Raw genomic sequence first — 72,089 nt, 5'->3', positions numbered from 1 at the left:
TTTTAAAAAAAATAGAATGTATAAATTATGTTTTTAATAATTTACATAAAAATATAAATATAAATAAAATGTAAAAAAAAATATATAATATAAAATGTCTTTATACCCAAATATAATAAAACTTTTGTGTATATATAGAATATTACATTTTTTTACCATTTTTTAACATAATAACATACTATATACATATCAAAATTTCTTTTTACCTTTTTAATATATACACAATATTTCTTTAAATAATATTCTATTTTTCAATATATATTAATATAATATTATATTTTTTTACCATTTTTTAACATAATAACATACTATATACATATAAAAATTTCTTTTTACCATTTTAAAATATATTATACTTTCCAATACATATTAAACCTCTATTTTTCATTAAATAATAAATATTAAACTTTAAAAAAAAATTGTATAATATAAATGTTGTCTATATAATTTACATCTATAAATTATGTTTAATTAGATATCATTACTTACATATATAAATCATGTTTAATAATATATAAAAATTACATATATAAATTATGTTTAATAATATTATATCTATTAACATAAAAATATAACATATCTAAATATTATAAATTTCAAAATATATTTCGACTTACTAAATTATATTCTTTTTTACTAAATTATATTTCGATTAAAAATATATATATTACCATAATATGTTTTATTAAAAAACATAAATATATCTATTTGCCATAAATTCCTAAAATAACCTACAATTTATATCACAAAAATTCTATAAAAAACATACAATATATCTATTATCACAAATATTACATACTACATAATATATCACAAAAATTCCAGAAAAAACATACTATTATCACAAATATTACATACTACATTAACCTAATAATATTCAGATTTAACATAAAAATCACAAATAAAATATCAGATTTAAAATTATAAAAATACCTCAATCTTCTAATCTCCTCCAATCTTCAAGTCCAATTCTTATAATATCTCCTCCAATCTTCAAAATCTTGAATAAAAAAATTAAAATAAGTTAGAATTATAAATCAATACAAATTATAAATAAACTAAATATAAATAAAATTATAAAAGCCATACCTTCAAAAATGGTATGAGAATGGAATGAGAAGAGGAAGATAATGAGAAGGGGAAGAGAGAAATACAGTGTGAGAGAAGAGAGGAAGAATGAGAAATGATGAAGAGAGGAAGAGAAAATGAAGAAGTGGAGTGGTCTGTGAAGCAGAATATATTAAATCATTAGCGACGTGATTACATAGCTGGTACATACTGACGTGTTGCCCACGTCGCAAGCAGCCAACGGTCTAATTAGCAGCGTTGATAAATTCACGTCGCTAATTATTGCTTGAAAGACACGTCGCAAGCTGCCAACGGTCTAATTGGCAGCGTCTTTCTTTTCACGTCGCTAATTACTGACGTGTCAAACACGTCGCAAGCTGCCAACGGTAATAAATTTTGAATTGCCAGTCTGTCCTCACCTGCTAAAGCCTGCGCATGTCAATTCAAAGTCAGCCTTAAAGGATTCCGACGTGAAAAGCACATCACAATTAAAAATTTGAAAATTTTTATTTTCCCACCATAAGACTTTACAGATCTCAAAGTTTAAAATTTTTGTTTTATCTTTTGCGACGTGGAAATCATTTCACAAGTTTTTTTTTAAATTATTTTCCTTTGACTCCCCATGTGAATACGTAATTGTTATTATTAATGATTAAAATAATATACCGACGTGTTATTCACGTCAGAACAGGCCTTTTTTTCCCACGTGAATAACACGTCACAAAAACATGTCGCTAGGGAGCCCTTTTCTTGTAGTGTTTGATTTGATGGATCCATAACTAAATGACTAAAATGAGTACTATATATTACCTTTAATATTCCAGTGTATGGAATTAAAGTCACCTTTAATATTATAGTGTATGTAATCAAAGTCACGAAAACATTTTTGTTCGGCATCATTTTCCAATAGTGGCAGTATAGCTAAATAAAATATAACTAGCCTATGAGCCGTACGATGCGCTTTAAATTGAAAATTTTAATTAAAAATAATTATTTTTTGTGTAAGCAAAATATATTAATAGGGAGAACTAAGGGTTCTCCAACCCGATTATACGAAAAGTCGGAATAACCAACCGAAAAAGAAAAATTTCAAACCAAATACATTTCTGCGAGGAAACGAAAGGGATCCTTAACAAACTCGTAAAAGGAGTAATTGGAATAAGTAATTTTCCCATGAAAGGACCACCTCCAAGCCAACTCTTTAATGTTCCAAACGGCGTTATTCACACTCCATTTATCCTTCCGAAAGCAAACACCGTTCCTTAAAAGCCAAAAGGTCCAAGTAGTAGCGAGCCACACAATACCCGATCTTTTTAGTTGAAATAATTTTGGTGAAAAAATTTGTGCCAATCCATAAAATTAAAGAATATTATATCATTCTATAATAATTAGAATATCTAAGATTTATTTAAAAATATTTTAGTTCAGTTGAAAAATTCTCAATCCAAAAAGATGGAAAAGTATGATAGGGTAATAAATCGGAAGAATATATAGAAATGTAACTAAAATTGAACAAAAATCTTGAAGCAACACAAAAATTATGGAGTAGGTGTTGCTTCAATTAAACAGAGGTGTTGCTTCGATGAAAAATCTGTGGAAGCTCAAAGCCACGAGCTTCAGAAAATTGCTCATGAAATCATTACTGAAGGTATGCCCCTCGATGAACAATTTCAAATTGCTGTAATAATTGACAAGCTGCCCCCCTGTTGGAAAGATTTCAAAAATGTCCTTCGACACAAAACAAAAGAATTTTCAATTGAGAGTCTGATTACTCGCCTCCGAATTGAAGAGGAAGCTCGGAGACAAGATCAGAAAGATGAAGTCTTAGTTGTTTCAAACAACAAAAAGAGATTCGGTGCGGTTCTGAAGCCTACTGGCAAACCATTAAAGAATCAGAACCGCAATGCTGTGAACCGAATTAAGAATGGGAATCCCTCTAGGGCCCCATCTGCTCCATTTGCTAGGTAGCAACCACCACCACAGAGAAATGACGCTCCCGTTTTCACTTGCTACAATTGTGGAAAACCGGGTCATATGGCAAGGAAATGTAAGAGCAGGCCTAAACCTGTTGCTGGATCAAATGCTCAAATTAACATGACTGATGAGCCATTTGTTGCTATGATCACTGAAATCAACATGGTTGGTGGAAGTGATGGCTGGTGGATAGACACTGGTGCCTCTCGCCGTGTCTGCTATGACCGTGCTATGTTCAAGACATACACTATGCTGAAGATAAGAAAGTGCTGTTGGGAGATGCTCACACCACTAATGTTGCTGGAATTGGAGATGTTGAGGTGAAATTCACCTCAGGAAAGACTTTGATCTTGAAGGACGTCATGCACGTTCCTGAAATTAGGAAGAATCTTGTTTCTGGTTTTCTTTTAAATAAGGCAAGGTTTAGTCAAACTATAGGGGCAGATTTGTGCACCATCACTAAGAATGGTATTTTTGTTGGGAAAGGGTACGCCACTGATGGCATGTTTAAGTTGAATGTTGATTTTAATAAAGTTTCTCCTTCCGTTTACTCTTTGTGTGATTTTAATATTTGGCATGCTAGACTTTGTCACATTAATAAGCGAGTTATTTCTCATGCAAGCGACTTAGGCTTAATTCCTAAATTAAATGTGAATGATACTAATAAATGTGAATATTGTAGTCAAGCTAAAATAACTAAGACCTCACATAAATAAATAATTAAAGAATCTAATCCCCTAGATCTTATACATTCTGATATATGTGAATTAGATGGAACCTTAACTAGAAATAGTAAACGTTATTTTATCACTTTTATTGACGATTGTTCTGATTATACTTATGTTTACTTAATGAAAAATAAAAGTGAAGCGCTTGACATGTTTAAGATGTATGTGACTGAAATTGAGAATCAATTTAGTAAGAAGATTAAGAGACTTCGTAGTGATAGGGGAACTGAATACGATTCTGGGTTATTTAATGAATTTTATATTAAGCATGGAATTGTACATGAAACGACTGCTCCATACTCTCTTGAAATGAATGGTAAAGCAGAGAGAAAGAATAGAACTTTTACTGAACTTGTTGTTGCAATTATGATGAATTCTGATGCTACACCTCACTGGTGGGGGGAAATTTTATTGACTGTTTGCTATGTCCTGAATAGAAAACCCAAGTCAAAAATGAAGATCTCACCTTATGAGATATTAAAGAAAAGACAACCAAACTTGTCTTATTTGAGAACTTGGGGCTGTCTGGCTTATGTCAGAATTCCGGATCCGAAACGAGTTAAACTCGCTAGTAGAGCATACGAATGTGTATTCATTGGTTATGCAGTAAACAGTAAGGCATATAGGTTTTATGACCTAAATGCAAAAGTAATCATAGAATCAAATGATGTTGATTTCTATGAAGACAAATTTCCCTTCAAATTAAGAAATAGTGGGGGCACTCAATCGAGTCACATTCCTGTGATAAGAAGCACAGAAAGCAACGACAAGGTAGAAACAGAACTTCGACGAAATAAACGAGTAAGAGTCTCTAAAGATTATGGGCCTGACTATGCGGCCTATAATGTAGAAGAAGATCCAATAAATCTTAAAGAAGCTCTGTCATCGCTAGATGCAGACTTATGGCAGGAAGCCATTAATGATGAGATAGATTCTCTTGAGTCGAACAAGACCTGGCACCTAGTAGACTTGCCTCCTGGATGCAAACCAATTGGTTGTAAATGGGTTTTGAAAAAGATACTAAAACCTGATGGAACAATTGATAAATACAAGGCTCGTCTTGTAGCCAAGGGTTTTAGACAAAGAGAAAATGTAGATTTCTTTGATACTTATTCTCTAGTCACTAGAATTACATCCATTAGGGTACTTATATCAATTGTTGCTATTAATAATCTGATAGTACACCAAATGGATGTAAAAACAGCTTTTCTAAACGGTGACTTAGAAGAAGAAATCTATATGGAACAACCTGAAGGTTTTGTGATCCATGGACAAGAAAACAAGGTCTGTAAGTTAGATAAGTCTCTGTATGGACTAAAACAAGCTCCTAAGCAATGGCATGAAAAGTTTGATAACTTAATGATATCGAATGGATACAAAGTGAATGAAAGTGACAAATGCGTTTATTATAAGTCAGAGAGTCGCATATGCACTATCATATGTCTATATGTAGACGATTTGCTCATATTTGGATCAAACATTCATGCCGTTAATGCTATGAAATCATTATTGTGCAACAATTTTGATATGAAAGATCTCGGAGAAGCGAGTGTGATTCTTGGTATCAAGATCACAAAATCCGAACAAGGAATTTCTTTGGATCAATCTCACTATGTGGAGAAGATCTTAAAGAAATATAAATACTTTGATTGTAAGCCAGCATGCACTCCATATGATCCAAGTGTGAAACTGTTTAAGAACACTGGAGAAAGTGTCAGACAATCTGAATATGCAAGCATCATTGGAAGTCTTAGATATGCCACTGATTTGTACTAGACCTGACATTGCATATGTCGTTGGATTGTTATGCAGGTTTACGAGTAGGCCGAGCAATGAGCACTGGAAAGCTATTGAGCGAGTCATGAGGTACCTTAAAAGGACCTTGGATCTCGGCCTACATTATAAGAAATTTCCTACTGTACTAGAAGGATACAGTGATGCAGATTGGAACACCCTATCGGATGATTCTAAAGCTACCAGTGGCTATATATTTAGTATAGCTGGGGGAGCTGTATCTTGGAAATCAAAGAAACAGACCATCCTGGCTCAGTCTACCATGGAGTCTGAGATGATAGCACTAGCCACAGCTAGTGAAGAAGCAAGTTGGTTAAGATGCTTGCTATCTGAGATTCCCTTATGGGAAATACCTATGCCAGCTGTGTTGATCCACTGCGATAGTACCGCGGCTATTGCAAAAATCGAGAACTGTTATTATAATGGTAAAAGACGTCAAATTAGAAGAAAGCACAGCACTGTTAGAGACTGTATCTCTAAAGGAGCTGTAAGAGTGGACTATGTACGCACTGATGAAAACTTAGCAGATCCTTTGACGAAAGGATTAGCTAGAGAGAAAGTCTACAATACATCCAAGAAGATGGGACTAATGCCTATACATAACTGAGTTGCTCATGATGGTAACCCGACCTAAATGACTGGAGATCCCAAGAAATAGGTTCAATGGGTAATAACAAGTGGTGAGCAATATGTAGAGATCATGCTAGAGTAAATATGAGAAGCATGAATCCTGAAGTAATAAGAGGTTGAGATAATAGAAACTCTTAATGATATCTACACTCTTTATGAGGGAGTACCTAGGCTACAGGAGTACTCTTGGTAGACTCACCTATGTGATTGTGGAACTGAGGCCGGTTCCTATGGAATTTCGAGGCAGAATTCCTAGAGCCTTCACTAAACCGGGATACACGTGCAGGGCCATTAAAAGCACGGGCTATTAAGAATACACCTTAAGAAAAGGTTGTGTGCGGGTCTGATGTCTGAGATAGAGTTCAAGACAATAGTGTCACTCTTGTTGAATCAGAATCTTACTTGCTACGCAAAGGTTCAAGTCGTAGACACCTTTGCTTATGCACAATCTTAGAAACGTTTAACGTACTTCTAAAATCACCTTTTAAATTCAAGTGGGGGATTGTTGGAATACTTGGAATGATGATAACTTGGAGGAATAGTTGGAAAGATTTATTGACATTAAATGAGCAATAAATGAACACAAGTAAGAGCTAATATGGAGATGAATTTGAAAAGGTTCATTTTAAGTCCCACATTGGAGGGAACACAAATATTAGTAGTGTATTTATATTCCAACGTTAACAATGGTTGTTGGGCCCAAGGGCACCTACAATTTTATAAAGGAGTGAGGACACACCAATGTGCCAAGAAGACACACACACGCGCGCGCGCCGCCGCTGTCCGTCCGGCCGGCCGGCTCAGCTCGGCTCGGTTCGGTTCGGTTCGGTCTACATGAATTAATTTTTTGGAACCCGAATTAATAGAAATTAATTATTATTGAATAATTAATTAATTCGGTAAAAATTAAATACTATTAAATAAGAAATTAATTAATATTTAATATTAATTAATACGAATTGGTGACGTGTCCTTAGACCAAGTCTTAACCTAGATTTTGACTAGGTTACTTGTCCTCCAAGCTTGCTGACCAAGTAATTAACGGCTATATTGACTGGGCCGGTTCAACTCTCCGCTAAATTTTCGCCCACGTTTTGGTCCACTCGGTTGGATCTTTTTGGCTATAAATACATTCCTTTCGTTCACTTGCTAATCACTCCAGAATTCGCAACTGAGTTCTTTCTCTCCTCTCTCTACTCTGCTTCATCTATATTTTCTTTCTTGCTTTTCGACTGGAATTTATTCCAGATACTACGACTGGTTTTTAAACCATCTGAAGGTGTAATTCGAACGACACATCATAGTGCAAGTGATTGTCGATTTTTCTGAATGGGCTGTTTTATCCTGGAGACGTCATCGTATTTCGAACTGCTTTGCATATTACTGGCAGTACGGTGAAACGTCTTAAAGAATGCGACCTAGTACGCGACTCGTCCCGATAATTTCCTTTGAGCCAATATTTTCTAATTTCGAAAAACAACAAAGTCATATATAGCCAACTCCATTTGGTAGAATAAGGTTTATCTGTTGTAGTTGTAGATTTTAATATTCAATGTTGGCAATTAATAATAATAGATAGAAAGTCATCTATCTTAAAACGGGTGTAAATTCCTTTTTATACACCAGTGATACTTTGGCAAAAATAGGAATAGGAGAACTGCAATTTTGACTATCAAGGTTGGTGAGGTTTTGTTAGATGGTTTTGATAAAATCATGAAAGAGGTGAAGAGTTATTTTACATCTCATTTTTAGGGAATTTCTTAAGTCACCACTATACGGTGAAAAATATCATACAAAATTCCAAAATACATCAGAAATGCATATCTGAACGCTCATTTTTTCATATTTTTAAGATGTACATATTTTCGGATATGCACATCCGAAGTCACATTTTCTTGAAAAAAAAGTGTATTCGGAAGTGCACATGCGAAAAACACTTTTTCTTAAAAAAAAGTGCTTTTAAAAGTGCACATGCAAAAGCATATTTTTTTAAGAAAAATAAGTGTCTTCAAAAGTACACAAACGAAACCACCATTTTTTTAATAAAAGGTGCGTTAGAATGTGCACATCCGAAATATGGAAGTATTTTGGTATTTTTGCCTGAGATCTCTAAAAAAACATATGAATGTATTAAGAAAAATGAGCCTCTTTGTGAATCTCCCTTGATCTGGATGATGTTATATTTCGCATGTTTCGTTGGAAGGATATAGCTACTTTTCCTCCCATTTTATTACATCTTAGAATGGGTTTCCGGTGTCATAGTGTATTAGATTAAGGTTTATTTGTTGTAGTTGTAAATTATAATATTCTTTTAAATTATTATTTTCTTTGTAGTTTGTTGTGTGTACGATGTCCACAATTATTAATAATACATTGAAACTCACCTATCTTAAAATAGACTAAAAATGAAATCACAAAGAACAAATATATAGCTGTCCAACTTGCATATTTAAATCACACTATCCTTGTTCTCACTTATAGTGTTATATGCAGAGAAGTTGCCTCTGTGTATCCCATGCCTTTTTATTATAAAACCTCCAAACACATATACCAAAGGAAAGAAAAAGTTGCTCAAAGTTTCGCAGACTGAATTAATAAGTGGAGATCTTGATTCAAAGTTGTGAAAGACTTGGTATGTTTTACTTTTTCATCTTTCTTTTTTTCATTTATACATTCCACATGTTAATTAAATTTGGACTGGATGTTTTTTTTCCCTTACTGCTATGGTTTGTTATATAACGGGAATGGAAGTTTAGTTTAATGCAGTATGTAAAAATGAAAACTCTCTTAATCAAAGAACCTTGTTTCGATAATTTGCTTTTTTCAGAGAATATCTTACCCCACTCCATAACTCTCTTATGCACCATGCGAATTGTCTAAAATGTCCTCCTGCTTTTGTAGATGTACTTACAGAAATATTTTTTTGTCAAAATTTATCTTTTTTCAGAGGTGCATTTACAGAAGGTCTTGAAAATAGAGTGTTTCGTAAATGTACCTACAGAGCATTCTGTTGCATTTTAAATCAATTACATTTCACTTTAAAACTCAATTTTTATAACAAAAGTGGAACATCAAATTATAATAAATCAAAGTAGTGCAATTGAGGTGTTCCAATTACTTTGATTTATTATAAATTGATGTACTATTTTTGTTAAAAAAATTGGTGTTCAGGAGTGAAATGTAGTTGATTTGAAAATATAACAAAATGTTCCGTAGGTACATATACAGAGCACTCTATTTTCAAGACCTCGCCGAATGGTTAAAAGATTGAAGGAGTGTATTGAGATATTCTCTTATGTATTTAGTTAGCTATACCTGAAAATATATTGATTTGTCTTCTTTTAATTGTGGCAGAAAAAACTACCAGTATGGGTTCGGATAAAAACAAAACCATCCGAAAACCTAACAACTTGAACTCACAAAAAAGAAAAACTTCCATGAAGCAATCCGGAAAAAAAGAAGCTGTCCAAAAGGGTTCATCTCCGGTAAAAAGTGCTAGGAAGATAATTCAGGACACATTAAAAAATACTGGATTATCTTTTGGCATAAGTCAGTCTTCCATCCTAACCTTTGGTGAAAGACGGGATAACGCAATGAAGACAACATTCTCTTTGGGAGGCTCATCTTCTGGCACAAGTCAGTCTTCCATCCAATCCTTTGGTGAAAGACGAGATAACGCAATGAAGACAACGTTTTCTTCGAGGGGCTCATCTTCTGGCACAAGTCAGTCTTCCATCCAAACCTTTGGTGAAAGACGGAATAACGCAATGAACATAACCTTCTCTTCGAGGGGCTCATCTTCCCGGACAGAGCAGTATTCTATCCCAACCTTTAATGAAAGACGCGATAACGCAATGAAAACAACGTCTTTCCAGACGGACCAATATTCTGCCTCAACCTTTGGTGAAAGATGGGATAAAGCAACGAACACAACATCCTCTTGGAGGACCTCTTCTTCTGGGGCGGTTAAGCTAACACAGAGTAAAAATATCCAAGATAAAAAAAAAAAATGACAACAAAAACTCGACTTAAGATACTTAACCGCCAAGAGGATCAATGATTGCAATTGCTATTACAACTTAGCATCAGATAAGGAACTTAGCGTCTAATATGTCTATCAAAATATTTAGCTAATCAAAATAATGTCTAACAACCAATGTCACTTGAAAAAATTTATATAGAGCTCATTTTATCTTCTATTTATCTTTATTTTACTTTTTGCTCTGTGAATTTATCACTCATTTTAATCCTTGAAATTTGATTTAAATGTTATCTATCTATTAATACAAATAATACCTCTTTTACTTGTGTTATTATTATTTTATTTATAATTGTTTATTGATTATTTATCTTGTGCGTGTGATTTGCAAATTTGTGTTAGTTACAAGGTTAGTTACACATTCATTTGATTAGGTTCTGTATACAAAATGAGATGTCTGTTCCTAAACCATTGGAAGTTCGGAATGTGAGAAATTTAAAAATAACCACACAACTATGAATCAAGTTTTTCTTTTTATCTCGGTTGAAATATAATTTTTACCTCAGTTTTACGGAAGAGGAAACTAATGGTGTAATGAAAAGTTTGTCCTTTTTTTCTTTGGTAGGGTTTTTCTCCGAAGTGAAATTTAAACTACAAAGTCAACAAATATTTTCTTAAGTTGATATTTTCAACCGAAGAGAAAACTACAAAACTATTTTCTTGGATGTATCGCAAAAGTAAAAAAACTTTTTGATCAAAATTGATTTTTTAATGAAATAAAGGAAACACTGAGTTTGACATGAAAGAATGTGTTTCCTATAAATTAATTGCGAAAATTGGTCACAATGCTTATGTGTTCCTGATAAAGAATACACGGCAACAAAATGAAATGATGCCAAATACAACAATGCCATAATTCAGGACGCATTAAATTGCAAAGTTTTACACGAATCCTTGCAAAGTTTGTTGGTCCCATACGATGCATATACTTTGCTTAGCTCTGTTCACAACATTTATTTTGCTAATTTTCTACATTTAGAAACAACAAATGTTAGAAAATAAAATCACAAAGTTGTAAATAAGTCATAAAATTATCTTTCTTGTAACGCCTCCAAGCATCATTTATGCGAGAGAAAATTGCTCTAGTTCCATTATCAGGGATAATGAATTTATCCTACAACAAAGAAGGAAATTAGATACAAGTAAATAAGGGACACAAGTAACAAAATGAGAAAAACTCCTATTGATCATACAGTGACAAATTCCCATATACGGTCTTTGTTAGCTTTCTTCAAAGCTTTGAAGTTAGTATAAAATAAGAGACACAAGTCTGAATTCCTCGCGACAATGCCAAGGAAACACCTCAAATTTGTCACGGTTCGATCATTGGGTCCAATAGGCTCTCCATCATCATCTAAGACCACCTCATCACGATCCTCACTCTTTCTAGAATGGATTTTCAAATATTGAGTTGGTCCACGTGTCCTTTTCTTACTTGTCCCTGTGTTAGATAAACTATTAGAATGGGATATAAATTTGAATGAAACAATAATTAAGAATGATGCATGACACAAATTGTACGACATACCTTCAGTTTTTTCACTTTCAATTTGCTGAGTGTTTTCTTCTTCACCCATTATATTTTCTTCTTCCTAAAGATTTCCACATTCATTTTCTTTTTCACCATAGATAGCGCGAATTTCTACGACATTTGGGGCTGGAATGTGTTGTTGATTCCCTTTGGTGTAGGATTTTGAAGCTTCTGGATAGGTTGAAGAACATTTGAAGTTGAAGAAGACGCCATAGATGAGATTGCTTTAAGAACTGGGTTAAACGAAACCAAAAATGATTTCTTTTTGTGATGATAGGAGGAGAATAGAAGTGAAAGTTACGTGAGGGTAGAAGTTGAAGTATTTAAAGGTTTAACGAAAACCCTTTCAAATTTTTTTTGTGTAAAAGTCAAAAGACACGTGGCAGGCGTTGATTTAATCCAACGGCGGTCGAACAGTTGTTAGCCTTACTCCTAATATATAGGAGTAATGATCATAAAAGTAATGACAGAACGTGGGAATGTGAGTTCTGAGAAGACGTTTTTGAAAATGACAAGACGTTTTGAAAGTGGAGTCATAAATGATTATGACGTTAGTCAGTTGTCTTGGAACTCTAAAAAGTGAGTAAAACGAAATCTCGTCATAACAAGAAACGCCTATTTCTCTTGTTTTCGAAACAGGCATTTATTGGGGGCAATTTGTTGGCTGGAGATTTAGTTTAGAGAAAATATTCTTTGAAGGGTTAGAATTCGAAGAAAGATGGTTACTGATGACCATTTCTAAGATTAAAAACGGCCACTGATGGCCATGTTTCGAGGATGTTGTTTAAGTTGGAGTGAAGATGGTTAGAATCGGAGATAATTCGAAGTGAATTATCTTTAAGACTTAAACGTTTTGCGAAATACGAAGGGTACTGAAGCTTAAAGTGTTTTCGTGGCATTCTCGGTTCTGATCACGTTGCCACGTATCGAAAGAGGATTCAGGCGGGAGGATTTGAATTTCGAAGTAATCTGTGTAACCGAACAAGGACAGATGGCATCCCAGGGATTCTTGTGAGCAACGTGGCATCAGATTAGTGTAGGACCGTTAGGGTCGAAATTAGTATAAATAAGGGTCTTAATGTTAGGATTCCGTGTGTTCATTTTGTACAAATCACTCACAAATCACTCAAGTATCAAGTGTTTAGAGAACGAGTTCGCTGAGAAATGTACGTATGACACCAACACCATTTTAAATACATTTGTATCTTTCTTTATTCAAGTATCTTTTCAATTCCTTTATCTTTTTTGTTTAACTTTCATTTCGAAGCATTTTTACATTTCTGCATTTAACATTCTTGCACGTTATATTCTTGAACTTTATATTTATGCAATTTACATGCTTTTATTTAAGTTTTCTTTGTCGAAAGTTATATTAACATGTATAACAAGTGTTGTTTCACATGAATAGTCATACGATCATATTACAAATAAGTTTTTCGAAGCAAGAACAAACAAACATGAACCAAATCATATCAAAAGACAATTGTTTGACTATGTCCTAGGATCAATCTAGTCGATCCTGCGAGTAACAAAAGTATATTTTATAGTTTGGAGGACTAGCGGTTGTTTACCGGAAATCACCGTAAACAGCGCCATAACTAAATTGTGATCAATCCCGAGGTATTACCAACATTACAAAAAGAAATAGTTATTACCTTGTGTGAGCTTGAGATGTATTTTACTCCCTCTTTTTTTGACATAATGGTATATCTAGTTGTCCATCTTGTGAAAGAGACGCAGTTGTGTGGACCAGCTTATATGAGATGGATATACCCTGCTGAACGTTATATGAAAATATTAAAAGGGTACGTGAAAAACCGGAGTCTCCCAGAGGGTTGTATTGTTGAATGATACATTGTAGAAGAATCGGTTGAATTTTGTACTCAATATTTGTCCAATGTTCAATCCGTTGGGCTAACCAGAACTCATATTTTTGAAAAAAAAGGAAGGTAAAAAATTAATTGGAAATAAAATTATGACAGTGTCAAGGGATGAATGGGAGCAAATGCATTTGTATGTTCTGCACAATGACAGTGAGGTTGAGCCATATGTTGAAATGCACAAGGCCGTACTCCGAAGGTTAAATCAGAGCAGAAATGAAAATTGGATAGTACGAGAGCACAATCAAAGTTTTATACAATGGTTTAAGGATCATATTTATTCAAAGCGCTCTTCAGATCCCGCTTCAATAATAGAAAGGTTGAGATGTTTGGCACATGGTCCAAGTTTGGATGTGTTTTCTCATAGCGCATACGCAATAAATGGATACACATTTTATACCAAAGAACAAGATGATAAAAGTACAATACAAAATAATGGTGTCACTGTGCTTGCTGAAGCAATGCACATATCAAGTATGAATGACTTAAACCCCAAATATGCAAATCTGTCATATTTTGGGGTTATTGAGCACATTTGGGTGTTTGATTACGTGAAGTTTAAGATTCCTATATTTGGTTGCAAGTGGGTAAATAGGAGTGGCATACGAATGGATAAGTCGGGATTTCTGCAATTAGATCTTAATAGGGTGGGGTACAAAGACGAGCCTTTTATTCTAGCAACTCAAGCTAAACAAGTGTTATATGTCACTGACCCGACAAGTACGAAATGGTCTATAGTGATTTTTTCTAACAAAGTGGTTGATGATACCGGTGTAGATCAAGGTGATAATGATGTTGAGAATCAATCAAGTATTAGATGGGATGATCAAGATGAGAATATTATAGCGGATGAATCATATATCAGAAACGATCATAATGAGGGAATTTGGATCAATTTTGACGTCTGCATTGCTAAGAGACAAGTAATTCATATTTCAACCAAGAAAAGAAAGAGATGTTAGTGAAATAGGTAATATAGTAAAATGTTATATATTATGTCATTTTCATTTGTCTAGTACTTGGGTGGCTTCTTGTATTGGAGTTTAGTTAAAATTGCTTATTGCAGTTCCTGTTAGTTTGTTTATGGCTTTTGTCTTTATTATAAAATAACTTAGTTTGTATATAAAACGTGACAAACATTCATGGTTTTTCTTAGGTCGATCACCCACATGATGATGCTATTGATGGTGGAGATTATGAGACCGTTGTTGTTCAAGAAGAGGAAATTAAACGATGAATAACACTTATGAAGAGGGTCATTCGTGATAGAGACCGAGGCATAATATAGGATGCGCATTGGAGCCAAGATGGCCAACTTATTGAGCCTAAAGGTTCAAAGGTTACAAGTTTTATTGGTGCACTTGTAAGGAATGCAATTCCAATTACTTGTGATGATTGGAGAGATAAAAACTTGGAAGACGCTAAAAACAACCTTTGGAGTGAGATATAGGTACCATATGTGATGTTAATTATTTGTTTTTAATAACGATTATGTATTTAAATTACTTGTACTAACGCAAGTATGTTTTTCGTAGAGGTCTTTCAACAACATGGATGATAATAGAAGAAAATTTTGTCTCCGATTGGCTGGAAAACTACTAAGAGGGTTTAGGACTTTTATGACTAACAAATATCTACTAGATGCGAATAAAATTTTTGTTGATGTAAAGTATCCTAGTAAATATGAAAGTTTGATATCACCTAAAGAATGGGAAACATTTAAAGCCAAACGAAAAGACCAAAAATTTCATAGGAGAAGTGAAACAAATCGGCAAAGAGCATCAGGTCCCGCGTATCCATACAGAAAAGGGCGTATGGGATATGGACGCTTAGAACAGTCTATAGTAAGTTTCTATAAATTGCAATGATATACTTGGTCGTCGTGAGTTATATTTGATCATATTATTTGGCTCAATGTGTACTTAACAAAGGAGAATAGTTCTGAAACATCTCTTCCGGCATACATTTTGTGGAAGGAAGCCTGTGTGGGTAAGGATGGAGTTGTCAAAGAAGATGTTCAAAAAGTTTTTGAGAAATGTGTAAGTATAGCATTATTTCTATAATTAAATCAAAAGTTTACTAACATATAATTATGACAAATTTTCAATATTCATATGAATTTCAGGAGACTCTATCTCAATCTATATCGCCAGATGAAGACAATGATTGCAGGAGCATACTTAGTCGAGCATTAGATGTTCCTGAGTATACTGGACGGGTGAGGGGTAAGGGATTTGGAATCACTCCAACATCCTTGAAGATGAAAAAACAAAAGAATCCTAGCAATAGAGAACTGCAGGAAACCTTGGAAGCACTACAAGCTGAAGTTCGTGAATTGAAAAGGGAAAAAGAATTAAGAGAGCAAGCTTCAAGTTTTAAAGCTACTACTGACAAAGGTAGTGTCGGTTGTAATTTTCAACCGAATCTTCCAGAGGTAATTATATATATTATTATGAGGTTTTGTTTAATAAGATTTTGATAATGATGAATATAGGTAAGTATAATTTAAGAGATGAAGAATTGGGTAATGATCAATATAGGTTTTGTTTGAAGTCTTTTGTGGGTGCATGTGTATCTCTAGATTTTTACTATGTCCATAATCTATACACAATAATCTATACATAATCTATACACAATAACAATTTGAAATTTATTATTGGTTTTAGGGCATTTCATCTTGTCAACTCTACTTATCGTCACCGACATATCAGATGGTTGCCAAGGGAAAAGTGCATAACACTTTGGGAGAATTACTTCACACCAAACCGCTCCCTATTGGATATTTGAAAGTAGCAGATGACATTGTGGTTGAGTTGGATGCGTTATTACCACATCCTGACGATGTTTTGGATGCCACATTGGTGGGAGATACAGTAGGTTCATTTGTTGCATGGCTGTCAAGCCTCATTAGTGTAGATGATGATGGATGCTTAAAACCATATATATGAACCTTTGAGTATTCAAAGTTTTTTTGGCATATTTTACGTGCATTTATTTTTACATGGTTATGTTAATTAGACTCCAACAAAATCCAAAGCAAAAGACAAGGGGATTTCGCGGCAAATCGGTTCAGTTGCATGAATAAAAGAGGTACATCATAATTATATGATATATATGCATGGAAAATGTTAATTCATGATGTTATACTTCACCTAACTAATTATATGATCTTTAGTTTCATGATAAACAGATTGAAGATGTCAATAGGGGTAAGAAGCCTAAAATTAGGACACAAAAAAGGTTGTTGCTAAGAAGAGAGCGGCTAAGAAAAAACCTACTTCCAATAAGTTTATGCCGTGCCTTGGGACATTTATAGGAATGTCTGATATTCCGAAAGGAAACACTCGTTCTGTACATACGGAGGAAGGTATTTTTGGTTTTCAATATGACAAAGTAATTGGTATTGAGGATTTTGATCAAGTTTTTCAACATGAGCAGTTAGGCCTCGGGGTTATTAATACATACATAAGGTATACACAACCTACTTTGTTTAATTAATTGAGCAATTCATTTACTAATTTAAAATGTTAATGAGGTATTCTATTTAAGGTTTTTGTATGAAAAATTGATGCGCCCGAGTGGATTGGAACAAAGATTCGCTTTCTTATCTCCCATGAACACCAGCTTAGGGTTAATCATACATAGACAAGATGAAGTCATCCTGTATGTACTCGAGCGCTTTATGGTCGACATAGATTTAGAAAAATTGTTCTTTTTACCGCTTAATACCGGCAACGGGTTAGATTTTCATTCTAAAGTCATCTATTATAATTTTTCATATTTTGACATTGTGTAGAAATTTTTCATCTCACGTTTGTTTAATCTTACAGTGGACATTGGTTGTTGGTCGCGATTAATCCTATCAGAGAAGTTGTATATTATCTGGATTCCTTACACAATGGTCCAAGTACATACGAAGCTATGAAGAAGATGGTTGATACGTAAGTGAGATTGTTCTAATTATTTGTGTGTATATTTATTTATTTATTTATGTCAATTGTTCTAAATATACATTTATGTTTTATTAGCGTTATACAAGTTTTCCGAGCACAAAGAGGTAATCAAGTACCAAAGAGTAAATCCAACAACATTACATGGATTATAGTGGAGGTATATTAATTAATTATCACAATTTTGATTATATTAATATTGATGATACTTGTTAAAACTTAGATCTTATCCATATTTTCTTTTCATGTGTAGTGTCCTGGGCAGCGTAATGAAGTAGATTGCGGTTTTTACATGGTGAGGTTCATGAAAGAAATTCTTCTTACGGATCGAATAGAGATTCTATCCAAGGTATGGATTTCTAACTTAGGAGTTATTTAATATTCAACACATATATTTTTCATGTAATTAAATAGTTTTAATTTAAACATACTATGTTATATTATTATGTAGTACTTTGATGAATTCAAGCATGCTTATTACTCAAGTTCTCAGCTGGATGAACTTAAGGAGGATTGATGCAAATTCATGATTGAGTTGAAAGTTATATAAGGTATATTGTAACCTTACTTTAAATGATGAGATTTTTGAGTATATTTAAGTGTTGCAATTTTGTTGTTGTTTGTCATGTGGTAAATTATATTTTGTTTGTATTATGGTATGAATTGCGATTTTTTGGTGTTGTTTCAGGTTACATGTGCAGATGTAGAAGATAGAGATGAATAGATTTTGTAATGGTATATAATGGTGCAAACAAAATGTGACATATCTTTTGGTTGTTTTTTTTTTGTAAAAGTATATATGTACAAGAGTAATAGTATATATAAGTACATTGGTCCAAATGTATATGGCATATCTTTTGGCATTGTTTTTAATTGGATTGAACCTCCAATTTGTGACAATTTGGTGCATATAATCTGGTGTAAATTGTGGTTAAAAACTGGTGTAAATTATGGTTAAAAACAGGTACACATAAAATGTATAATACAAACAACGCTATTTTTAGTAATTTATTAAAAAAAATTGTATAGTTTAGACAGCGCTTTACACTAAAAGCGCTGCCTAAAGAGGTTTTTTGTTAAAATTTTTGGGTATAGAAAAGCGCTGGCACAGGGTGTCCTATAGCAGCGCTTTCAAACTAAAAGCACTGTCATAGGGGGTCTTTACAAAATAAAAGCGTTGGCATAGGTGGCCTTTAGCAGCGCTTTCAAAATAAAAGTGCTGGCATAGGGTGCCTTTACAAAATAAAAGCGCTGGCATAGGGGGCTTTTAGCAGCGCTTTGAAACTAAACGCGCTGGCAAAGGGTGCCTTTAGCAGCGCTTCCAAAATAAAAGTGCTGGCATATGAGGACTTTAGCAGCGCTTTCAAAATAAAAGCACTGGCATATGGGGCCTTTAGCAGCGCTTTGAAACTAAAAGCGCTGGCTTAAGAGTGCCTTTAGCAGCGCTTTTAATTTAAAAAAAGCGATGCCATTACCTACAACAACGCTGGAATAGATAGCGCTTTAAAGCGCTGTCTAAAGCCAAAAAAAGCGCTGTCTAAGGTCTTGTTTGGCATAGAGATAAGACATCAAGATATAAAGATACTATTATTTAATGTAATGATGTGTAAATTGTAGGTTGTTTTGGGCCATATTTAGTTTTGATATAATATACAATTCTTGGTCCTTAATGCAATTTCAGCTTTGATGTAATATAATTTTTGGTGTGTTTCTATTTCTGGTCTGATACAATTCATAAATGGGTGTGTTGCTGTTTCTGGTCTGACACAATTCAGAAAAAATTTAAGTTAAAAAATTGGGGATTTTGTAAAATTAGAAACTATATATGTATATATATATGTATATATATATATATATATATATATATATATATATATATATATATATATATATATATATGTATATATATATATATGTATATATATATATGTATATATATATTTGTATATATATATATATATATATATATATATATATATATATATATATATATGTATATATATATATATATATATATATATATATGTATATATATATATATATATATATATATATATATATATATATATATATATATATAACAAATAATTTTATAACGGTTGATTAACGCAACCGTTGTTATAAGTAGAGCGCTATGCAGAATACTAAATGCGAAAAATGACGTTGCTGACTATCGAACCTAAGACCTATAAATATTTCACTACGATTGTTGAATTCAACTGTAGTTATAGGAAGTGCTCTTTCCAATTTACTACTACGGGCAATAGACCATAGTTGTAAATAACACATTTACAACAATATTTCATTATATGTCTTCCCCAACTATTGTCATATGTGTTTTTCGTAGTGTATGGTTTGCTATTCTTTAACTCTTTAACAATCTTTACCTAAGTGATAACGTTAGTGGTCCGTAATTGATGCTTATTGGTGCCAATGGCAATGACTTAGCAATTTAGTAGTCACATGCAACTACTACTTTTTCGAAATATAATAGTTAGATAACTAAAATAATGTGAGTGAAGTCAAATATTATATAAAACAGCTAGATAACTAAAATAATGTATTTGAGATATTAAAAATATTAAAGAGTAGCTTTAGTATATCAATGGATCGTGCTTCATGACTGAGTCAATTCCCTGTTCCTATCTTTTTTACTAGCAGCAACATCCTTGTTATTATAAAACCACCAAATACATATTCCAAAAATACAACAACTTGTTCTAGAGTTCAAAGGTGAGAATTAAAATGAATCAAAATTATTCATGCGACTTCGTTACCTCGTTCGTTAAAGGTGCACGAACCTAATGTTTTTGTCTCATACTTTTGTAGGATTGTTTGTTTAGGTCATTACTCGGATAGCGGCATCTCTTGTTCTCAAGGTATGATATTTATCAATTTTTCCAGTTGTTAGATTTAAATTTAGAGTTTCTTCTTTTGTTTCAAAGAATATTTATGAGTTTTTGTTAGTTAGTTGCACTTTACCTACATGCTCTCTCTTAGAAGATCCGTTGCATCTGAGTTTTCAGGATAGATCGACTGCTAGATTATTTGGTTTGTGTTTTTCATTAATGGTAAAATAATTTAATAGAAACACTAAAGTCCAAAAAATTTACAAGGAGAACATAGGCACAAGAAGTGCCAAATTAATTAGAAAGTATAGTCAAAATACAACAATAACAAAATCTTTAGTTCTCCCTTATATAATATCTTTCTTAAAAAAACATCAGAAAAAACCACAACCAACCAGTAAACAAAACCAAAAAAAGAAAAACCACACTAACTACACAGCAGCACGTCGCCCCAACAACACAAATATAAATTTCAAACCACGGATTTAATGAAAATAGAATCAGAGCCAAAGAAAGGAACATCAATTACATAAAATCAAGGAGCCAAGCGAAGAATTTCGATCCGCTATTAGATCAGATATGTGATAGGATTTTGAAGCCGATCATTGAAGGATAAAGAGTCACTACGCCAAATTTAATTTTTAACAGCACCCCTACTAAAGCGCTTATGGTAAAAAGCACTCTTATAGGTTGCACTAAAAACAAAATAAAAAAACACGCTAAAAAAGCGCTCTTAAAGGGGGGGGGGGTATGAGAGCGCTTCTGAAAAGCGCTGTGGTAGGGGGGGTGTATGAGAGCGCTTTTGAAAAGCGCTTTGGTAAGGGGGGGGGGGGTATGAGAGCGCTTTTGAAAAGCGCTTTGGTAATGGGGGGTATGAGAGCGCTTTTCAAAGCGCTGCTATAGGGGGGTTTAATGAGAGCGCTTTTTGCTAAAAAGCGCTGGTATAGACCAGGCTATGAGAGCGCTTTTCTGAAGCGCTTTAGTAGCCTTTATTAGTAAAAATTAAAAACAAAAACACGCTTTCACTTTCTCACTTTCTCACTTTCTCACAGTACTGTTTCTCACTTTCTCTGCAACCGAAAAACCCTCCCTCCGTCGCCAGCCACAGCCACCACCGTTCGTCCCTCCGTCGCCAGCCACCACCGTTCGTCCCTCCGTCGCCAGCCACCACGTTCGTCCCTCCGTCGCCAGCCACCACCGTCGTTCTCTCCTCCGTCTGACTGTGCAAGGTAATATGATTTATGGGTTTAGTTTTAAGGGTTTCAACTAAGGGTTGCATTGCAATTTGAGAATGAAGCATATTACATGTTTGATTAAATGTCTTTAGAGTGTTATATATTTTGAAGTTTTGTTAAGTTTTTATTGTTCTCTCTTAAATCTTTGTGTCTTAAAGATTCATCATGTATTAGAATATTCTAAACATAGTTAGACACTTAACCGGTTTAATTTGGTTGATGTAAAAGGGAATTGAAGATTCAGTTCCGGTTTTGATTTTGATTTTGAGTTTAGTTTAATTTAAATAGCTATGGCAATTGAAGATTCAGTTCCGGTTTTAACAAATTCTGATTCTGTTGAGCAGGAAAAAGTGCTTCCTTTAACTGATAGTATGATGGAAAGGGGTTTAGGGATATTTGGTTGGTTAGAATTTGTGCAGTGCATTCTTGTTTCATTTGCAATGTTCTTTGAAGTTCTATTAAGGTTCTCTCATCCTGTGTGATCTTTATTAAGTTTAGAGATTGTTTAAATCAGCCCCTGTACTGTGTGTTCTTTATTAAGTTTAGAGGTTTGAATCTTGGGACCGGATCGATTGCACTTTAGGATTTTTAGCACCGGTTAACTACGTGTTCAGGTTTTTCTTTAATAGTTGGACTGTGAATTCTGTTTCTGCTGATGTTTTGGATTTCTATAAAAAGGATTTCTTTCAAATGGTGCAATATATAGTAATTTTTCCTCTTTTTTTCGCCACCTGTAAGCTATATGATTATGGTATTTGTATTTTACCTTGCCCATATCTTCGTTATTATCAAGGTTATGTTAAATTAAGAAATAGTTTGGTGATAAGAATTTTGCATTATCATTATTATTTTACTATGCAACTATGCTTAATTTTATGTTTCAAAAGGAGAAAACTAGTAACACGAACTTCAGAATTTCATGTAAAAGGAATGTAAATGACCTTAACTGTGTGTTCTTTATTAAGTTTATAAAATGGTCTTGGACTTTATAATTTTAATTTTAATCATATTATTTAACTGCATCATGTGTGTGTGTTTAATTTTACAGTTACTTTGAAGTCTCTGGTTTCTACTTGTACAACGCCGATTCAAACCTACCCATCTCCCACATCAAGTCTAACTAAGGTTACTATCCCTTTCTTCTTGCTTATAGTTTGTTATTTTCTGCTTATAGTTTATTGTTTATGGTTCTATTTAATATCAATTTAGTGTCTCTCAACCAGTTTTTTGGTTTGTGGACTTATATTAATTACCTTGAAATAAGGTAATGTCTTCTTTAAGAAATCGGGTATTCTGATTAGGTATTCTGATTAGGTATTCTATTATGATGATAGCTATTTATTATCTTGACAGAATTCCTTAGTACCTGATAGAGAAACCAAGAAGCATTTGTTTAGCTTAATTAAGTCATGGATAAGACATGGATGAGATCAAACCGATTGTCGAAAGAGTACGAGAAAGGGGTATGGGAATTCGTTGAGTTTGCGGTTAAGCACTCCGAAGACCCGCTTCGAATGCCGTGTCCTTGCTTGGGTTGCTGTTATGGGGATAAGGTTGACGGGAAACAGTTGGGATCCCATTTACTACGGTTTGGAATTGATAGAAGTTATACATGTTGGACAATGCATGGTGAGAAAAGGAACGGGAATGCTGGGTCGAGTTGTAATAGGAAGTATGCTTCAAACGACGATTGCACAGACACATACGATTGCGATCGAGTCGAAGAGATTGCAGAAGCGCTTGAAGAAGATCTTGCGGATTGTCCCAAAATGTTTGAGAGGTTGGTAAGCGATGCAGAGAAACCGTTGTATGATGGTTGTTCAAAATTCACAAGATTGTCTGCGGTGTTAAAGTTGTACAACTTAAAGGCGGACAATGGATGGTCGGATAAAAGTTTCACAGAGTTATTAGCCCTTATGAAAGATATGCTACCAGAGGATAATGTTCTTCCCAATCGAACGTATGAAGCCAAAAAGATGTTGTCCTCTATTGGCATGAGCTATGATAAGATACATGCATGTCCAAACGATTGCGTTTTGTTTCGAAACGAGTATGCAGCGTTGAATGAGTGTCCTAAATGTGGTGCCCCTCGATATAAGAAAAAGTTGTCTCCTGCTAAAGTCTTATGGTATTTTCCTATAATTCCGAGATTTAGACGCATGTATCGTAGTGAGACCGATTCAAGACACTTAACTTGGCATGCAGATGAAAGAATTATTGATGGAAAGTTGCGACATCCGGCAGACTCACCACAATGGATGAAAGTTGATACTGAATATCCTGAATTTGGAAAAGAAGCAAGAAACCTTCGGTTGTCATTGTCTACTGATGGAATGAACCCGCATGGTATTCAAAGTATCTCGCATAGCACATGGCCTGTGATTCTTATGATCTATAACCTACCTCCGTGGCTATGTATGAAGCGTAAGTACATGATGTTATCTATGCTAATTTCTGGGCCTAAACAACCAGGGAATGACATAGATGTATACTTGGCACCCTTAATCGAAGATTTAAAGTTTTTGTGGGAGAACGGTGTGGAGGTTTACGATGGGTATAGGAAGGAAAGTTTCAACTTGAGGGCGATGTTGTTTGGAACAATTAATGATTTTCCAGCATACGGAAATTTATCCGGGTACAGCAATAAAGGTCAAAAGGCGTGTCCCGTTTGTGAAGATGAAACCGATACGACACAATTGGAGCTTTGTCAGAAGAATGTCTTTCTCGGCCATCGTAGATTCTTAAATTCTAATCATCACTACCGTGGGTGGAGAAAAGCATTCAACGGAAAGGCCGAACACGGTACAGCCCCGCCTTTTTTGTCAGGTGATCAAATTTTTGAAAAGGTGAAAGATGTGAGCACTCAGTTTGGCAAGCCTTTTGCACATTCACTTGTCAAGGGTGGGTGGAAGAAGAAGTCAATTTTTTTTGAACTTCCATATTGGAAGATGTTGTACGTAAGACATTTCCTGGATGTTATGCATATTGAAAAAAATGTATTTGACAGCGTCATAGGTACGTTACTCAATATACAAGGAAAGTCTAAGGATGGCCTTAACATAAGGAAGGACATGGTAAACATGGGAATGAGAACTGAATTGGGACCCGTGACGAAAGGAAGACGAACATATCTGCCACCTGCTGTTTACACTCTATCTAGAAAGGAGAAGAAAACATTGTGTAAGTTTCTCAGTGAAGTTAAAGTTCCAGAAGGCTACTCTTCAGATATTAGAAGACTTGTGTCCATGAAAGACCTCAAGTTAAAGAGTTTGAAGACGCATGATTGTCATGTTATAATGGAACATTTTTTACCAATAGGTATACGTTCTATTCTTCCAGAAAAAGTAAGAAGCGCAATAACTAAGCTGTGTTTCTTCTTCAGGTCAATTTGCAGTAAGGTGGTCGATCCCGCGATCTTACCAACATTGCAAAAAGAGATAGTTGTTACTTTATGTGATCTTGAAATGTATTTTCCTCCCTCGTTTTTTGACATAATGGTTCATCTAGTCGTGCATCTTGTGAAAGAGACACAATTGTGCGGACCAGCTTATATGAGATGGATGTACCCTGCTGAACGTTATATGAAAATATTAAAAGGGTACGTGAAAAACAGAAGTCGACCGGAGGGCTGTATTGCGGAACGATACGTTATTTTGATTTGTACCGATTTCGTTTCCGATTTACTTGTACATGCATGGTTTGACTTCTATTTTACTTGTATAGATTGTTAGCTTATTAATAGTGTACTAATGTGCTTTAGTTTGTTTGATACAGGTTAAATGGCTCCGGATAGAGATGCTCCACCTGAAAACTCACAAGAAAGAGATGCTCAAGAAAGAGATGCCACGGATACAAATGCTCCACCTGATACTGAAGCAAAAGAAGTTGCACGAGGCATCACTATCATGAAGGGAATCGTTCGACATAGAGACCAAGGATTAGTATACCGATTGGAATGGAATTCTGATAAACAAGCAATTGGTCCTAATTCTGCAAAGTTGACAAGTTATATTGGTACACTTGTTCGTATGCATATTCCGGTCTCCGTAGCTAGATGGAATATGAAAAGCAAAGACTTGGATGAGAAAAAAGACGCGATTTGGGACGAGCTTCAGGTATATATCATATATGGTTAATTGTTGTTATTATCTTGACGATAAATTGTTTAAATTACTTATACTAACACACTATGCGTATGTTTTTTTGCAGAGGACTTTTGAGATACCAGATGATCGTAGACGCTACATACTTGGTTTGGCCGGCAAAAGATATAGAGGGTGGAAAGCTTTTTTGACAAACACTTATCTTAAGGATAAAGATGGAAACTTTCTTGAACAGGCACCGGGACGGCCAAAAAAGTATGAGATCTTCATTGGTGAAGAAGATTGGGCTAAGTTTGTAGAGCAAAGAGATGAAGATTTTCGGAAAAGGAGTGCCAAGAATAGTGAGAGAGCATCCAAACCCGCATATCCATACAAAAAAGGGCGTTTGGGATATGCACGCTTGGAGGATAAAATTGTAAGTAAATAGAAATGCGTTTTAATTAATTGTCTAAATGTGTTTTATTTGATGATTTTATCATTTGTGTCAATGCATAGTTAGAGGAGACTAAAAGTGAGGAAACCTCACTTCCTGAACATGTGTTGTGGAGGGAAGCTCGTGTGGGCAAGGATCATGCTGTCGATCCCGAAGTTCAGAGAGTTTTTACTGAATGTGTAAGTATAATACTGTGTCTTTAATTAAATCAAATGTTTTTTAATATATAAATGATTTTTTAATGTAAATGAATTACAGGAGACCTTGTCGCAATCGGCATCCACCGGTGAGGGGAGCATACTTAGTAGAGCACTAGATGCTCCTGAGTATCCCGGTCGGGTGAGGGGTAAGGGTCATGGTGTGACTCCAACCTCTTTTTACAAGAGTCCTAGGAGAAGAAATCCTTCAAATGAAGAAGTGTTGCAAAAGTTGGCGGAATTGCAAGCACAAGTCTCTGAATTGCAAAGAGATAAAGAGGCGTATATGAGAGAAAAGTGCAACACTTCATCGGTGAAAGAAACTAGTGATAAGGCTAGTATCAACTATCAAAGGAAATTTCCCGAGGTAATTATAATTTTTTTTCCTTTTAAATTGTTCTATTTTATTAATGATAATGACTTTATATTTACTATTGGTTTAGGGCATTTCATCTTGCCAACTATACTTATCGGAACCGAGTTATCGACTAGTTGGCAAGGGAAAAGTGCACAACACTTTGGGAGATTTACTTCACCATAGACCGCTCCTGGATGGACACCTGAAAGTATCGGTGGATGTTGTAGTAGATCATGATGCGATGCTACCGGTACCTGACATGGTCTCAGAGACGACATTGCTGCGAGATGCAATAGGATCATTTGTTGCATGGCCCTCGGAGCTCATTACCATTAGTGATGAGGTATATTGAAAACGATTATGAATCATTTAGTTTTCGAATGTCAATTCTAAACCGTTTATTAATTATTTTTTACATTTTAATTTTAGACTGCTCCTATAAAACCCACAGTTAAGGGTAAAGGGATTTTACAGGAGGAGGAGTCCGTTGCATCACTAAAAGAGGTACATTTAAAGTGTTAATAATTAATCTGAATCTAAATCTGCATGATTTTATATTTTACATAACTTATATGATTTTTAGGCATCCGCTCGAGAGTCACAACAAGTGACGCAGCAAGTTCGTACCGTACCACCCACTGGTCCTCCGAAGCCAGCGGGAAAAAAAGGCGGTGCTTTTGTGCCTCGGTACCGGTCGACGCTCGCAACAATGGTTGATATGTCCGATTTGACGGATGGTGCTGCACGTGAAATCGTTATGGATGAGAGTGTCTTCGGTATTGAATTCAAGTCACTTATTACACTTGATGACTTGGAGGAGATTTTTAAGCTTGATCAACTAGGCGTCAATAACATGCACTCATACATTCGGTAATATTCCCTCATCCGATATATTATTTAATTAGTCCCACAATATAATTTATTTACACATTTCAATGAAAATAATCTAATGTTTATTATGTTTTTATTTAAGGTTGTTGCATGACAGAGTGTTGCGCGGGACTCCGTTGTCTAACAGATTCCGTTTCGTGTCTTCCGCCCACTGCAGCGGAATGGCAATTGATTCGGAACCGGAATCAGTTAGACAGTGCTTAGTAGATAGATTCATGTCCACCGGCAATACAGAATGTCTGCATCTTTGGGCGTATAATACTCGACCAGTAGGGTTAGTTTCTCATTCTTTGTTCATCTAATCTCTGTTTCTTTTGTGTATAGCAAAATTTTCATATAACCTATTGTTTTTATTTATAGAGCACACTGGTTGCTGCTTGCTATCAACCCTATAAGGGAAGTCGTGTATTATCTGAATTCGGTAAATGGTGAATGGACCAATTATCCGGCCATGAAGGACATCGTTGATTTGTAAGTGGGATCGTTCTAAATATATATTCGTGTATATTTATATATATATATTTACTTATTTGTGGGATTGATCTAAACATATGCTTTTATATATTTGTTAATTAGATCAATACAAGTGTTCCGAAGTCAACGGGACGCACAGGTATCCCGAACTAAATCTAGCAACATTACTTGGATCCAAGTGCAGGTACATTATTTTTCACAATGTTGCTTATAATATATTTATGCTACTTGATAAAACAATGCACAACTATAGAATCTTATTTGTTTTTCTATGTAGTGCCCGCAACAGAAAAACAGTTACGATTGCGGATACTTTGTATTGAGGTTTATGAAAGAAATCCTTCAGGCAAATCAATTAGAGATTCCGATCACGGTATGAATTTATAACTTAAGATAATTTCATATAATTTATTACATTTAACTAAATGTATCATTCATATTTTGTTTTTGTTTTGTAGTACCTTGACGAATTCCGTGCCACTGGATACCCGAGACTTAAGTTGGAAGAAATAAAAGAGGATTTGTGTCATTTTTATATTAAGCGCTTTTTCATATAGGATTTGTGTCGAATTGAAGTACTATAATATTATTGATGTTGTAATGATGTATATATATAATATTGGATATTATAATGGTATTATATTAGTATATATATATATTGTCTTACTGATGGCTGAAATAATATAGTCGAAAATAAATTACAGGTCGAAAATATTACAGGCTGAAAACATATTACAGGTCGAAAATATTACAGGTCGACTGGGAATATTAAATTACAGGCTGCACATTAAAATACCTCATTTAGCTACTAAAGCGCTTTTTAAAAAAGCGCTCTTAAAGGACCACATACTAAAGCGCTTCTTTTTAAAAGCGCTGCCAAAGATTACTAAAAAAGCAAAAAAAAAAAAAAACAACATACTAAAGCGCTTTTGTAAAAGCGCTCTTATAGGGGGGGCTATAAGAGCGCTTTTTCTGGAAAAAGCGCTCTTAAAGCCCACCCTATAAGAGCGTTTTTATAAAAGCGCTTTAGTATGTTGCGTTTTTTTTTTAATTTTTTCTCTCACAGGTGGGCCTATCACAGCGCTTTTCTGGAAAAAGCGCACTTAAAGGGGGGCCTACCAGAGCGCTTTTACCTGAAAAGCGCTCTTAAAGGGGGGCCTACAAGAGCGCTTTTTCCAGAAAAGAGCTCTTATAGGGGGGCCTACCAGAGCGCTTTTAAAAGCGCTTTCGTAGCCTATGCCAGCGCTGGCTTTGGCAGCGCTTTAAAGCGCTGTTAAAGGCCAAAAAAAGCGCTTTAAAAGCCCTTCCTCGTTGTAGTGAGTTCAGCTGAGACTGCTAGATTATTTGGTTTGTGTTTTTCTTTAATAAAAAATAATATAAGAAACAAAGTCCAAAAAATTACAACGAGAACATAAGCATAAACAGTGGCAAATCAAGAAAGTACCATCAAAATACAACACTAACAAAACAAAGAAAAAAACACTAGAAAAAACCACCACCGACCAGCAAACAAAACCAACAAATATAAATCTCAAACCACGGATTTACTGAAAGAGCCAAGGAAAGCAACATCGATTACATAAAATCAGGGAGCCAAGCCAAGAATCTCAATCCGCTATTAGATCAGACATATGATAAGATTCTGAAGCCAATCATTAAAGAATAAAGAGTTCTACTGAGACTTATGATGGAACTACCACCAAGCCAAAAAATTTCATTTATCCTCCAACTCTTTCACATTAGATTTCTTTTATTTGTTGTTTTGCTTTATTTTTGTTTTTTAATTATTTTCCGACCTGGTATTTAACCAGATAGATAGCTCGTGCACACTTTTGGTGCTCTTAATACCTTACTTTTGTTCCCTTTATTTAATATATTGTTTCTTTGTTATTAAAAAAAACAATTAATTTCCTCCTAATTCTTGCAGAAAGTCTACTAACATGGCTCCCTTAAAAAGCAAACGTAAGGGATTTTCCGGGAAGGATGAATCTTCTATTACAAGCTTTATTACAGGAGTAAATAGCAAAATGAAAAGTCAAGTAGTTTCCTATAAAAACACATGTTCCACTATAAGCTTTATTTCAGGAGTAAGTGACAAAATAAAAAGTCAACTAGTTCCATTAAAGGACACATCTTCTAGTTCCACTACAAGCTTTGATGCAGGAGTAAGTAGCAAAATGAAGAGTCAACTAGTTTCCTTCCCAGACACATCTTCCACTAAAAGCTTCGATATAGATAATATTATCGAAGGTTCAGAATCACCTTCAAGGTCTACCAGAAAAAGCTCAAGAAGAAAAATAAGTAAGTTAGTGGATTATAAAGACTCTCGCAAAGGTATCAATGAAAAGTCTAAGAAGAAGAAGAAAAAGAGCAAAACAAGGGTAATCCGCAACATGGCAAATCGGAATCTATGCAGCCAAATTTTAAACTTTTTTTGGCAGTAATTGTATTTGTATTTGTTTAAATATTATAAGTTTTTTTATCTTGCCTTTATCTGTTATGTTCTGTTATGTTTTGCTCGTATTGTCCCATTCTTAATTATAAGCTGTCTTTACCATGTAAAAAAAAACATTATCAAGGGTCAATAATAAACTAATAACCTTTTGCTGCATTGGTTTTTCCTATCAATTTAATTCTTTACACTAGTAACGTCAAATTTGGCTTTTAGCAGTACATTTACGAAAGCGCTTTTAAGAAAAAGCGCTGCTATAGGTTTCGCTAAAAATAAAACTAAAAACAGGGAAAAAAAGCGCTGCTATAGGGAATCCTAAGAAAGCGCTTTTAAAAAGCGCTTTCTAAGGCTACCTTAAGAAACCGCTTTATAAAAGCGCTGCTATAGGGTAAGATATTAAAAACACGAACTTATGCGCTTATAAAAATTATGTTAAGCAAAGAGTCGGGATATTAGATTCACTTGAGTTTTACAAAAATTAATCCTACAATTTTATGCTCTTATTCTAAATCCATTCCCAAATGATTATAATAATTATTTTTAATAAAATTGAATGTCTTTAGATATTTCATAAAAACAATTTTTTTGTTTTTATTCTCATGATTTAAATGTCAAAAATTTTATTTTACTCACGGGCCACTATAAGTAAAATAACTTTTTTATTTTAATTAAACGTTGCCTTTATTTGAGATATAAAATTCTTATTTTTAAATAACAAATTTTTTTTCCATTTCTCTATTTCACGAGTATTTTTTTCTTCTTTTTGTAAGATTATTTAACACAATTTAGTTTATAATATCATTATTCATTTTAGAATTAAAAAACTCATTTCAAATTTATTTGTTTATCCGGCCTTTTTAGGCGCCACACTGTTGGTCATTAGCAATATATTTCTCTGATTTGTAAAAAAAAAAAAAAACTCTACAACAACAACTACAACTATAACAAAAACAACAACCCAATAACAATAATAACAAAATTAATAGAACTGTTAAATGTTAAATCTCAACAATAACGGCAACAACAACAACAACAAATTAATTAAAATCAATAGAATAGTTAAACATTAAATTTCAACAAATATATTGAATATTTTACTTTACACAACGATAATAAATAAAATTACTAAATTACATCCATTCTTTCCTAACTAATATTAAATACTTTTTACAAGCAATCCCGTAATTTGCATTGAGCCTAGAGTGGCATTTTCACACATATATGGTTGCTATTCTTTGACTCTAACAAATAACAATGTTAATGTTAAAATAAGTGATCAAGTTGGTGGCCCGTAACTGATGCTTATGGGTGCCAATGGCAAGGATTTTGCAATTTAGCAATCACATGCTACTACTACTTTTTCCAAATATAATAGTTAGATAACTAGAATAATGTGAGTGAGGCCAAATATTATATAAAACAGCTAGATAATTAAAATTATGTAGTTGAGATCACATTAAAAATATTAAAGAGTAGCTGTAGTATATCAATGGATCGTGCTTCATGACTGAGTCAATTCCGTGTTCACTACTAGAAATACTCTGTTTTCCTGCGGATTTACCTGCGGATTTGATCAAAATTTCCGCAGAAAACGTGTTTCCTGCGGTCTTTGGTCCCCAGCTAAAACCTTCGTGGGTAATTTTTTCGGCAAGTAATTCTGCAGGAAAATCCGCAGTTAAATCCGCAGAAAAATTCCGCAGGTAAATCCGCTGTAAATTCCGCTAGTAAGTCCGTAGGTAAATCCACAGGAACGATAAATCCGCAGGTAAATCCGCAGGTAATGTAGTTCTAAATTAAAAAAAAAATCTAATTTATTATTTGCTTCTCTATGAGTATACTAAGGTTTATACTAGAAATAAAATCTTGTATTATGATGCATGAGATCTAGTATTAAAATCTACAATCACATACATAATCCCACCTGAATATCAACATCTAGCACAAACAACAAGTTCTCATCTAGCTAAAACATTCATTAACAACTTATATTTTAATTCTAATATTCTAATTGCAAAAAATTTCAGAACGCAAACAATGTCGAAACAGAATCGAAAAATAGTTGATAGCTAGAAAGTACAGGACTACACATTGAGCAATGTATTTGATTGAAGACAGAATTGTATTCCACAATACACGACTACACATTGAATTTATAATGAAGCTAGAAAGTACAGGGCTTTACTTTAAAACTGCGGCACCTATCGGTTTGGGTGCGTGATTACATAAGCAGCCAAAAAGTTTGTTGAAAACTATACTTACAGCAGCATCCTTTAAGTACACAAGTGTGCTTCTATGGCTCAATATTTTTGGTTATGCTAGAGCAGCAATCTGGTTCAAAAGTGAAAAGATATGAAAGAAAATTCAGACGAAGAACACACAATGTTTCATCACAAAGTTCGGCCAATTGTGTCTACCTCTGCGCGACTGCACCATACTCTTGAATGACCACCCACTTATCAGTAACTATGAGGCATACCAAACAGTGTTACAACCTGTCCATAAACACATATGTGCTTAAGTGATAACAACTTTTTTCAACTTATTTTAATTAACAATTTTAGAAGCTAATCCAAACTTGACCAAAGTCACAAATCTCCTTTACTTTCCTCTCAACTCTCCATAGTAGACCTCTCCAAAACCACCATGACCAATTTTTAGCTAAACTGAAGTTATCTGTAGCATTGGCTAGTTCTATGTACGAAAACTCATATTTAAATAAGGCTTTTCTCCTCACAGAATACAACACTTACTTTAACAATGACTCTAAAATTGAGTTTAGACTTTCTTCTTTAACAACTCTAGACTACTAAGTATAGTAATTTACTGCATCCTGTCTGTGGATATACCTCATCTGTTGACAAATTAGAAGCTATGTAACATGACTAAGATGTCTAAATTATAATTAACAGCATTCTATAAATGACCGCCTAGTGCCTATAACCTATAGAGCTTTGTAATACAATCTTTAAAACAAAATTCCATATTAGGGATAAGGAACAAAGTCTAAGCTTCTTCACTAATCCATATTTGTTAAAAGAACAACTACTTACACTTGCATACAGCACAACATTGTTATAAGTCCTCCATCACATAAAAAATGAAACTTATAAACCTAACAATTCTACAATCTAATAGACTAATAAATTAGATGCAACTAACTAACTAACTAACTAACCCAATCGTTGCGCCTCCTGTATTTCTTAACGCCACAGCGAGTAATGCTGAAAACTCCAGCTACAAATCCTACAGTACAAAATCAAATCACATTAATTCTGTATATAACTGGTATATACCTATATCGACAAAAAAAACATATTTGTTAAAACCAGAAATTTTATGCCTCTTGTATCTTGCAAAAGAAGTTACCTCTTGATGAAATTGCTTCTCCCCTTGAGTTATGTCTGGTCTTAAGGCCTTAACTGCAACATCAGTATTATCAAGTACTGCTCTACCAACCGACGCAGACCTAATGGCTCTCTATCAAATATCAGTATGGTTACATGAATTAAGACTTATTGCAAATAAGTGGAATTACCTTATTTAATTGTGTAAATAAAGCAAAGATTATTACCGTGAGCTGCTGCAATAGCAGCCATACTAGCGACCTCAACGGATGCAAAAAATGATACACTTATATATTAATGTAACTATTGCAAGATATACTGACAAGAATATATGTTACTATTGCTGGAATTCACATAATACTTTATTAACACAGTATATAATTAACAAGCTAGTAATTGCTGTCAATCTGTTTTTACATAATCCATTTAAGATTATCTATGGACTATGAAAGATACTTGAATGAATAGAGAAGCTTCCGAGGCTATGAAAGATAGAACAATGATTGCATCTAGTTCACATAAAGAAAATTGAATTTAAAGAACACATAAGCCAAGTATTGGGTTACTTACAAACTGAAAGTGCCTGATAAAAGGGCCGTGCCGAAGAGAGAAATTTGAGACAGCATCAATAACTCCTAAAGAAAATTGATCTTAATCTGAAACAGTAGCCACAATTTCCAGAGATGAGTGAGCTCATTTGAAAGCAGCCATTAATCAACAATAACACCACTGACTATAAAACCATCATAGTATTTCTAATCTTCATACCAATGACTTGTGTTTGACAAGCTGCAAGGGGTCAATGTGCCTACCAGACTATAACACCACTTCAACGTTTTTTTTTCTCCAAAAACAACATACATAGTATTTGGCATATGATTTTTTTATTATATTATATAGCTGATTAAATTGACTTTTATATTCACATAGGACGATTCTCCTTAGCCACCTTCAATACTTTATATTTATACTATACCCCACCTCACAATACCATACAATAAAATAAGGACTTTATATTAATATCTTATTATAAACTAATAATGATGCAAGTTGCTAAGCATGTCCAAAAGAGTTTCCAACACATAGTGAAAAGGGTTTTGCAATCGTTCATCACTCTTCTGGTTCACCTGAATTAGATGCAGGAGCAAAGTTTGTTCTTGTATCTCAAAGACACCGTTTCATTTTCAATAATCAACATTCTTTCAAGTATATTCTAATATCATAGTTTAATTATAATGAGAAACTGATGAGTACAATTTAACCGAGAAAAGTATCTGCATCACTAACTAATACTCATCAACATACAAGATACCAACTCTTCCGAAGTCTCTGGTTAGGAAAAGATGACCATGGAATAGATCAAATATGCTCAAGTCAACATCAAACCCAACAGAAGGACCCTGATCAATAACGAGAACAAACAAAAATTGCATTAACATGTTCAATTCCTACAAAACATGTATATGCATGCTACAAGATTAATCTATTTTTTTAATATCTCAACTTTATTTCAAAAGATCCAATGGAACAAGTTTAATTCCTACAAAACATGTTCAATTCCTACAAGTTCAAAACAATTAGAACAAACAAAAATTGCATTAACATGTTCAATTCCTACAAAACATGTATATGCATGTTACAGGATTAATCTATTTTTTTAATATCTCAACTTTATTTCAAACGATCCAATGGAACAAGTTGTACCAAATATATCACTGGGGTATACTTACACACAAGAATTCACACATAGACACTGCAAATATAATTTGATAGGAAATTTCTTTTAATACCAAATATATCAGTGGTATTACCAACACACTATAATTAATTCAACTCAACTTAATATGTAAATGTTACAAGAACAACACCTTTTATAGGAAAATACTACCAAAAATTAATCATGAAGGGTCCTAAAAACTAAGTGGTGCTTGATATAATCATTGGTAAAAAACAATAACTAATAACCTTTCTCGCTAAATGAAATTATAACATTGATCTTGATTCTTGACCAGAATCAACCCCTTTTATAGGTAAAATACTACAAGTATAAGATTATAAGATATAAGAAGTGCATGCAAAAATTTCGTACCTGATTAAGCGATTTGAGTATTCTTGCACCTTTTGTCAGTCTCGTAGTAACCAACATCTTCTTTAACTCTATATTCAAAGTCAATAATCCAAGGATCAGCAAGAGCCTCACTTTTCTTTTTCATTGATTTCACCAACTCACTATATTTTTATCAATTGGCAGCTCCACCTATGTTGCAATAAATCTAAAATTAAAAAAAAAATTGAAAGAGGTAAATATTTCTATCATGACTAGAAAAATAGTGAAATGATGAATTAGAGACATGCACAACAAAATTCTAGTATTAACATTTAGCACAACCATCTAATATGAATTCTTTTTGATATGGATCACTTTCAACAAAATCCAATATAGTTTTGATTCGGAATAAACACAAGAAACATTAGGTAACCCAATGTAGAGCAAACCTTAGAAACTAGTTTTGATTCGTAAGAAAATCAAAACTGAAGCAAAAAGAAGAAAGAATCCGGTTGGGACATTTCATCGAACACCTTGCGAGTGAGGACGAAATCTGCAATTTTTCTTCATTTCAAGTTTCAACCGGTGAGCGCTCATCCAATTTAGCTTTATGATATTGTATACGTGCTTTAATTTTAATTCAAACCAAAATCTGCACCGAAATCAAATCATAATCAAACTTTAGTAGAATCCGTAATTGAGTCGAATCCGTAAAAATGCAATAATTCAAAAACGCAACCAATTATGAACAGAAAACGTAAATCAAATTATGAACTGAAACAAAACTCGATTCGAAATCGAAACAAACATGTATGGAAAACTTGGCAGGAATGCAAAATCTAAACCGTGAAAAAGCTCTGCTCGAATCCAAACTATCCACTGAGTCGAAACTTCCAAACACGAACCAAAACCGAAATTGAAACAATCCAAAATCGAAAACTGAATCCGATTGTTGGTTGTTTGTTCTATCGATTTTTTTCTGAAAAAATAGATGAAGAATTTAAGCGTATTGTTGTTGCTGCTGTCACGTGAGGAAGATGAGAGGAAAAAAATAGCTTTTGGAAAAAGCGCTTATGCCTTATTGCTTGTTTCTTTTCCACGTTGCTGACTTTCCTGATTTAATTTTTTTTATTTTTAATTTAAATTAAGAGGCCCCATTTTAAAAGAGAATTTAGTAAAATATAGATAAATTTTGTTTCATATAAAAGAGAATTTACAAGTTGAAGAATTACATGCCAAATTATACTCATATATGTTTATAATATTAAGATAGTATTCATTTGCACTTTGTTTAACCACGCGCAAAGAGTAATCGGTGCATAATTTTCAATTCCAAACACAGTATCCTTTGCATCTCAAATAAATTTAATAACTAAAAAAGTATTATTTTTATAAAATTATTAAATTAGTAGATAAAATTAGTAAATCATTAGATTATTAGATAAAAATAATATATTTAGTGTAAAAATATTTATTAATTATAAATAAATTAATGTGTGTATGAATAAAAATTGTATATATTTATATATCATTTTAATGATTTATAGACATGATTATATTAGTACACAAACATAATTAACCACTCAACAATTCTACAAAATTATATAAAAATTCAAAAAAATTGAGGTTGATTAGGTTGGGTTGAGAAGGTTGAGTGTGAGATTGGGTGGGTTTAGTTCGTGATCGAGATTGAGGTTGATTGGGTTGGGGTTGAGTTGGTAAAGGGTGAGATTGGGTGGAATGAGGACGAGAATGAGAATGATGGGATTGGGATATAGATCTAGACGGTGGTTGAATGAGTAGAGGCCGACTTGGATGTGGAATAGTTTGGGGTTGTATATGATATTGAGTGAGTTGAGGCCGACTTGGATGTGGAATAGTTTGGAGTTGAGATTGAGCTTGATATTGAGTGAATTGAATGAGATAAGGAATAGGTTGGGGTTGAGTGAGTTGAGGTTGAGCGAATTAAGATTGAATAAGATACATAATAGTTTTTGAATTTTATTTTTTAAAACTTTCATACCTATTATTAAAATATAAGTGGAAGAAAATACATATTAAAATTTGCATACTATTTATTTTAGTAAAAACTAATATTGAAATTAAAACTAAAAATTAATTAAAATGAATTTCTGCAGCAAAATCCGCAGAAAACTTTCCTGCGGAATTACCTGCGGATTCTGTGTTGTTTTTTTTTTTGATAAGCGGCATAGTATTATGGGTTGTTTTTATAACAATTCGCAGAAAAATCCGCAGGAAAGTTTCCTGCGAAATTACCTGCGGATTTTGTATTGTAGTTAGATATTTTGTTTGAAATATATTCTCCGCAGCAAAATCCGTAGGTATACCTGCGGAATTTTCTGCCAATTCTTGATCCGCAGGGAATTTTATTTTGTTAAGTAAAGTCCCAGGAAAATCCGCAGGTATACCTGCGGAATAATTTTCGCAGGAAATTCCGCAGGTAAATCGAGTTTTTCTAGTAGTGGTTCTTATCTTTTCAACTAGCAGCAACATCCTTGTTATTTTTATAAAACCACCAAATACATATTCCAAACATACAACAACTTGTTCTAGGGTTCAAAGGTGAGAATCAAAATGAATCAAAATCATTCATGCGACTTCGTAACCTCGTTCATTAAAGGTGCAAGAAACTAATGTTTTTGTCTCATACTTTTGCAGGATTGTTTGTTTATGTCATTACGAGGATAGTAGAAATTCTACCAACATGGCTCCCTCAAAAAGCAAACGTAAGGGATTTTCCGGGAAGGACGAATCTTCTATTACAAGTTTTCTTACAGGAGTAAGTAACAAAATGAAAAGTCAAGTAGTTTCCTTTAAGAACACATCTTCCACTACAAGCTTTATTGCAGGAGTAAGTAAAAACATAAAAAGTCAACGAGTTTCGTTGAAGGACACATCTTCCAGTTCCACAACAAGCTTTGATGCAGGAGTAAGTAGCAAAATGAAGAGTCAACAAGTTTCCAAGCCGGACACATCGTCCACAAAAAGCTTTGATATAGATAATTTTATCGAAGGTACAGAATCACCTTCAAAGTCTACCAGAAAAAGCTCAAGAAGAAAAGTAAGTAAGGTAGTGGATTATAAAGACTCTTGCAAAGGTATCAATGAAAAGTCTAAGAAGAAGAAGAAAAAGAGCTAAGCAAGGGTAATCTGCAACATGGAAAATCGGAATCTATGCAGCCAATTTTTAAAGTTTTTTTTTTTTAATTTGGGCAGTAATTGTACTTGTAATTGTTTAAATATTTGAAGTTTTTTTAGCTTGCCTTTATCTGTTATGTTTTGCTTGTATTGTCCCATTCTTAATTTTAAGCTGTCTTTAGCATGTAAAAAAAAACACTGTCAAGGGTCAATGATATACTAATAACCTTTTGCTGCATTGGTTTTTCCTATCAATTTAATTTTTGAAACTAGTAAAGTACTAGTTCATTTACAAGAGTTATGCATTCTTATTTACCACATTAGGTATACATATGCACTATTGTTTACTATCTTTGTTTCTTTTTACATTTAAATTTTATTTTGATTTTTTAAACATAAGTTGTATTGGAAATTCAAAAATTCAAAATATGTCTTAGAGTGAGATTAAATAAAATGGTTTGGGCCAATTAGAAAGATTAATGAACAAAACTGATTATACCGTCTTGGCCTGCAATCTATGGTCCAATTCTAGCAAGAATCTTCCTAATCATGGAATATAGTTACTTTTACGATCGTAAGAGATCTCAACCGTAAAGCACATCCAACGGTCATCCGTAAAGAACGGCGAACAAATAACTAGTTCCTGAGAATCAATAAGAGCCATCAGATTTAAAAAAAAATATTGAGATTAAATTGTTGTTTTCACTAAATCATATGTCATTAAAAGGAAAGAGAAATCATCAATCAAATTTTAAAAATATCTTTGAATCTCAACAATTAAATATAACAGTGGTTGTTATTAAATTATCAGTGGTTGTTTTTAAAAATATCTTTGAATCTCAACAATTAATCATGTGTCCAAAAAGTATAGGGTATGTGTGTTCCTCTTGCAAGGGCATGGAGACTTGGAGGTCCTAGTAGGTATATTACAAGTTTGGGGGCAATTAGGACCCTCTACATTCGATTTTCCTCCTCTTTCATTTAGACAATCAAATTAAGGCAATGCATATTTATGATGATCATCACATGCATGAGACTAATCATCAATCAAATTTTAAAAATATCTTTGAATCTCAACAATTAAATATAACAGTGGTTGTTATTAAATTATCAGTGGTTGTTTTTAAAAATATCTTTGAATCTCAACAATTAATCATGTGTCCAAAAAGTATAGGGTATGTGTGTTCCTCTTGCAAGGGCATGGAGACTTGGAGGTCCTAGTAGGTATATTACAAGTTTGGGGGCAATTAGGACCCTCTACATTCGATTTTCCTCCTCTTTCATTTAGACAATCAAATTAAGGCAATGCATATTTATGATGATCATCACATGCATGAGACTAATCAAGGCTTTTTGATATTGTTTAGGCACCAAATAAGTAGCTTAGCAATGAAATTTTCAAAACTTTTTAGTTTATGTATTGTCTTTATTCGGATGACGTTTGGGGATTAACTTCTTTTGGGATAATTAACTGGGCGAGGGTTACGCAACTTAGCGGACCGATTGCCTTTTATCGTCTTTTCATCATTTGATGCCACATTGATATTTTTCTCAACCACTCATACGGGCATGTGAATCTATAGAATGTTAGACTGTCAAAATAAATTACTCAAGGAGTACTTCTCAGGATACTAGTACTATGGTACAAATCTACACGTTAGACTCGTATATCTTTTAGGGAACCAAGGGTGTTCAAACAAACCCCCTTTCTGTCATATTATTCCAAACTTCTTACCCTCAAACAATCATCCTTTCATCTCTATATACTATTCCCGATCACTTTTGTGATAAAAAACTCTTATGACAAACAACAATTTTTTGTCAAATTTGGGAAGAAATCAATGTATGTTTTTTCACAACATAACATAACCAGAAAACGAAAAATGCAAAGAAACGGAAAATGCATAGAGTAAATCCTCCCAAACTTGAACTAAATATTGGCCTAAATGTTTCAGAACAAAACCGAGAGAGGTGACTCAAAGAGGGTACTGCAACTCCAGCTGTCGCTTCCTAGCTTTCACCAAAGAGGCCCCTTTTTTATTTCCTGAAAACCAAACAAAACAATGGCTCAATGGTCTACTACACTTTATTATGGAGGGTACATCCTGTTCTAAACCTTGTTGCTTGTCACTTTCCCAACCAAAAACTCATGAAGATGAAAAGCATATACCACTTTTCTCTTCAAATCACTTCCCACTTTCATCTCCTCACCTTGATGTTCCTTCTTCTTTGTATTCTTGATTTCTTGAAGGGACTTAGGAATTTCGATAGATGCATGAGCTGAGACCACCTGAGAGACTATGCTTAAGACTTTTTCTGGGAGAGGTTTTGGACATTTGCTTTCTTCCTCAATTTTAATCATACTAACCGAAGATTGATTATTCCCTCCCGCACCTTTCTTTTTGACTTTCAACTCCTTCAGTGTTACCTCTTCATCAAATAATTTTATTGTTAGTGTCCCTTTCTCGAGATCCAAATTGCAGCGACTAGTAAGTAGAAATTGTCGCCCAAGAAGGATAGGAGTCTCTTCATCTTCAGGAATGTCCATGATGTGGAAATCAACTGGAAAGACAAACTTATCAATCTCTACCAGTACATCTTCAACTATCCCATTTAACTGCTTAATGGTGTGATTAGCGAATTTCAATTTTGTCTCATTCTCGCTTATCTTTCCAATGCCAAGCGTTTTGAAGATAGACAATGGCATTAAACTCACACTAGAACCAAAATCATTAGAACCTTCTTGAATGTTATGTCTTTGATAGTGCACGGTATTGCCACCACTTCAAGGTCTTTCTTCTTGATTGGGATTCTCCTTTCTAGAGAGACTCTACCATGCTTTTCAGTTACAATTTCAAGCTCACCTTCCATTGAACTCTTCTTAGAAATAATCTCTTTCATGAATTTCTTGTAAAAATGCATATTCTCAAGTGCTTCAAAGAAAGGTAAGTTGATTTCTAGCTTTTTGAAGAGTGCTGCAAACTTCTCAAAATCTTTCTCGTTTGAATCCTTCTTTGCCACTCTAGAGGGGAATGGTAACTTGATCACCGATTTAGCCTCCTTCTTATATTTCTCCCCATGTGGCTTAACTAGTAGCGCAATCACTTCGGGCTCTTTCCGATTTTCTCTCACTTCTAGATCCACTTATATGACCAAGTTATCAGTTGTTTTGACCGCATTGAGATTTTCTTGGTTTTTCGGGTTTCTTAGAGTTAAGCTCGGAAGAGTACCTTGTGCTTGTAGAGTTAGAAGTTGTGCTATTTGACCCACTTGAACTTCTAGATTTTTTATTGAAGTAGTTTTGTTCCTCTGATTGTTCCCTGTCTCCTCTTGAAATTGAGAATAGTCTGCAACCATTTTCTCGATAGCTGCTTCCCATTCCGCCTTCTGAGAAGTTTCTTACTATTGATCTTTTCAAGAGAAGTTGGGATGATTCTTCCACCATAGATTATAGTAGTTAGAATAAGGATTTTTCTTCTTCAAGAATTTGATCTCTTCAATGAGTTGAAGAGTTACAAAACAACACACAGTTTGGTGAGGGAAATTACAAATTTCACAGGTGATAGGCTGAGCTTGTTGAACTAGAGCCACCAGTTGTGTACCTATCTTCATAGTTTTCAAGTTTTTTTACAAACATCTCCATATGCTCAGTTTGATCCGTAATATGAGTTGGACATGCCACGAGGATGCTCTTTAATATTTTGTAGGCATCTCCCAAAGACTCACCCTCCTTCTACTTGAAGTTCAAAATTTCATACATTTTTCGAAGGAATACTGACGCTGGAAAATACTCATTCAAGAAGGCCTTTTCCATCTCATACCATAATGTGATACTGCCCGCTGGGAGAGAATAGAACCACTCTTCTGCCTCTTCAGCTAAGGAGAAAAGAAACATCCTTAGCTTCTTCACTTCTTCAATATGTCCATCAATTTTCAGAGTGGTGCTCATGGTCAAAAGTCTCTGTAGGTGCTTGTTTGCATCTTCATTAACCTTTCTGGGGAAAGGTTTTCTTTCAAGTTGATGATAGTGCTTGGATGCAGTTGAAAATTAGGAACATTCACCGGTTGATTGACAATTGTCCGTCTACCACCTAGTGTATGTGCCACACCATAATGGCTCATGAGTCTCTCAGGGGGTAGAGGATTTTCACCCATATCTTCTTATTCTCTTTTAGATTCTAAACCTGAATGAATTAAGACAACTTCCTCTTTTGATTCTAGTCAAGGTGTGAATTTGTATAAGATCATTCATTCTCTCTCTCTCTCTCTCTCTCTCTCTCTCTCTCTCTCTCTCTCTCTCTCTCTCTCTCTCTCTCTCTCTCTCTCTCTCTCTCTCTCTCTCTCTCTCTCTCTCTCTCTCTCTCTCTCTCTCATTCACATCACCATTTGTGAGATTGTACTCTTCCTAATATTCCCTTATATTCTTTATTTTCCCAAGAGTGTTTATCGTGTTTCATAGATTGGTATTTTTTTGTAAAAAAAGAAAATGAAAGAAGGTAAATTAGGAGTTCTGTGGTTAGCAATAGTGTGGATTATTTGGTTAAGTAGGAATTGGATTTGCTTTCGTAAGGAGGTTTGGAATGTGAATAACTCAGTGTGGAACATTAAATCGTTGATTCGGAAGTGGTTTTTTATAGGAAAAATTACTCATCCCATTTATAGTTTTTACAAATTTAACAAAAATCCTTTATTATTTCTTTCGTAATTCTAAATGGCTTGTAATTTCTTTTTGTTTGCGGGTTAACCCTGTTTTATGTGTAATCAGATTTTTAGAACATTTAATTTTCTTGGCAATTTTGATTTGATGGATCCATAACTAAATGACCAAAATGAGTACTATATATTACCTTTAATATTCCAGTGTATGGAATTAAAGTCACCTTTAATATTATAGTGTATGTAATCAAAGTCACGAAAACATTTTTGTTCGGCATCATTTTCCAATAGTGGCAGTATAGCTAAATAAAATATAACTAGACTATGAGCAGTACGATGCGCTTTAAATTGAAAATTTTAATTAAATTTTTTTTTGTGTAAGCAAGATATATTAATAGGGAGAACTAAGGGTTCTCTAACCCGATTGCACGAAAAGTCGGAATAACCAACCGAAAAAGAAAATTTTTAAACCAAATACATTTACGAAAGGAAACGAAAGGGATCCTTACAAACTCCTAAAAGGAGTAATTTGAATAAGTAATTTTCCCATGAAAGGACCACCTCCAAGACAACTCTTTAATGTTCCAAACAGTGTTATTCACACTCCACTTATCCTTCCGAAAGCAAACACCGTTCCTTAAAAGTCAAAGGGTCCAAGTAGTAGTGAGCCACACAATACCCGATCTTCTTTCTTTGACATAATTTTGGTGAAAAAATTTGTGCCAATCCATAAATGAAAAAATATATAAGAAAGTAAGAAAATAAAATTAAAGAATAATATACGATTCTATAATAATTAGAATATCTAAGATTTAACTAAAAATATTTTAGTTCAGTTGAAAAATTCTCAATCCAAAAAGATGGAAAAGTATGATAGGGTAATAAATTGAACAAAAATCTTGAAGCAACACAAAAATTATGGAGTAGGTGTTGCTTCAATTAAACAGAGGTATTATATAGTTTCATCGGCTGTCATGTTCTGTTGCATGCAGAGAAGTTGCCTTTGTGTATCCCTTGCCTTTTTATTATAAAACTTCTAAACACATATACCAAAGGAAAGAAAAAGTTGCTCAAAGTTTCGCAGACTGAATTAATAAGTGGAGATCTTGATTTAAAGTTGTGAAAGACTTGGTATGTTTTACTTCTTCATCTTTCTTTTTTTCATTTATACTCTGCACATGTTAATTAAAATTAGGAATGGATTTTTTTTTTCCTTACTGCTATGGTTTGTTATATAACGGGAATGGAAGTTTTGTTTAACGCAGTATGTATAGATAAAAGAATAAACATAATGTCTTTAAAATTTACATTTTATAGTTTCTAAAAATGAAAACTCTCTTAATCAAAGAACCTTGTTTCGATAATGTGCTTTTCTCAAAGAATATTTTACCCCACCTCATAAGTCACTTATGCACCATGCGAATTGTCTACTGCTTTTGTAGATGTACTTTCGGAAATACTTTTTTGCCAAAATTTATCTTTTTCCGAAGGTGCATCTACGGAAGGTCTTGAAAATAGAGTGTTTCGTAAATGTACCTACGGAATATTCTGTTGTATTTTAAATCAATCACATTTCATTTTAAAACTCAATTTTTATAACAAAAGTGGAACATCAAATTATAATAAATCAAAGTAGTGCAATTGAGGTTTTTCAATTACTTTGATTTAGTATAAATTGATGTACTATTTTTGTTAAAAAAATTTGGTGTTTAGGAGTGAAATGTAGTTGATTTGAAAATATAACAAAATGTTCTATAGGTACATCTACAGAACACTCTATTTTCAAAAGCTCTCGTAAATGTAACAACGGAAAATTTCATGAATTGAATTAATTTCAGTTTTTCCAAGGATTACGAAAGCAGAGGGCAGAAATGAAATTTTGCCGGGTGGTTAAAAGATTCAAGGAGTGAATTGAGATATTCTCTTATTTATTTAGTTAGCTATACCTGAAAATATATTGATCTCTCTTCTCTTAATTGTGGCAGAAAAACTAGCAGTATGGATTCAGATAAAAACAAAACCATCCGAAAACCTAACAACTTCGAATTCGCAAATAAGAAAAACTTCCATGAAGCAATCCGGAAAAAAAGCTGTCCAAAAGGGTTCATCTCCTGTAAAAAGTGCTAGGAAAATAATTCAGGACGCATTAAAAAAATACCAAATTATCTTCTGGCACAAGTCAGTCTTCCATCCCAACCTTTGGTGAAAGACGGGATAACGCAATGAAGACAACGTTCTCTTTGGGAGGCTCATCATCTGGCACAAGCTAGTCTTCCATCCAAACCTATGGTGAAAGACGAGATAACGCAATGAAGACAATGTTTTCTTCGAGGAGCTCATCTTCAGGAACAAGTCAGTCTTCCATCCAAAACTTTGGTGAAAGACGAGATAACGCAATGAAGACAACGTTTTCTTCGAGGGGCTCATCTTCTGGCACAAGTCAGTCTTTCATCCAAACCTTTGGTGAAAGACGGGATAACGCAATGAACACAACCTTCTCTTCGAGGGGCTCATCTTCCCGGACAGAGCAGTATTCTATCCCAACCTTTGATGAAAGACGCGATAACGCAATGAAAACAACGTCTTCCCGGACAGACCAATATTCTGCCTCAACCTTTGGTGATAGATGGGATAAAGCAACGAACACAATATCCTCTTGGAGGACCTCTTCTTCTGGGGCGGTTAAGCTAACACAGAGTAAAAATATCAAAGATAAAAAGAAGAAAATGAAAACAAAAACTCGACTTAAGATACTGAACCACCAAGAGGATCAATGATTGCAATTGCTATTACAAATTAGCATCAAATAATAAACTCTTTTTCAAAGAAACTGTTGTCATGTCTATGAAAATATTGAGCTAATCAAAATAATGTCTAGCAACCAATGTCACTTGAAAATATATATATATATATACATATATATATATATATATATATATATATATATATATATATATATATATATATATATATATATATATATCATTTTATCTTCTATTTATCTTTATTTTACTTTTTTCTCTGTGAATTTCTCACTCATTTTAATCCTTGAAATTTGATTTGAATGTTATCTATGTATTATACAAATAATACCTCTTTTACTTGTGTTATTATTTTTTTATATATAATTGTTTATTGATTATTTATCTTGTGCGTGCGATTTGCAAATTTGTGTAAGTTACAAGGTTAGTTACACATTCATTTGGTTAGGTTCTTTATACAAAATGAGATGTGTGTTCCTAAACCATTGGAAATTCGGGTTGTGAGAAATTTAAAAATAACCAAACAACTATGAATCAAGTTTTTCTTTTTATCTCGGTTGAAATATGATTTTTACCTCGGTTTTATAGAAGAGGAAACTAATGGTGTAATGAAAAGTTCGTCCTTTTTTTCTTTGGTAGGGTTTTTCTCCGAAGTGAAATTTAAACTACAAAGTCAACAAATATTTTCTTAAGTTGATATTTTCAACCGAAGAGAAAACTACAAAACTATTTTCTTGGATGTATCGCAAAAGTAAAAAAACTTTTTGATCAAAATTGATTTTTTAATGAAATAAAGGAAACACTGAGTTTGACATGAAAGAATGTGTTTCCTATAAATTAATTGCGAAAATTGGTCACAATGCTTACGTGTTCCTGATAAAGAATACACGGCAACAAAATGAAATGATGCCAAATACAACAATGCCATAATTCAGGACGCATTAAATTGCAAAGTTTTACACGAATCCTTGCAAAGTTTGTTGGTCCCATACGATGCATATACTTTGCTTAGCTCTGTTCACAACATTTATTTTGCTAATTTTCTACATTTAGAAACAGCAAATGTTAGAAAATAAAATCACAAAGTTGTAAATAAGTCATAAAATTATCTTTCTTGTAACGCCTCCAAGCATCATTTATGCGAGAGAAAATTGCTCTAGTTCCATTATCAGGGATAATGAATTTATCCTACAACTAAGAAGGAAATTAGATACAAGTAAATAAGGGACACAAGTAACAAAATGAGAAAAACTCCTATTGATCATACAGTGACAAATTCCCATATACGGTCTTTGTTAGCTTTCTTCAAAGCTTTGAAGTTAGTATAAAATAAGAGACACAAGTCTGAATTCCTCGCGACAATGCCAAGGAAACACCTCAAATTTGTCACGGTTCGATCATTGGGTCCAATAGGCTCTCCATCATCATCTAAGACCACCTCATCACGATCCTCACTCTTTCTAGAATGGATTTTCAAATATTGAGTTGGTCCACGTGTCCTTTTCTTACTTGTCCCTGTGTTAGATAAACTATTAGAATGGGATATAAATTTGAATGAAACAATAATTAAGAATGATGCATGACACAAATTGTACGACATACCTTCAGTTTTTTCACTTTCAATTTGCTGAGTGTTTTCTTCTTCACCCATTATATTTTCTTCTTCCTAAAGATTTCCACATTCATTTTCTTTTTCACCATAGATAGCGCGAATTTCTACGGCATTTGGGGCTGGAATGTGTTGTTGATTCCCTTTTGTGTAGGATTTTGAAGCTTCTGGATAGGTTGAAGAACATTTGAAGTTGAAGAAGACGCCATAGATGAGATTGCTTTAAGAACTGGGTTAAACGAAACCAAAAATGATTTCTTTTTGTGATGATAGGAGGAGAATAGAAGTGAAAGTTACGTGAGGGTAGAAGTTGAAGTATTTAAAGGTTTAACGAAAACCCTTTCAAATTTTTTTTGTGTAAAAGTCAAAAGACACGTGGCAGGCGTTGATTTAATCCAACGGCGGTCGAACAGTTGTTAGCCTTACTCCTAATATATAGGAGTAATGATCATAAAAGTAATGACAGAACGTGGGAATGTGAGTTCTAAGAAGACGTTTTTGAAAATGACAAGACGTTTTGAAAGTGGAGTCATAAATGATTATGACGTTAGTCAGTTGTCTTGGAACTCTAAAAAGTGAGTAAAACGAAATCTCGTCATAACAAGAAACGCCTATTTCTCTTGTTTTCGAAACAGGCATTTATTGGGGGCAATTTGTTGGCTGGAGATTTAGTTTAGAGAAAATATTCTTTGAAGGGTTAGAATTCGAAGAAAGATGGTTACTGATGACCATTTCTAAGATTAAAAACGGCCACTGATGGCCATGTTTCGAGGATGTTGTTTAAGTTGGAGTGAAGATGGTTAGAATCGGAGATAATTCGAAGTGAATTATCTTTAAGACTTAAACGTTTTGCGAAATACGAAGGGTACTGAAGCTTAAAGTGTTTTCGTGGCATTCTCGGTTCTGATCACGTTGCCACGTATCGAAAGAGGATTCAGGCGGGAGGATTTGAATTTCGAAGTAATCTGTGTAACCGAACAAGGACAGATGGCATCCCAGGGATTCTTGTGAGCAACGTGGCATCAGATTAGTGTAGGACCGTTAGGGTCGAAATTAGTATAAATAAGGGTCTTAATGTTAGGATTCCGTGTGTTCATTTTGTACAAATCACTCACAAATCACTCAAGTATCAAGTGTTTAGAGAACGAGTTCGCTGAGAAATGTACGTATGACACCAACACCATTTTAAATACATTTGTATCTTTCTTTATTCAAGTATCTTTTCAATTCCTTTATCTTTTTTGTTTAACTTTCATTTCGAAGCATTTTTACATTTCTGCATTTAACATTCTTGCACGTTATATTCTTGAACTTTATATTTATGCAATTTACATGCTTTTATTTAAGTTTTCTTTGTCGAAAGTTATATTAACATGTATAACAAGTGTTGTTTCACATGAATAGTCATACGATCATATTACAAATAAGTTTTTCGAAGCAAGAACAAACAAACATGAACCAAATCATATCAAAAGACAATTGTTTGACTATGTCCTAGGATCAATCTAGTCGATCCTGCGAGTAACAAAAGTATATTTTATAGTTTGGAGGACTAGCGGTTGTTTACCGGAAATCACCGTAAACAGCGCCATAACTAAATTGTGATCAATCTCGAGGTATTACCAACATTACAAAAAGAAATAGTTATTACCTTGTGTGAGCTTGAGATGTATTTTACTCCCTCTTTTTTTGACATAATGGTATATCTAGTTGTCCATCTTGTGAAAGAGACGCAGTTGTGTGGACCAGCTTATATGAGATGGATATACCCTGCTGAACGTTATATGAAAATATTAAAAGGGTACGTGAAAAACCGGAGTCTCCCAGAGGGTTGTATTGTTGAATGATACATTGTAGAAGAATCGGTTGAATTTTGTACTCAATATTTGTCCAATGTTCAATCCGTTGGGCTCCCCAGAACTCATATTTTTGAAAAAAGGAAGGTAAAAAATTAATTGGAAATAAAATTATGACAGTGTCAAGGGATGAATGGGAGCAAGTGCATTTGTATGTTCTGCACAATGACAGTGAGGTTGAGCCATATGTTGAAATGCACAAGGCCGTACTCCGAAGGTTAAATCAGAGCAGAAATGAAAATTGGATAGTACGAGAGCACAATCAAAGTTTTATACAATGGTTTAAGGATCATATTTATTCAAAGCGCTCTTCAGATCCCGCTTCAATAATAGAAAGGTTGAGATGTTTGGCACATGGTCCAAGTTTGGATGTGTTTTCTCATAGCGCATACGCAATAAATGGATACACATTTTATACCAAAGAACAAGATGATAAAAGTACAATACAAAATAATGGTGTCACTGTGCTTGCTGAAGCAATGCACATATCAAGTAAGAATGACTTAAACCCCAAATATGCAAATCTGTCATATTTTGGGGTTATTGAGCACATTTGGGTGTTTGATTACGTGAAGTTTAAGATTCCTATATTTGGTTGCAAGTGGGTAAATAGGAGTGGCATACGAATGGATAAGTCGGGATTTCTGCAATTAGATCTTAATAGGGTGGGGTACAAAGACGAGCCTTTTATTCTAGCAACTCAAGCTAAACAAGTGTTATATGTCACTGACCCGACAAGTACGAAATGGTCTATAGTGATTTTTTCTAACAAAGTGGTTGATGATACCGGTGTAGATCAAGGTGATAATGATGTTGAGAATCAATCAAGTATTAGACGGGATGATCAAGATGAGAATATTATAGCGGATGAATCATATATCAGAAACGATCATAATGAGGGAATTTGGATCAATTTTGACGTCTGCATTGCTAAGAGACAAGTAATTCATATTTCAACCAAGAAAAGAAAGAGATGTTAGTGAAATAGGTAATATAGTAAAATGTTATATATTATGTCATTTTCATTTGTCTAGTACTTGGGTGGCTTCTTGTATTGGAGTTTAGTTAAAATTGCTTATTGCAGTTCCTGTTAGTTTGTTTATGGCTTTTGTCTTTATTATAAAATAACTTAGTTTGTATATAAAACGTGACAAACATTCATGGTTTTTCTTAGGTCGATCACCCACATGATGATGCTATTGATGGTGGAGATTATGAGACCGTTGTTGTTCAAGAAGAGGAAATTAAACGATGAATAACACTTATGAAGAGGGTCATTCGTGATAGAGACCGAGGCATAATATAGGATGCGCATTGGAGCCAAGATGGCCAACTTATTGAGCCTAAAGGTTCAAAGGTTACAAGTTTTATTGGTGCACTTGTAAGGAATGCAATTCCAATTACTTGTGATGATTGGAGAGATAAAAACTTGGAAGACGCTAAAAACAACCTTTGGAGTGAGATATAGGTACCATATGTGATGTTAATTATTTGTTTTTAATAACGATTATGTATTTAAATTACTTGTACTAACGCAAGTATGTTTTTCGTAGAGGTCTTTCAACAACATGGATGATAATAGAAGAAAATTTTGTCTCCGATTGGCTGGAAAACTACTAAGAGGGTTTAGGACTTTTATGACTAACAAATATCTACTAGATGCGAATAAAATTTTTGTTGATGTAAAGTATCCTAGTAAATATGAAAGTTTGATATCACCTAAAGAATGGGAAACATTTAAAGCCAAACGAAAAGACCAAAAATTTCATAGGAGAAGTGAAACAAATCGGCAAAGAGCATCAGGTCCCGCGTATCCATACAGAAAAGGGCGTATGGGATATGGACGCTTAGAACAGTCTATAGTAAGTTTCTATAAATTGCAATGATATACTTGGTCGTCGTGAGTTATATTTGATCATATTATTTGGCTCAACGTGTACTTAACAAAGGAGAATAGTTCTGAAACATCTCTTCCGGCATACATTTTGTGGAAGGAAGCCTGTGTGGGTAAGGATGGAGTTGTCAAAGAAGATGTTCAAAAAGTTTTTGAGAAATGTGTAAGTATAGCATTATTTCTATAATTAAATCAAAAGTTTACTAACATATAATTATGACAAATTTTCAATATTCATATGAATTTCAGGAGACTCTATCTCAATCTATATCGCCAGATGAAGACAATGATTGCAGGAGCATACTTAGTCGAGCATTAGATGTTCCTGAGTATACTGGACGGGTGAGGGGTAAGGGATTTGGAATCACTCCAACATCCTTGAAGATGAAAAAACAAAAGAATCCTAGCAATAGAGAACTGCAGGAAACCTTGGAAGCACTACAAGCTGAAGTTCGTGAATTGAAAAGGGAAAAAGAATTAAGAGAGCAAGCTTCAAGTTTTAAAGCTACTACTGACAAAGGTAGTGTCGGTTGTAATTTTCAACCGAATCTTCCAGAGGTAATTATATATATTATTATGAGGTTTTGTTTAATAAGATTTTGATAATGATGAATATAGGTAAGTATAATTTAAGAGATGAAGAATTGGGTAATGATCAATATAGGTTTTGTTTGAAGTCTTTTGTGGGTGCATGTGTATCTCTAGATTTTTACTATGTCCATAATCTATACACAATAATCTATACATAATCTATACACAATAACAATTTGAAATTTATTATTGGTTTTAGGGCATTTCATCTTGTCAACTCTACTTATCGTCACCGACATATCAGATGGTTGCCAAGGGAAAAGTGCATAACACTTTGGGAGAATTACTTCACACCAAACCGCTCCCTATTGGATATTTGAAAGTAGCAGATGACATTGTGGTTGAGTTGGATGCGTTATTACCACATCCTGACGATGTTTTGGATGCCACATTGGTGGGAGATACAGTAGGTTCATTTGTTGCATGGCTGTCAAGCCTCATTAGTGTAGATAATGATGGATGCTTAAAACCATATATATGAACCTTTGAGTATTCAAAGTTTTTTTGGCATATTTTACGTGCATTTATTTTTACATGGTTATGTTAATTAGACTCCAACAAAATCCAAAGCAAAAGACAAGGGGATTTCGCGGCAAATCGGTTCAGTTGCATGAATAAAAGAGGTACATCATAATTATATGATATATATGCATGGAAAATGTTAATTCATGATGTTATACTTCACCTAACTAATTATATGATCTTTAGTTTCATGATAAACAGATTGAAGATGTCAATAGGGGTAAGAAGCCTAAAATTAGGACACAAAAAAGGTTGTTGCTAAGAAGAGAGCGGCTAAGAAAAAACCTACTTCCAATAAGTTTATGCCGTGCCTTGGGACATTTATAGGAATGTCTGATATTCCGAAAGGAAACACTCGTTCTGTACATACGGAGGAAGGTATTTTTGGTTTTCAATATGACAAAGTAATTGGTATTGAGGATTTTGATCAAGTTTTTCAACATGAGCAGTTAGGCCTCGGGGTTATTAATACATACATAAGGTATACACAACCTACTTTGTTTAATTAATTGAGCAATTCATTTACTAATTTAAAATGTTAATGAGGTATTCTATTTAAGGTTTTTGTATGAAAAATTGAAGCGCCCGAGTGGATTGGAACAAAGATTCGCTTTCTTATCTCCCATGAACACCAACTTAGGGTTAATCATACATAGACAAGATGAAGTCATCCTGTATGTACTCGAGCGCTTTATGGCCGACATAGATTTAGAAAAATTGTTCTTTTTACCGCTTAATACCGGCAACGGGTTAGATTTTCATTCTAAAGTCATCTATTATAATTTTTCATATTTTGACATTGTGTAGAAATTTTTCATCTCACGTTTGTTTAATCTTACAGTGGACATTGGTTGTTGGTCGCGATTAATCCTATCAGAGAAGTTGTATATTATCTGGATTCCTTACACAATGGTCCAAGTACATACGAAGCTATGAAGAAGATGGTTGATACGTAAGTGAGATTATTCTAATTATTTGTGTGTATATTTATTTATTTATTTATGTCAATTGTTCTAAATATACATTTATGTTTTATTAGCGTTATACAAGTTTTCCGAGCACAAAGAGGTAATCAAGTACCAAAGAGTAAATCCAACAACATTACATGGATTATAGTGGAGGTATATTAATTAATTATCACAATTTTGATTATATTAATATTGATGATACTTGTTAAAACTTAGATCTTATCCATATTTTCTTTTCATGTGTAGTGTCCTGGGCAGCGTAATGAAGTAGATTGCGGTTTTTACATGGTGAGGTTCATGAAAGAAATTCTTCTTACGGATCGAATAGAGATTCTATCCAAGGTATGGATTTCTAACTTAGGAGTTATTTAATATTCAACACATATATTTTTCATGTAATTAAATAGTTTTAATTTAAACATACTATGTTATATTATTATGTAGTACTTTGATGAATTCAAGCATGCTTATTACTCAAGTTCTCAGCTGGATGAACTTAAGGAGGATTGATGCAAATTCATGATTGAGTTGAAAGTTATATAAGGTATATTGTAACCTTACTTTAAATGATGAGATTTTTGAGTATATTTAAGTGTTGCAATTTTGTTGTTGTTTGTCATGTGGTAAATTATATTTTGTTTGTATTATGGTATGAATTGCGATTTTTTGGTGTTGTTTCAGGTTACATGTGCAGATGTAGAAGATAGAGATGAATAGATTTTGTAATGGTATATAATGGTGCAAACAAAATGTGACATATCTTTTGGTTGTTTTTTTTTTGTAAAAGTATATATGTACAAGAGTAATAGTATATATAAGTACATTGGTCCAAATGTATATGGCATATCTTTTGGCATTGTTTTTAATTGGATTGAACCTCCAATTTGTGACAATTTGGTGCATATAATCTGGTGTAAATTGTGGTTAAAAACTGGTGTAAATTATGGTTAAAAACAGGTACACATAAAATGTATAATACAAACAACGCTATTTTTAGTAATTTATTAAAAAAAATTGTATAGTTTAGACAGCGCTTTACACTAAAAGCGCTGCCTAAAGAGGTTTTTTGTTAAAATTTTTGGGTATAGAAAAGCGCTGGCACAGGGTGTCCTATAGCAGCGCTTTCAAACTAAAAGCACTGTCATAGGGGGTCTTTACAAAATAAAAGCGTTGGCATAGGTGGCCTTTAGCAGCGCTTTCAAAATAAAAGTGCTGGCATAGGGTGCCTTTACAAAATAAAAGCGCTGGCATAGGGGGCTTTTAGCAGCGCTTTGAAACTAAACGCGCTGGCAAAGGGTGCCTTTAGCAGCGCTTCCAAAATAAAAGTGCTGGCATATGAGGACTTTAGCAGCGCTTTCAAAATAAAAGCACTGGCATATGGGGCCTTTAGCAGCGCTTTGAAACTAAAAGCGCTGGCTTAAGGGTGCCTTTAGCAGCGCTTTTAATTTAAAAAAAGCGATGCCATTACCTACAACAACGCTGGAATAGATAGCGCTTTAAAGCGCTGTCTAAAGCCAAAAAAAGCGCTGTCTAAGGTCTTGTTTGGCATAGAGATAAGACATCAAGATATAAAGATACTATTATTTAATGTAATGATGTGTAAATTGTAGGTTGTTTTGGGCCATATTTAGTTTTGACTTAATATACAATTCTTGGTCCTTAATGCAATTTCAGCTTTGATGTAATATAATTTTTGGTGTGTTTCTATTTCTGGTCTGATACAATTCATAAATGGGTGTGTTGCTGTTTCTGGTCTGACACAATTCAGAAAAAATTTAAGTTAAAAAATTGGGGATTTTGTAAAATTAGAAACTATATATGTATATATATATATGTATATATATATATATATATATATATATATATATATATATATATATATATGTATATATATATATATATATATATATATGTATATATATATGTATATATATATATATATGTATATATATATATATATGTATATATATATGTATATATATATATGTATATATATATATATATAAATATATATATATATATATATATATATATATATAAATATATATATATATACAAAAATAATTTGCTAGATTATTTGGTTTGTGTTTTTCTTTAATAAAAAATAATATAAGAAACAAAGTCCAAAAAATTACAACGAGAACATAAGCATAAACAGTGGCAAATCAAGAAAGTACCATCAAAATACAACACTAACAAAACAAAGAAAAAAACACTAGAAAAAACCACCACCGACCAGCAAACAAAACCAACAAATATAAATCTCAAACCACGGATTTACTGAAAACAGAATCAGAGCCAAGGAAAGCAACATCGATTACATAAAATCAGGGAGCCAAGCCAAGAATCTCAATCCGCTATTAGATCAGACATATGATAAGATTCTGAAGCCAATCATTAAAGAATAAAGAGTTCTACTGAGACTTATGATGGAACTACCACCAAGCCAAAAAATTTCATTTATCCTCCAACTCTTTCACATTAGATTTCTTTTATTTGTTGTTTTGCTTTATTTTTGTTTTTTAATTATTTTCCGACCTGGTATTTAACCAGATAGATAGCTCGTGCACACTTTTGGTGCTCTTAATACCTTACTTTTGTTACCTTTATTTAATATATTGTTTCTTTGTTATTAAAAAAAAAATTAATTTCCTCCTAATTCTTGCAGAAAGTCTACTAACATGGCTCCCTCAAAAAGCAAACGTAAGGGATTTTCCGGGAAGGATGAATCTTCTATTACAAGCTTTATTACAGGAGTAAATAGCAAAATGAAAAGTCAAGTAGTTTCCTATAAAAACACATGTTCCACTATAAGCTTTATTTCAGGAGTAAGTGACAAAATAAAAAGTCAACTAGTTCCATTAAAGGACACATCTTCTAGTTCCACTACAAGCTTTGATGCAGGAGTAAGTAGCAAAATGAAGAGTCAACTAGGTTCAGAATCACCTTCAAGGTCTACCAGAAAAAGCTCAAGAAGAAAAATAAGTAAGTTAGTGGATTATAAAGACTCTCGCAAAGGTATCAATGAAAAGTCTAAGAAGAAGAAGAAAAAGAGCAAAACAAGGGTAATCCGCAACATGGCAAATCGGAATCTATGCAGCCAAATTTTAAACTTTTTTTGGCAGTAATTGTATTTGTATTTGTTTAAATATTATAAGTTTTTTTATCTTGCCTTTATCTGTTATGTTCTGTTATGTTTTGCTCGTATTGTCCCATTCTTAATTATAAGCTGTCTTTACCATGTAAAAAAAAACATTATCAAGGGTCAATAATAAACTAATAACCTTTTGCTGCATTGGTTTTTCCTATCAATTTAATTCTTTACACTAGTAACGTCAAATTTGGCTTTTAGCAGTACATTTACGAAAGCGCTTTTAAGAAAAAGCGCTGCTATAGGTTTCGCTAAAAATAAAACTAAAAACAGGAAAAAAAAGCGCTGCTATAGGGAATCCTAAGAAAGCGCTTTTAAAAAGCGCTTTCTAAGGCTACCTTAAGAAACCGCTTTATAAAAGCGCTGCTATAGGGTAAGATATTAAAAACACGAACTTATGCGCTTATAAAAATTATGTTAAGCAAAGAGTCGGGATATTAGATTCACTTGAGTTTTACAAAAATTAATCCTACAATTTTATGCTCTTATTCTAAATCCATTCCCAAATGATTATAATAATTATTTTTAATAAAATTGAATGTCTTTAGATATTTCATAAAAACAATTTTTTTGTTTTTATTCTCATGATTTAAATGTCAAAAATTTTATTTTACTCACGGGCCACTATAAGTAAAATAACTTTTTTATTTTAATTAAACGTTGCCTTTATTTGAGATATAAAATTCTTATTTTTAAATAACAAATTTTTTTTCCATTTCTCTATTTCACGAGCATTTTTTTCTTCTTTTTGTAAGATTATTTAACACAATTTAGTTTATAATATCATTATTCATTTTAGAATTAAAAAACTCATTTCAAATTTATTTGTTTATCCGGCCTTTTTAGGCGCCACACTGTTGGTCATTAGCAATATATTTCTCTGATTTGTAAAAAAAAAAAAACTCTACAACAACAACTACAACTATAACAAAAACAACAACCCAATAACAATAATAACAAAATTAATAGAACTGTTAAATGTTAAATCTCAACAATAACGGCAACAACAACAACAACAAATTAATTAAAATCAATAGAATAGTTAAACATTAAATTTCAACAAAAATATTGAATATTTTACTTTACACAACGATAATAAATAAAATTACTAAATTACATCCATTCTTTCCTAACTAATATTAAATACTTTTTACAAGCAATCCCGTAATTTGCATTGAGCCTAGAGTGGCATTTTCACACATATATGGTTGCTATTCTTTGACTCTAACAAATAACAATGTTAATGTTAAAATAAGTGATCACGTTGGTGGCCCGTAACTGATGCTTATGGGTGCCAATGGCAAGGATTTTGCAATTTAGCAATCACATGCTACTACTGCTTTTTCCAAATATAATAGTTAGATAACTAGAATAATGTGAGTGAGGCCAAATATTATATAAAACAGCTAGATAATTAAAATTATGTAGTTGAGATCACATTAAAAATATTAAAGAGTAGCTGTAGTATATCAATGGATCGTGCTTCATGACTGAGTCAATTCCGTGTTCACTACTAGAAATACTCTGTTTTCCTGCGGATTTACCTGCGGATTTGATCAAAATTTCCGCAGAAAACGTGTTTCCTGCGGATTTTCCTGCGGTCTTTGGTCCCCAGCTAAAACCTTCGTGGGTAATTTTTTCGGCAAGTAATTCTGCAGGAAAATCCGCAGTTAAATCCGCAGAAAAATTCCGCAGGTAAATCCGCTGTAAATTCCGCTAGTAAGTCCGTAGGTAAATCCACAGGAACGATAAATCCGCAGGTAAATCCGCAGGTAATGTAGTTCTAAATTAAAAAAAAAATCTAATTTATTATTTGCTTCTCTATGAGTATACTAAGGTTTATACTAGAAATAAAATCTTGTATTACGATGCATGAGATCTAGTATTAAAATCTACAATCACATACATAATCCCACCTGAATATCAACATCTAGCACAAACAACAAGTTCTCATCTAGCTAAAACATTCATTAACAACTTATATTTTAATTCTAATATTCTAATTGCAAAAAATTTCAGAACGCAAACAATGTCGAAACAGAATCGAAAAATAGTTGATAGCTAGAAAGTACAGGACTACACATTGAGCAATGTATTTGATTGAAGACAGAATTGTATTCCACAATACACGACTACACATTGAATTTATAATGAAGCTAGAAAGTACAGGGCTTTACTTTAAAACTGCGGCACCTATCGGTTTGGGTGCGTGATTACATAAGCAGCCAAAAAGTTTGTTGAAAACTATACTTACAGCAGCATCCTTTAAGTACACAAGTGTGCTTCTATGGCTCAATATTTTTGGTTATGCTAGAGCAGCAATCTGGTTCAAAAGTGAAAAGATATGAAAGAAAATTCAGACGAAGAACACACAATGTTTCATCACAAAGTTCGGCCAATTGTGTCTACCTCTGCGCGACTGCACCATACTCTTGAATGACCACCCACTTATCAGTAACTATGAGGCATACCAAACAGTGTTACAACCTGTCCATAAACACATATGTGCTTAAGTGATAACAACTTTTTTCAACTTATTTTAATTAACAATTTTAGAAGCTAATCCAAACTTGACCAAAGTCACAAATCTCCTTTACTTTCCTCTCAACTCTCCATAGTAGACCTCTCCAAAACCACCATGACCAATTTTTAGCTAAACTGAAGTTATCTGTAGCATTGGCTAGTTCTATGTACGAAAACTCATATTTAAATAAGGCTTTTCTCCTCACAGAATACAACACTTACTTTAACAATGACTCTAAAATTGAGTTTAGACTTTCTTCTTTAACAACTCTAGACTACTAAGTATAGTAATTTACTGCATCCTGTCTGTGGATATACCTCATCTGTTGACAAATTAGAAGCTATGTAACATGACTAAGATGTCTAAATTATAATTAACAGCATTCTATAAATGACCGCCTAGTGCCTATAACCTATAGAGCTTTGTAATACAATCTTTAAAACAAAATTCCATATTAGGGATAAGGAACAAAGTCTAAGCTTCTTCACTAATCCATATTTGTTAAAAGAACAACTACTTACACTTGCATACAGCACAACATTGTTATAAGTCCTCCATCACATAAAAAATGAAACTTATAAACCTAACAATTCTACAATCTAATAGACTAATAAATTAGATGCAACTAACTAACTAACTAACTAACCCAATCGTTGCGCCTCCTGTATTTCTTAACGCCACAGCAAGTAATGCTGAAAACTCCAGCTACAAATCCTACAGTACAAAATCAAATCACATTAATTCTGTATATAACTGGTATATACCTATATCGACAAAAAAAAACATATTTGTTAAAACCAGAAATTTTATGCCTCTTGTATCTTGCAAAAGAAGTTACCTCTTGATGAAATTGCTTCTCCCCTTGAGTTATGTCTGGTCTTAAGGCCTTAACTGCAACATCAGTATTATCAAGTACTGCTCTACCAACCGACGCAGACCTAATGGCTCTCTATCAAATATCAGTATGGTTACATGAATTAAGACTTATTGCAAATAAGTGGAATTACCTTATTTAATTGTGTAAATAAAGCAAAGATTATTACCGTGAGCTGCTGCAATAGCAGCCATACTAGCGACCTCAACGGATGCAAAAAATGATACACTTATATATTAATGTAACTATTGCAAGATATACTGACAAGAATATATGTTACTATTGCTGGAATTCACATAATACTTTATTAACACAGTATATAATTAACAAGCTAGTAATTGCTGTCAATCTGTTTTTATATAATCCATTTAAGATTATCTATGGACTATGAAAGATACTTGAATGAATAGAGAAGCTTCCGAGGCTATGAAAGATAGAACAATGATTGCATCTAGTTCACATAAAGAAAATTGAATTTAAAGAACACATAAGCCAAGTATTGGGTTACTTACAAACTGAAAGTGCCTGATAAAAGGGTCGTGCCGAAGAGAGAAATTTGAGACAGCATCAATAACTCCTAAAGAAAATTGATCTTAATCTGAAACAGTAGCCACAATTTCCAGAGATGAGTGAGCTCATTTGAAAGCAGCCATTAATCAACAATAACACCACTGACTATAAAACCATCATAGTATTTCTAATCTTCATACCAATGACTTGTGTTTGACAAGCTGCAAGGGGTCAATGTGCCTACCAGACTATAACACCACTTCAACGTTTTTTTTTCTCCAAAAACAACATACATAGTATTTGGCATATGATTTTTTTATTATATTATATAGCTGATTAAATTGACTTTTATATTCACATAGGACGATTCTCCTTAGCCACCTTCAATACTTTATATTTATACTATACCCCACCTCACAATACCATACAATAAAATAAGGACTTTATATTAATATCTTATTATAAACTAATAATGATGCAAGTTGCTAAGCATGTCCAAAAGAGTTTCCAACACATAGTGAAAAGGGTTTTGCAATCGTTCATGACTCTTCTGGTTCACCTGAATTAGATGCAGGAGCAAAGTTTGTTCTTGTATCTCAAAGACACCGTTTCATTTTCAATAATCAACATTCTTTCAAGTATATTCTAATATCATAGTTTAATTATAATGAGAAACTGATGAGTACAATTTAACCGAGAAAAGTATCTGCATCACTAACTAATACTCATCAACATACAAGATACCAACTCTTCCGAAGTCTCTGGTTAGGAAAAGATGACCATGGAATAGATCAAATATGCTCAAGTCAACATCAAACCCAACAGAAGGACCCTGATCAATAACGAGAACAAACAAAAATTGCATTAACATGTTCAATTCCTACAAAACATGTATATGCATGCTACAAGATTAATCTATTTTTTTAATATCTCAACTTTATTTCAAAAGATCCAATGGAACAAGTTTAATTCCTACAAAACATGTTCAATTCCTACAAGTTCAAAACAATTAGAACAAACAAAAATTGCATTAACATGTTCAATTCCTACAAAACATGTATATGCATGTTACAGGATTAATCTATTTTTTTAATATCTCAACTTTATTTCAAACGATCCAATGGAACAAGTTGTACCAAATATATCACTGGGGTATACTTACACACAAGAATTCACACATAGACACTGCAAATATAATTTGATAGGAAATTTCTTTTAATACCAAATATATCAGTGGTATTACCAACACACTATAATTAATTCAACTCAACTTAATATGTAAATGTTACAAGAACAACACCTTTTATAGGAAAATACTACCAAAAATTAATCATGAAGGGTCCTAAAAACTAAGTGGTGCTTGATATAATCATTGGTAAAAAACAATAACTAATAACCTTTCTCGCTAAATGAAATTATAACATTGATCTTGATTCTTGACCAGAATCAACCCCTTTTATAGGTAAAATACTACAAGTATAAGATTATAAGATATAAGAAGTGCATGCAAAAATTTCGTACCTGATTAAGCGATTTGAGTATTCTTGCACCTTTTGTCAGTCTCGTAGTAACCAACATCTTCTTTAACTCTATATTCAAAGTCAATAATCCAAGGATCAGCAAGAGCCTCACTTTTCTTTTTCATTGATTTCACCAACTCACTATATTTTTATCAATTGGCAGCTCCACCTATGTTGCAATAAATCTAAAATTAAAAAAAAAATTGAAAGAGGTAAATATTTCTATCATGACTAGAAAAATAGTGAAATGATGAATTAGAGACATGCACAACAAAATTCTAGTATTAACATTTAGCACAACCATCTAATATGAATTCTTTTTGATATGGATCACTTTCAACAAAATCCAATATAGTTTTGATTCGGAATAAACACAAGAAACATTAGGTAACCCAATGTAGAGCAAACCTTAGAAACTAGTTTTGATTCGTAAGAAAATCAAAACTGAAGCAAAAAGAAGAAAGAATCCGGTTGGGACATTTCATCGAACACCTTGCGAGTGAGGACGAAATCTGCAATTTTTCTTCATTTCAAGTTTCAACCGGTGAGCGCTCATCCAATTTAGCTTTATGATATTGTATACGTGCTTTAATTTTAATTCAAACCAAAATCTGCACCGAAATCAAATCATAATCAAACTTTAGTAGAATCCGTAATTGAGTCGAATCCGTAAAAATGCAATAATTCAAAAACGCAACCAATTATGAACAGAAAACGTAAATCAAATTATGAACTGAAACAAAACTCGATTCGAAATCGAAACAAACATGTATGGAAAACTTGGCAGGAATGCAAAATCTAAACCGTGAAAAAGCTCTGCTCGAATCCAAACTATCCACTGAGTCGAAACTTCCAAACACGAACCAAAACCGAAATTGAAACAATCCAAAATCGAAAACTGAATCCGATTGTTGGTTGTTTGTTCTATCGATTTTTTTCTGAAAAAATAGATGAAGAATTTAAGCGTATTGTTGTTGCTGCTGTCACGTGAGGAAGATGAGAGGAAAAAAATAGCTTTTGGAAAAAGCGCTTATGCCTTATTGCTTGTTTCTTTTCCACGTTGCTGACTTTCCTGATTTAATTTTTTTTATTTTTAATTTAAATTAAGAGGCCCCATTTTAAAAGAGAATTTAGTAAAATATAGATAAATTTTGTTTCATATAAAAGAGAATTTACAAGTTGAAGAATTACATGCCAAATTATACTCATATATGTTTATAATATTAAGATAGTATTCATTTGCACTTTGTTTAACCACGCGCAAAGAGTAATCGGTGCATAATTTTCAATTCCAAACACAGTATCCTTTGCATCTCAAATAAATTTAATAACTAAAAAAGTATTATTTTTATAAAATTATTAAATTAGTAGATAAAATTAGTAAATCATTAGATTATTAGATAAAAATAATATATTTAGTGTAAAAATATTTATTAATTATAAATAAATTAATGTGTGTATGAATAAAAATTGTATATATTTATATATCATTTTAATGATTTATAGACATGATTATATTAGTACACAAACATAATTAACCACTCAACAATTCTACAAAATTATATAAAAATTCAAAAAAATTGAGGTTGATTAGGTTGGGTTGAGAAGGTTGAGTGTGAGATTGGGTGGGTTTAGTTCGTGATCGAGATTGAGGTTGATTGGGTTGGGGTTGAGTTGGTAAAGGGTGAGATTGGGTGGAATGAGGACGAGAATGAGAATGATGGGATTGGGATATAGATCTAGACGGTGGTTGAATGAGTAGAGGCCGACTTGGATGTGGAATAGTTTGGGGTTGTATATGATATTGAGTGAGTTGAGGCCGACTTGGATGTGGAATAGTTTGGAGTTGAGATTGAGCTTGATATTGAGTGAATTGAATGAGATAAGGAATAGGTTGGGGTTGAGTGAGTTGAGGTTGAGCGAATTAAGATTGAATAAGATACATAATAGTTTTTGAATTTTATTTTTTAAAACTTTCATACCTATTATTAAAATATAAGTGGAAGAAAATACATATTAAAATTTGCATACTATTTATTTTAGTAAAAACTAATATTGAAATTAAAACTAAAAATTAATTAAAATGAATTTCTGCAGCAAAATCCGCAGAAAACTTTCCTGCGGAATTACCTGCGGATTCTGTGTTGTTTTTTTTTTTGATAAGCGGCATAGTATTATGGGTTGTTTTTATAACAATTCGCAGAAAAATCCGCAGGAAAGTTTCCTGCGAAATTACCTGCGGATTTTGTATTGTAGTTAGATATTTTGTTTGAAATATATTCTCCGCAGCAAAATCCGTAGGTATACCTGCGGAATTTTCTGCCAATTCTTGATCCGCAGGGAATTTTATTTTGTTAAGTAAAGTCCCAGGAAAATCCGCAGGTATACCTGCGGAATAATTTTCGCAGGAAATTCCGCAGGTAAATCGAGTTTTTCTAGTAGTGGTTCTTATCTTTTCAACTAGCAGCAACATCCTTGTTATTTTTATAAAACCACCAAATACATATTCCAAACATACAACAACTTGTTCTAGGGTTCAAAGGTGAGAATCAAAATGAATCAAAATCATTCATGCGACTTCGTAACCTCGTTCATTAAAGGTGCAAGAAACTAATGTTTTTGTCTCATACTTTTGCAGGATTGTTTGTTTATGTCATTACGAGGATAGTAGAAATTCTACCAACATGGCTCCCTCAAAAAGCAAACGTAAGGGATTTTCCGGGAAGGACGAATCTTCTATTACAAGTTTTCTTACAGGAGTAAGTAACAAAATGAAAAGTCAAGTAGTTTCCTTTAAGAACACATCTTCCACTACAAGCTTTATTGCAGGAGTAAGTAAAAACATAAAAAGTCAACGAGTTTCGTTGAAGGACACATCTTCCAGTTCCACAACAAGCTTTGATGCAGGAGTAAGTAGCAAAATGAAGAGTCAACAAGTTTCCAAGCCGGACACATCGTCCACAAAAAGCTTTGATATAGATAATTTTATCGAAGGTACAGAATCACCTTCAAAGTCTACCAGAAAAAGCTCAAGAAGAAAAGTAAGTAAGGTAGTGGATTATAAAGACTCTTGCAAAGGTATCAATGAAAAGTCTAAGAAGAAGAAGAAAAAGAGCTAAGCAAGGGTAATCTGCAACATGGAAAATCGGAATCTATGCAGCCAATTTTTAAAGTTTTTTTTTTTTAATTTGGGCAGTAATTGTACTTGTAATTGTTTAAATATTTGAAGTTTTTTTAGCTTGCCTTTATCTGTTATGTTTTGCTTGTATTGTCCCATTCTTAATTTTAAGCTGTCTTTAGCATGTAAAAAAAAAACACTGTCAAGGGTCAATGATATACTAATAACCTTTTGCTGCATTGGTTTTTCCTATCAATTTAATTTTTGAAACTAGTAAAGTACTAGTTCATTTACAAGAGTTATGCATTCTTATTTACCACATTAGGTATACATATGCACTATTGTTTACTATCTTTGTTTCTTTTTACATTTAAATTTTATTTTGATTTTTTAAACATAAGTTGTATTGGAAATTCAAAAATTCAAAATATGTCTTAGAGTGAGATTAAATAAAATGGTTTGGGCCAATTAGAAAGATTAATGAACAAAACTGATTATACCGTCTTGGCCTGCAATCTATGGTCCAATTCTAGCAAGAATCTTCCTAATCATGGAATATAGTTACTTTTACGATCGTAAGAGATCTCAACCGTAAAGCACATCCAACGGTCATCCGTAAAGAACGGCGAACAAATAACTAGTTCCTGAGAATCAATAAGAGCCATCAGATTTAAAAAAAAATATTGAGATTAAATTGTTGTTTTCACTAAATCATATGTCATTAAAAGGAAAGAGAAATCATCAATCAAATTTTAAAAATATCTTTGAATCTCAACAATTAAATATAACAGTGGTTGTTATTAAATTATCAGTGGTTGTTTTTAAAAATATCTTTGAATCTCAACAATTAATCATGTGTCCAAAAAGTATAGGGTATGTGTGTTCCTCTTGCAAGGGCATGGAGACTTGGAGGTCCTAGTAGGTATATTACAAGTTTGGGGGCAATTAGGACCCTCTACATTCGATTTTCCTCCTCTTTCATTTAGACAATCAAATTAAGGCAATGCATATTTATGATGATCATCACATGCATGAGACTAATCATCAATCAAATTTTAAAAATATCTTTGAATCTCAACAATTAAATATAACAGTGGTTGTTATTAAATTATCAGTGGTTGTTTTTAAAAATATCTTTGAATCTCAACAATTAATCATGTGTCCAAAAAGTATAGGGTATGTGTGTTCCTCTTGCAAGGGCATGGAGACTTGGAGGTCCTAGTAGGTATATTACAAGTTTGGGGGCAATTAGGACCCTCTACATTCGATTTTCCTCCTCTTTCATTTAGACAATCAAATTAAGGCAATGCATATTTATGATGATCATCACATGCATGAGACTAATCAAGGCTTTTTGATATTGTTTAGGCACCAAATAAGTAGCTTAGCAATGAAATTTTCAAAACTTTTTAGTTTATGTATTGTCTTTATTCGGATGACGTTTGGGGATTAACTTCTTTTGGGATAATTAACTGGGCGAGGGTTACGCAACTTAGCGGACCGATTGCCTTTTATCGTCTTTTCATCATTTGATGCCACATTGATATTTTTCTCAACCACTCATACGGGCATGTGAATCTATAGAATGTTAGACTGTCAAAATAAATTACTCAAGGAGTACTTCTCAGGATACTAGTACTATGGTACAAATCTACACGTTAGACTCGTATATCTTTTAGGGAACCAAGGGTGTTCAAACAAACCCCCTTTCTGTCATATTATTCCAAACTTCTTACCCTCAAACAATCATCCTTTCATCTCTATATACTATTCCCGATCACTTTTGTGATAAAAAACTCTTATGACAAACAACAATTTTTTGTCAAATTTGGGAAGAAATCAATGTATGTTTTTTCACAACATAACATAACCAGAAAACGAAAAATGCAAAGAAACGGAAAATGCATAGAGTAAATCCTCCCAAACTTGAACTAAATATTGGCCTAAATGTTTCAGAACAAAACCGAGAGAGGTGACTCAAAGAGGGTACTGCAACTCCAGCTGTCGCTTCCTAGCTTTCACCAAAGAGGCCCCTTTTTTATTTCCTGAAAACCAAACAAAACAATGGCTCAATGGTCTACTACACTTTATTATGGAGGGTACATCCTGTTCTAAACCTTGTTGCTTGTCACTTTCCCAACCAAAAACTCATGAAGATGAAAAGCATATACCACTTTTCTCTTCAAATCACTTCCCACTTTCATCTCCTCACCTTGATGTTCCTTCTTCTTTGTATTCTTGATTTCTTGAAGGGACTTAGGAATTTCGATAGATGCATGAGCTGAGACCACCTGAGAGACTATGCTTAAGACTTTTTCTGGGAGAGGTTTTGGACATTTGCTTTCTTCCTCAATTTTAATCATACTAACCGAAGATTGATTATTCCCTCCCGCACCTTTCTTTTTGACTTTCAACTCCTTCAGTGTTACCTCTTCATCAAATAATTTTATTGTTAGTGTCCCTTTCTCGAGATCCAAATTGCAGCGACTAGTAAGTAGAAATTGTCGCCCAAGAAGGATAGGAGTCTCTTCATCTTCAGGAATGTCCATGATGTGGAAATCAACTGGAAAGACAAACTTATCAATCTCTACCAGTACATCTTCAACTATCCCATTTAACTGCTTAATGGTGTGATTAGCGAATTTCAATTTTGTCTCATTCTCGCTTATCTTTCCAATGCCAAGCGTTTTGAAGATAGACAATGGCATTAAACTCACACTAGAACCAAAATCATTAGAACCTTCTTGAATGTTATGTCTTTGATAGTGCACGGTATTGCCACCACTTCAAGGTCTTTCTTCTTGATTGGGATTCTCCTTTCTAGAGAGACTCTACCATGCTTTTCAGTTACAATTTCAAGCTCACCTTCCATTGAACTCTTCTTAGAAATAATCTCTTTCATGAATTTCTTGTAAAAATGCATATTCTCAAGTGCTTCAAAGAAAGGTAAGTTGATTTCTAGCTTTTTGAAGAGTGCTGCAAACTTCTCAAAATCTTTCTCGTTTGAAACCTTCTTTGCCACTCTAGAGGGGAATGGTAACTTGATCACCGATTTAGCCTCCTTCTTATATTTCTCCCCATGTGGCTTAACTAGTAGCGCAATCACTTCGGGCTCTTTCCGATTTTCTCTCACTTCTAGATCCACTTATATGACCAAGTTATCAGTTGTTTTGACCGCATTGAGATTTTCTTGGTTTTTCGGGTTTCTTAGAGTTAAGCTCGGAAGAGTACCTTGTGCTTGTAGAGTTAGAAGTTGTGCTATTTGACCCACTTGAACTTCTAGATTTTTTATTGAAGTAGTTTTGTTCCTCTGATTGTTCCCTGTCTCCTCTTGAAATTGAGAATAGTCTGCAACCATTTTCTCGATAGCTGCTTCCCATTCCGCCTTCTGAGAAGTTTCTTACTATTGATCTTTTCAAGAGAAGTTGGGATGATTCTTCCACCATAGATTATAGTAGTTAGAATAAGGATTTTTCTTCTTCAAGAATTTGATCTCTTCAATGAGTTGAAGAGTTACAAAACAACACACAGTTTGGTGAGGGAAATTACAAATTTCACAGGTGATAGGCTGAGCTTGTTGAACTAGAGCCACCAGTTGTGTACCTATCTTCATAGTTTTCAAGTTTTTTTTACAAACATCTCCATATGCTCAGTTTGATCCGTAATATGAGTTGGACATGCCACGAGGATGCTCTTTAATATTTTGTAGGCATCTCCCAAAGACTCACCCTCCTTCTACTTGAAGTTCAAAATTTCATACATTTTTCGAAGGAATACTGACGCTGGAAAATACTCATTCAAGAAGGCCTTTTCCATCTCATACCATAATGTGATACTGCCCGCTGGGAGAGAATAGAACCACTCTTCTGCCTCTTCAGCTAAGGAGAAAAGAAACATCCTTAGCTTCTTCACTTCTTCAATATGTCCATCAATTTTCAGAGTGGTGCTCATGGTCAAAAGTCTCTGTAGGTGCTTGTTTGCATCTTCATTAACCTTTCTGGGGAAAGGTTTTCTTTCAAGTTGATGATAGTGCTTGGATGCAGTTGAAAATTAGGAACATTCACCGGTTGATTGACAATTGTCCGTCTACCACCTAGTGTATGTGCCACACCATAATGGCTCATGAGTCTCTCAGGGGGTAGAGGATTTTCACCCATATCTTCTTATTCTCTTTTAGATTCTAAACCTGAATGAATTAAGACAACTTCCTCTTTTGATTCTAGTCAAGGTGTGAATTTGTATAAGATCATTCATTCTCTCTCTCTCTCTCTCTCTCTCTCTCTCTCTCTCTCTCTCTCTCTCTCTCTCTCTCTCTCTCTCTCTCTCTCTCTCTCTCTCTCTCTCTCTCTCTCTCTCTCTCTCTCTCTCTCTCTCTCTCTCTCATTCACATCACCATTTGTGAGATTGTACTCTTCCTAATATTCCCTTATATTCTTTATTTTCCCAAGAGTGTTTATCGTGTTTCATAGATTGGTATTTTTTTGTAAAAAAAGAAAATGAAAGAAGGTAAATTAGGAGTTCTGTGGTTAGCAATAGTGTGGATTATTTGGTTAAGTAGGAATTGGATTTGCTTTCGTAAGGAGGTTTGGAATGTGAATAACTCAGTGTGGAACATTAAATCGTTGATTCGGAAGTGGTTTTTTATAGGAAAAATTACTCATCCCATTTATAGTTTTTACAAATTTAACAAAAATCCTTTATTATTTCTTTCGTAATTCTAAATGGCTTGTAATTTCTTTTTGTTTGCGGGTTAACCCTGTTTTATGTGTAATCAGATTTTTAGAACATTTAATTTTCTTGGCAATTTTGATTTGATGGATCCATAACTAAATGACCAAAATGAGTACTATATATTACCTTTAATATTCCAGTGTATGGAATTAAAGTCACCTTTAATATTATAGTGTATGTAATCAAAGTCACGAAAACATTTTTGTTCGGCATCATTTTCCAACAGTGGCAGTATAGCTAAATAAAATATAACTAGACTATGAGCAGTACGATGCGCTTTAAATTGAAAATTTTAATTAAAATTTTTTTTGTGTAAGCAAGATATATTAATAGGGAGAACTAAGGGTTCTCTAACCCGATTGCACGAAAAGTCGGAATAACCAACCGAAAAAGAAAATTTTTAAACCAAATACATTTACGAAAGGAAACGAAAGGGATCCTTAACAAACTCCTAAAAGGAGTAATTTGAATAAGTAATTTTCCCATGAAAGGACCACCTCCAAGACAACTCTTTAATGTTCCAAACAGTGTTATTCACACTCCACTTATCCTTCCGAAAGCAAACACCGTTCCTTAAAAGTCAAAGGGTCCAAGTAGTAGTGAGCCACACAATACCCGATCTTCTTTCTTTGACATAATTTTGGTGAAAAAATTTGTGCCAATCCATAAATGAAAAAATATATAAGAAAGTAAGAAAATAAAATTAAAGAATAATATACGATTCTATAATAATTAGAATATCTAAGATTTAACTAAAAATATTTTAGTTCAGTTGAAAAATTCTCAATCCAAAAAGATGGAAAAGTATGATAGGGTAATAAATTGAACAAAAATCTTGAAGCAACACAAAAATTATGGAGTAGGTGTTGCTTCAATTAAACAGAGGTATTATATAGTTTCATCGGCTGTCATGTTCTGTTGCATGCAGAGAAGTTGCCTTTGTGTATCCCTTGCCTTTTTATTATAAAACTTCTAAACACATATACCAAAGGAAAGAAAAAGTTGCTCAAAGTTTCGCAGACTGAATTAATAAGTGGAGATCTTGATTTAAAGTTGTGAAAGACTTGGTATGTTTTACTTCTTCATCTTTCTTTTTTTCATTTATACTCTGCACATGTTAATTAAAATTAGGAATGGATTTTTTTTTTCCTTACTGCTATGGTTTGTTATATAACGGGAATGGAAGTTTTGTTTAACGCAGTATGTATAGATAAAAGAATAAACATAATGTCTTTAAAATTTACATTTTATAGTTTCTAAAAATGAAAACTCTCTTAATCAAAGAACCTTGTTTCGATAATGTGCTTTTCTCAAAGAATATTTTACCCCACCTCATAAGTCACTTATGCACCATGCGAATTGTCTACTGCTTTTGTAGATGTACTTTCGGAAATACTTTTTTGCCAAAATTTATCTTTTTCCGAAGGTGCATCTACGGAAGGTCTTGAAAATAGAGTGTTTCGTAAATGTACCTACGGAATATTCTGTTGTATTTTAAATCAATCACATTTCATTTTAAAACTCAATTTTTATAACAAAAGTGGAACATCAAATTATAATAAATCAAAGTAGTGCAATTGAGGTTTTTCAATTACTTTGATTTAGTATAAATTGATGTACTATTTTTGTTAAAAAAATTTGGTGTTTAGGAGTGAAATGTAGTTGAT

At 33.4% G+C, this 72,089-nt stretch overlaps 3 protein-coding genes and 2 long non-coding RNA genes across 29 annotated transcripts; 3 read left to right on the top strand and 2 right to left on the bottom strand.

Annotated features, from left to right (window-relative positions):
* The first annotated feature begins 20,219 nt into the window (after positions 1–20,219).
* LOC131606252 (uncharacterized) lies at positions 20,220–28,817 on the top strand. 3 transcript variants are annotated; one of them, XM_058878505.1, is made up of 16 exons: positions 20,220–20,327; positions 20,424–20,473; positions 21,496–21,672; positions 22,727–22,803; positions 25,453–25,793; positions 25,888–26,196; positions 26,277–26,393; positions 26,473–26,778; positions 26,855–27,112; positions 27,199–27,273; positions 27,353–27,639; positions 27,743–27,934; positions 28,021–28,131; positions 28,237–28,318; positions 28,412–28,507; positions 28,593–28,817. In XM_058878505.1, the coding sequence occupies exons 5-16, from the start codon at positions 25,458–25,460 to the stop codon at positions 28,689–28,691; spliced, it is 2,268 nt and encodes a 755-aa protein (XP_058734488.1). In that variant the 5' UTR covers positions 20,220–20,327; positions 20,424–20,473; positions 21,496–21,672; positions 22,727–22,803; positions 25,453–25,457; the 3' UTR covers positions 28,692–28,817. The 3 variants fall into 3 exon arrangements, with proteins under 3 accessions (XP_058734488.1, XP_058734490.1, XP_058734489.1); XM_058878507.1 differs by lacking the exon at positions 21,496–21,672; XM_058878506.1 differs by lacking the exons at positions 20,220–20,327; positions 20,424–20,473 and having other exon boundaries at positions 21,352–21,672.
* A 3,857-nt stretch (positions 28,818–32,674) lies between these two features.
* Positions 32,675–37,104, bottom strand: LOC131601317 (uncharacterized). Of its 13 annotated transcripts, XR_009283635.1 has the most exons (8): positions 36,427–37,101; positions 36,020–36,203; positions 35,236–35,330; positions 34,501–34,586; positions 33,953–34,063; positions 33,762–33,829; positions 33,001–33,078; positions 32,675–32,914 (listed from the first exon to the last, which is right to left on the bottom strand). It is a non-coding gene; the product is annotated as an uncharacterized LOC131601317 (long non-coding RNA). The 13 variants fall into 13 exon arrangements; XR_009283633.1 differs by having other exon boundaries at positions 35,236–36,203; positions 36,427–37,104; XR_009283634.1 differs by having other exon boundaries at positions 33,953–34,052; positions 35,236–36,203; positions 36,427–37,104.
* A 1,598-nt stretch (positions 37,105–38,702) lies between these two features.
* Positions 38,703–39,137, top strand: LOC131604190 (uncharacterized). Its single transcript, XM_058876649.1, has one exon. It carries the CDS (start codon positions 38,703–38,705, stop codon positions 39,135–39,137), a length of 435 nt encoding a protein of 144 aa, XP_058732632.1.
* A 20,091-nt stretch (positions 39,138–59,228) lies between these two features.
* Positions 59,229–63,660, bottom strand: LOC131601316 (uncharacterized). 11 transcript variants are annotated; one of them, XR_009283620.1, is made up of 5 exons: positions 62,982–63,659; positions 60,508–62,758; positions 60,316–60,383; positions 59,555–59,632; positions 59,229–59,468 (listed from the first exon to the last, which is right to left on the bottom strand). It is a non-coding gene; the product is annotated as an uncharacterized LOC131601316 (long non-coding RNA). The 11 variants fall into 11 exon arrangements; XR_009283627.1 differs by having other exon boundaries at positions 59,229–60,383; positions 60,508–61,141; positions 61,791–61,885; positions 62,575–62,758; positions 62,982–63,658; XR_009283618.1 differs by having other exon boundaries at positions 59,555–60,383; positions 62,982–63,660.
* A 1,597-nt stretch (positions 63,661–65,257) lies between these two features.
* LOC131604189 (uncharacterized) lies at positions 65,258–65,692 on the top strand. The gene has a single exon (XM_058876648.1). It carries the CDS (start codon positions 65,258–65,260, stop codon positions 65,690–65,692), a length of 435 nt encoding a protein of 144 aa, XP_058732631.1.
* The last annotated feature ends 6,397 nt before the right edge of the window (positions 65,693–72,089 follow it).

Source organism: Vicia villosa, linkage group LG5, assembly GCF_029867415.1.
Source record: "Vicia villosa cultivar HV-30 ecotype Madison, WI linkage group LG5, Vvil1.0, whole genome shotgun sequence".
Taxonomy (NCBI): domain Eukaryota; kingdom Viridiplantae; phylum Streptophyta; class Magnoliopsida; order Fabales; family Fabaceae; genus Vicia; species Vicia villosa.
The sequence above is the reverse complement of the archived record's forward strand: the minus strand, read 5'-3'. Positions and strand labels throughout refer to the sequence as shown.

Excerpts from the sequence above, each read along its gene's own strand:
- LOC131606252 (XM_058878507.1), top strand. The coding sequence starts at position 25,458 with ATGGCTCCGGATAGAGATGCTCCACCTGAAAACTCACAAGAAAGAGAT. Across the intron at positions 27,274-27,352 it reads CCGTTGCATCACTAAAAGAG|GCATCCGCTCGAGAGTCACA; the intron begins GTACATTTAAAG and ends TATGATTTTTAG. Across the intron at positions 28,319-28,411 it reads TTACTTGGATCCAAGTGCAG|TGCCCGCAACAGAAAAACAG; the intron begins GTACATTATTTT and ends TTTTCTATGTAG.
- LOC131604190 (XM_058876649.1), top strand. The coding sequence starts at position 38,703 with ATGGCTCCCTCAAAAAGCAAACGTAAGGGATTTTCCGGGAAGGACGAA.
- LOC131604189 (XM_058876648.1), top strand. The coding sequence starts at position 65,258 with ATGGCTCCCTCAAAAAGCAAACGTAAGGGATTTTCCGGGAAGGACGAA.